The following is a 63,142-nucleotide window of genomic DNA, read 5'->3' on the forward strand; positions in this document are numbered from 1 at the left end:
GAAGTTTAAGAAGAGTACTTCATCTCAAAGTACTTTTTAAATAGTTCGTTTTTTATTTCTTACTATAAATGTTTTTCTCGATTTCGATTAAATGTGGATTGTTCTATTGAAAGATATATGCAATGAGATTCTTAGTATTTGTTTCCTGAGCTTTGTTGTCACTATTTTCGTGTGTGTGAGAAGATTGCAACTCAACAGATAGTCTTATTTGGTAGTACTTTAGTTAAACCACCCGGCCTAGACATAGTCATATTGGTACTTACTCCAATCATATTTCAACTTCGTCTCTAAGCAAGAAATTACTTGATACGACTGAAAAAAAGGACAAGGTACGACACTATAAGGGTTAATGTTTATCTTCATACCAATAGAATCTACCACTAGATAGGGTTAATGTTTATCTTCATACCAATAGAATCTACCACTAGATTACTATAAGGGTTAATGTTTATCTTCATACGATTTCTCAGACAATAACAATTACGAATTACGTTCAGAATATAAACTAATTTCAAAGTTTATCTACCACGGCCAATGAAATGAAGACTATATTAATGTCAAAGTTTATCTTATTTAAGAAAGATTTACTTACTAAGTGTTTTGTTCAACATTAAATTCCTATTATCTACGTTTCTGAGAACAATAGTTTAATTCAAACTCTAAGTCATACTAATACTAAACCTATAAATACAATATCAATATACAATTGTCATTCTTAACTCCTAAACAAAAGAAGGTAAAATCTTAACTAATCTATTTATACTCCATGAACTACATGCTTTTAACAATATTTTGATATTGTTAATGGTTTACAGATCAGACGAAATGGCAAGAAAGTGCAAAACTTTTGACGAACTGAACCTTAACTCAGGATTTTGCAAAATAAGAGCACGAGTAAGCAGACTCTGGATATCACGGTTTAAGGAAAGACTCTTTGGAACTGAGATGATCTTAATTGATGAAAAGGTAAAATTTATTTGTTTAGGCTATTGAAATTAAAATTCAAGTTTCATTGTTTGATAATTTTAAATGTTTTTGTTGCTACAAATAATTAGCACTATTTTGACAAAAACAAAGTTGTTATACTGCTAAGATTTTCAAGGTTGTTGACAGGAAAACCAAATTCATGCTAAAATCGATAAAGTTTTGCAAAAGGACTTTGACACAAAATTGAAACAAAGAGAAGTTTATTATTTTGAAAATTTTGAGGTAAAGGCAGCCCCATTTAAATTTCAACCTGTGAGATTCAACTTCACAATATCATTCAAAAAAGAAGCAGTCGTGACTACTTCAAAGGAAGACACATCAATATTCAGGCACCACAAATTTTCATTTGTTGAATTTGAAGAATTCATGGAGAAAAAATATTACTATGTCAAAGCGATCAACACAGTTGGTATGTTATTAATTACTTCAAGTTTTGTTTTGTACATGTATTTTTTGTAATAACATTTTCTACTAAACAGATTTTGTAGGGTTTCTAAAAAAAAGTATCAGCTCAAAGCCCATATGGTTTCAGAGATGTTACACTAATGAATGAGAGGTAACATACGAAAAAAAAAAAAAAAAAATCGACAATTTTTTTTACAAAATAAATTCTTATTTCTGATCTCTTTTCTCTTTTTGCAGGAACTATGAACTGGATATTGCTCTATGGGGTGAAGATTCAGAAAAAATTGCTGGACTAAACAATTCTAATGGAATTGTCATAGTCATATTAACGTCACTCTATATGAAAAAAATTGGACGTATGCAAATTATTCAATAATACTTTCGATGTTTATATGTCTAATTTTATTATTTTAAAAACTTAATTTTTATTATTATCTAATTTGACTCCATAGCTGTCTTTAAAGCATCCGTCACATCAGCAACACAAGTATACTTCAATTTGGATATCCCTCAGTCTAATGAAATGAGAAAGAGGTAAAAATAATCTAATATGTTTATTATTTAATAATTAATGTATATTGACATATAAATCTAATCTAATGCAGCTTTGAAACCGAAAACATTCAAATAGAGTTTGAGGAACATAAAGAAGGTGAACCTACTTCACTTTTGGAAGTACTTAGTAAGGATAGAGTCACCATCACTGACCTAATTAAATTAGGCAAGGAAAGATGCAACTAGGTTAGTTTGTAATGTTGGAATTACGCAAAGACGCATGCAAAAAAGTTATTTATTTCATTATTTAAATATTGATTTGTAGAAAAAGTCATTCACTTGCAAAGCAATATTCGTAAAGCTTTTTGGAAATCGTTGGAACTACAAATCTTGCAAATTCTATACTGTCAAACATGTGGAAACCGGGGATGAACCATACTGCAAGGAATGTAAAACTACTTATAATGAACCATCTGAGAGGTAAACAAATTGAATTTTCAAAAAAACATAAAATTTATATATTACTAATCTTCTCAATTATGTTTTCTTTTTATGCACAGGTACTATCTTAAACTTTGTGTGCAAGATGAAACAAATCAAACAGCATTTGTTGTTTTTGGAAATAGAGCAGAATACATAGTGCAACAACCATTTGACAAAATTAAAAAGATGAATTTAAAGGCGAGTAAATATACAATTATTTAATGATACCAAGTATAATTTTTTGGAAAATATATATTAATGCATTTCAATTTCTATAATGAGGGCAATGATTGGGATGAAATTAAAGGAGAACTAGAGAAAAAATCTTGGAAAGACATACATCTTCAAAGTTGTGATAAACGAGTACAGTATGCATGAAATGTATCCAACATTTAGTGTAAACAATGTCTTGGAAGAAGAAACTGATAAAGAAAAAACAAAATATATTGACCCAATAGACAGCCCAGTCATCGAGCAGGTAATAATCTTTTAAACTAACTTTTTTTACGACCGTTGTTCAATTTTATTTTCATATATAAGAAAAACTTACATGTCAAAAATACAGGAAAATGAATCAAATAGAAAGAAAAATAAGAACAAAAATCCTACAGATGAGGTCTCACCAACAAAAAGAACGGAAAGCTCGAATCACAATGAACAAATGGGTAATAGGATTTTAGTGTTTTCGTAGGTATAATTTTCTTCAATGAACAATGGAGAAAATAATTTGACATTTTTATTTGCTTATAAATTATGTTTTTACATGTCTTTTACAAGTTAATTTGGTTTTTCTTCATTATGTGAATGATATTACGATTTCAAATTTACTTATGTCAATGCTATTACGATTTCAGAGATCTAATAGTTGGAATAACTGACAAAAACAATAAAAGATGATGAATCAAATCAGATAATGAAATGATAAAGAACAACATAATTCATACTAGAAAGAATATATGGAGAAATCTAACCTTTCTCCCTGTTAAAGCATAAAATAAATTAGATCCTCCATTTCATTCTTGCTCCAACCAAAATATGAGAAAGTGAAGTCTTCTTCAGAGCTTTACTTGCATAATTTTTGATAGAAGACCAAAAATTGGATTGAAATTGGAAGTTGTATTTGCCTCTCTATATTGATATGAGGGGTATAACATGTTGAAAGGCCCTACTTCTTCCAGTAGCCTAGGTAGCCAATCTGATTAGGACAAAAAAAAAAAAAAGTCAGTCATCTCTTAAGAACTTCTAAAGATACTAGATTGTGATAGTGAATCAAACAAGAAGGCAATTGAATTGAACTCGACAGATGGCCATCACAGTATGCAGTCATCAGTTTCCTCAGCTGAGTACTTCTTTTGATCCTAAAGAAAACTTCATTTTCATACTAAATTAACATAGAGTCAGTTCGAATTACCGTGACTTTCACTAGAGATACAACAAGCACCAAAGTTCAAAGAAGACAGCCCTGACACTAGCAAGCAATAATCTTTCCAATACGTAGTTTTAATAAAAAGACTGGATTTCAAATAACCCAGCAATGGTATTTGCTAAGTTTCCTAATGTGCAGACTTTCAAATATTAGTTAGGACAATTTGCTAACTAATTTTCTGTAGAATGAGAAAACCCGTGGACCTAATCTTTAATCTTTAATGTGAACCTAATATCTTTGTGATTGGATGATTACTATTTGTCTCGAATTTCTACGAGAATGTAGACAAGTGTAGCTTAGCTCAGTCTACTTTTGTGATCCCTGATTCTCTTATTAATATATTCTATATACCGGTTATAAATAAAATAAAATAAGAAAAACCGGTGCTACCTTATATCAAGCTCCTCTTATTTACGAACCGCTTCTTGGCAGGCTTTAGAGATTGATTTGCCATGCCAAGATGAACTACCTCAAATAATGTAGGTAGAGTTGTGCGTATAGTCGAGGAAGAGGGGCCAATAGGACCCGAATAAACATGAGGGCTGCAAGCAAATACAAAAGTAATTGTCATATTACTATTTTTTTTTTTTTTTTTGTTTTTTTTGTTTTTTTTTGACAAATGAATATATTTTATTAAATTTCCAAAATATATCATACAAAGGATTTGAGGGTAAAAGCGTTCACTATTGATTATTCTCACGGAGTTTTAGATAACTTCGGTCTTACCCTGAGATAGATGCTCTCCGTGATTCATCCTTTGATACAATGTTAGTTTTCGGGCATTGAGCTTCTCACGAAAAGCAAAGTAAATTTCTCTTGAGGTATGATGAGACGAAGTCTCATTGGTGCTCTTTCAATAGGAAATTGCTTCTGAAGTTCACGGATAACTTCTAACGCCTGTAGGTGAGACACTAACAGCATAAAGAATAATCCAACTGACAAGTAAGAACAATAAAAAAAAACATAAAAAGATGAAGCAGAAAAAGTAGATATAAAAATGCTTAGATAATGTCACATGTGTGTAAGCATGAGCGGGAGATTCCTATCAATAAGAACATTGCATGAAGTGCAGACAAATACTACTAAAACAAAGGTTGTTCTTCTTCATAAAAGTCTAATAAACTCGAGCATTATAAGCATTTTCTTTTATCACTACACTCAAACATTATAAGCTGTAAATAATTTGATCAACAGATGCGATTTGAAATATAGAGTAGATGTAGCATGAGTTTTATAAATGAAAGTAACAACAAGGGAAAAGGAAGAGGAGAAAACGAGTATTCTCTCAAAATTTCAACTCTTAACTCATTCAGTGTTCATGTGTTATTGTTATGCATAATAAGGTACCTCAGATTAAAAATTTTAGCAGGACTACAGACTTCAAGATATCTTCTGTACACAATACACTTGACCAAAAAAGCCTTTGAGTTACAATGCATAAGCATTTACATCTCATCGTTACATAACACAAGTATTTTAGAAGTAACAGGTTATGAGTCATCCGAAGTACTTGAGAAGAAATAATATTATATACCTAGAACAAGTTCTTAAAGATTTCTTTGGGACTGGATAATATAAAATGGCTGAAAAGGGTATTCCCGACTTCAAGTTGGTTGGAGAAGGGCTTGGATTATGATGACGATCAATCCATTCCTAGCATACCATTCGCATCATGATTGGGTAGAAAGAAGCATGAATAACGAGCTAAAATTTGATAAAAACCTACGTAGATTTTCAATATCTAAAAGTTTATTTGATTACACGGAAGATATGGGAAGTAGCATATCGAAGTTTCACTTGCTTGATTATTATCCTCAAATGAAATTTCTTCCGTAAACCCCGGTTGAATTCTCCGAGGAATTTCTCCTAGAGTGGAGAAGTAGATTCTAAAATGCTTCCCATCTACCAAAAAATATCCAATGAAGTGGGATTAACCCATGAAATTTGCAAATATTCAATAAAAAACGCCGGCTATTATTGGAAACCAGATCCAACAATTAGCTAGAAAAGATACCTTAAATTACACATGGCATCCGTATCTTGAAAAGTTAAGGTCGAAGCTTTGGATGCAGATCTTTTGCATTGGCTTTCTCCTCCTGAAACGAAAGACGATTAGATTTAAGAATGAAACTGGAACTAAATGACAAAGTTATATCAAGAGCTGATGGTGACCGATACAAAAAATATGTACAAATACTGGACTACCACACACTCAAGGACCGACTTACCACATCATCTGAGTACCATATCCGGAACCCTAAATACGTTCCATAACCACCCAAAGCAAAAAGCACAACGACCTGAAAAAGGAAAGTGGAAGAACGTATTACCAATTAGGTGGTATAAATTTAACTTTCGTATATCAAAGAGGACCAAGGGCTATTGTTCATCTATTTTCAGTATATCAATTAAAAATAGTTATATCAATTAAAATCAGAATAATAGGAACTCACCAAATCACCAGCATTATCCAGATATACGGACCTGATTGTGATCTGCAAATCTTGTGGAGGGTCCAGAGGAGCTGCTATAACCCATTTGCGAGTCTTGATCCGCGTGCCACTAAATATACAAGAAAAAAAACACAGCAAATCATTACCTAATTTGAAGAACAAAAACATATAAAGAACAACCAAAAAACATTAATATAGACACTTCTATCTACTCCGACTCACGCCATAACTCTAACCATGGGACACATTATTATTGAGAAGCAACAGAAGACTCACCATTAGATTGTTCTGAATCTGAAATGCCAACCATCTTCTGAATTGAATCATCCTTTGATACAATGCTAGTTTTCCAGGCATTGAGCTTCTCTGAAAGCAAAGTAAATTTCTCTTGAGGTATGATAAGAAGAAGTCTCATTGGTGCTCTTTTAATAGGAAATTTCTACGAGAATGTAGACAAGTGTAACTTAGCTCCGTCTACTTTTGTGATCCTCATTCTCTTATTAATATATTCTATATACCAGTTATAAATAAAATAAAATAAGAAAAACCAGTGCTACCTTATATCAAGCTCCTCGATTTACGAGGCGCTTTGAGCAGGCTTTAATGATTGATTTGCCATGCCAAGATGAACTACCTCAAATAATGTAGGTAGAGTTGTCTGTATAGTCAGAAGAGGGGGCTAATAGGACCAGTAACAGCATGAGGGCTGCAAGCAAATACAAAAGTAATTGTCAATATATGTATGTAATCACACAAATCATGAAATTATTTAGAGAATTTGGACAAATTCTAATGAGCAGATGATAAGAAGAGGACATAAATTTCAAAGAAAAACGGTGCGTTGGACAAAGTGACAAACTAAGACATGATTATAACTGTACTCAAGTTACTAGACATCTTAGGTATCGAAAATAAGATGAATTGATATTAGTACAAGAACAAACAGATGAGGGATAAGCCTTGAGGTCACCTCTCAAATATACATTTATCAGATGTAACTAAAGATGTCACTCCACCAGTTACCCTGGGAGCAAAGAAGACAAACATTCCAGCTAGAAGCTTTGGATGCAGATCTTTGGCATTGGCTTTCTCCTCCAGAAACGAAAGGCGATTAGATATAAGAAACCACTCAACACAGTATCTGGTCTTTATGGTCATGTTGCAGAAACAACAAGTAAGACCTCTGCCTACATCCATGACCTTTAAAAGTTTAAAGTGTTTCAGGTAGGAGGGACATAATATCATCATATTCAAGGACATACTTGAATCGATTACAAACCTAAAGATTTATTCTTTTCTTTTATTTATTTTTTCAGTGAAACATAGCAGGAGCAAAATGAAAAAATAATTGTGGGATGTGTAAATATTATTTACAAATTTATGACTCCCAAGTCAAAAACATATATGAAACACTTAAAAATAATTTTAACAACACATTAGTATTTTGTTATTTCCTGAACCTACCAAACCCAAAAATCGGGAAACAAAAATAAAATCTCTCCAACATCTCCAACAAAAATAAAACCTGACCATAGTAAAACTGTATTGAAGTTTTACAGATATAAATGCAAAAGGCATGACCACGCTCCAACACGTGACGTTGTTATTGTGACACCAGACGTCCAGACAACAAAATTTATTTACATTTCAACTACATTTGTGAAGGGAAATGAGGTCTATTGTTGTGTTATGCCCAGACTACAGAGTGGCCAAAGATAACACCAAATGGCTAATTTCTATATTAACTTTATATGCAGCAATCCGCAAAAGAACAACAAGAAAAATATGTAAAACACCAACTAAAATTTAGAAATCAATAAAATGGTGCAACTAAAAACTAATGAAATGGTAAAGCACAAACTGGCGCTTAATGCAAAGATTGGCATTTTACTACTTGATTTTTCCACGACCAATTAACGGCATCCATAATTACATCCCATAGAATGCGCACAACCTCAACATCAGGCAGCTTAGCGTCCTTAACACCGTTGCTTTCATTGTGTCAATGACTTCAGATATGTCGGTCTCCTATCGCTATCGGGTGGTCAATGCAGATTTCATTTCCTTGAGTTTGATCTCAAATATTTTCTTCTCATTGTATTCGACCAACCCGGTCGGGCCGTCCTTCTTTGAATAGAAATAGACATAACGCAACATAAAGCACAATTAAAACTTCGGTATATCCAATACCACTACGACATCACATGAATAAATTACTCCATAAACTTATTAATTTTCATCTCATTGTCGATGACCGATAATAAAGTCGATATATCGATGTACAACCAAAAGAACCGGTTGTTTATTATGCTGCAAAAGAAGCGCGTTTAGATCCAACTTTCGAGAATCCTTTTCTGCTGTAATGGTTCTTGGCATAGTCGGGCATCACCCCTTTGAAATCAACTTGATTGGCGGGGAACAAATTCATCCCAAGGCGACAAGAATGGATCAGAAGTTGTTCTTACCGATGAATTTTGCATCCCAGGCTATAAATAAATGGATAATTATTATGCAAAACTTGAATGTAAAGTGTTCTCACAAACTAATGGATATCAGATTTGCAGGCATAGCCAGTACCCAATGATTCAAAAAAGAAAAAACGTGAAACGAGACTAGAGATAGAGAATGAAATCAGCCTCTCAATATTGGATAGAACAAGATATAATCCATCTCTATCTGAGTTGGATCATGCACTTCAGATGATTAAAAGATTGGAATGGGCATTTCTCATAATAAGCGTGGGACTTGAGGCGACCTACATCACACCAGGACGTTTACTAGCATATTCATCAATGCAACATCCCTCATATTTTTGGAACTACTACTCACACAGCATTTATACGAAACAGGTCGAATGCTGTAGAACCAACAAGTGTCCCAGGACCTAAGCCTACAGATCATAACAAAAGATGCACTTAGGTGCATAAACAAGATAACCAACATTTATTGAGCAGGAGAGCTAAGCTCATAAGCATCTGATGTTCCATCATCAGGTCGATTAATTAATTGATGGCAAATGTGAAGAAGATGAGTAAAAAAGTTCAAAAGTTGATATTCATTTGACTTGCTTCAAAGTCATGGTTGTCCAATTATTGTGTTTGCCATGTGGTTATCAAAAAGGTTTAAAACATTAATATCATTGTACAAATTTTAAATTATTTACAGCTTGCAACTTCATAAGGCTGTTACATTTTTTAAATACAGAGGGGTATGGCCCCTTATTAATGTACTTTACCAAGCTGTGAAGGTGAATAGATTCTCCATAGGTTTATATTTGTACGTTGTATTTACATCTCCTTTGATCATTGTAGTTTAGCATACATTATTTTATCAGTGTGAGGGGGCTGCTTTTGATATGGGATTATCCTACTTCAAGAAGCATCTTGGGTTTAGATTCATGATTGTACCCGAACTTCACTGCCTGAGGAAGATCTCCTGGAATAGCAAGGAAGTATACGGTCTAATTCCCAGGCCTACATAATGACTTCTTCTACCAAAAGAATCATATCTATACTTAACTTCCTAAACAAACATATCTAATAAGAATCCTATTAATCCTAAACTTCTAATGACATAATAAAACCTAAACAACCTATATATATTAAAAAAACCCACGATCCTCCTAACACAAAACAAAAAACAAAGGTAAACTTTCAGTTTTTTTTTTTTTTTTAGTCTGATTTACATTAGTTTTACATATATAACTGAGTTCTTTTTCTTTTTTTCATTGCATGCAATAGAAGATATTCAATCAAGGCTTCAGAAAGAGTTAACAAAAATGGATAAGGTAAACTATTTCTTTTCCAATATCTTATTTAATAATTTTGTTGATTTCTCTTTTATGATTCAACTGATGATAATATTAAAGTTTAAACACATGAGATATTAGCGTAAGCCTATAACGGTTTGTTTTTTATGATTCTTTTAATTCAAAATTATATTGAACTATATTGAACTTAAGACCTGTATTAGTGTAACAACTACTCACTATTAACTGTTCCTGGAACCCCTCTTACCCCTCCTCTTTATAATTCTTCTCAATATTGTGAAATCAGTGGGACTGGGGGAGAGACAAGTCTCGAGTTGAAGCTATTGAGTCAATCAATCCAACACAACAATTATTGATGAAAATGAAATATAAGAGCAGACCAAAGGAGAACATATCAACTTTCAAATCATCCATATGCTTTAAAATTTATTTCAAGGGGGAAAGGTGTGTGTGTATATAGATGATATAGTATATATATGTAACTAGAGTATAAGAAAATGCATGTTTTTATATCAAAATTATGTAATGCTGGAACCAAGTTTAGTGGTATATATATACCTGTAGTTATTCACTATAGCCCACTTTGACACATTTGGTATCCTCCCACAAAGCCTACAAAACAGTAAAAGATCCATCAATAAAACAAAACCTAAAATTTACATGTTCTAAAATTACCAAATTACTATATGCCCTGACAATGGTGAGACTGTATATTTCTGGATAATATAAACTAATGTAATTTTTAAAATGCAGCTCATGGAGTATGAAACCAAATACAAAATTTCACTCAAGACAGTTGAGAGAAATTCTAATCAAGGAAAAATCGGGGAAAACCGGTTTACATATCAAAGATTGAAAACAACCGACATTGCGCAGATGTCATAATAGATTTGCCGATAATGAGAGAAATCTTCAAAAATCCCAATTATCCTATAAGCCAATCATTTCCGAGGACGTATCAAACTAAGAAAGTGGACTTAGAAAATGCGGCTGTAGGAAACGCTATCCGCTTCCTACAGCAGATATACAAATTTGAGGTTTTAGACATCAACCACAAAGAAGTCATTATTAAACGTGAAGAGCTACATGAAGCAAATACTAGAGAAAAACAACTTCATCAAGATATTGAAAACTTGAGAAAAGAAAATGCCTATTTGAAGTCAATAAATGAAGCATTGCTTATAGGAGGACCAAATTGGGATATGGACTACCTAAGCATCCCAAATAATTCATCAGATTTGGATGAGGATTATCGTAGTGTTTTTCAAGCTGAATTCTATATTGGATGAGGATTAGCACAGTGTTAGATCCATCAAATTTATGTTTTTGTTTTTTCAATTTGAATTGTCTATAGTTCATCATAACTTAATGAAATATTTATTTTAGGACATATCTGAGTCGTTCAGAATTTTCTTTTGATGACATTAAGAACCTGTTTTGGCTTGAATCCACCTAAGGTCATCGAAACAAAACCTTTTGCTCCTCGCGTGTTAGCTTACCCCCATATGTATGACCCCTAAGTCAGTCTTTGCAATCATAGATACATAATTGCCGGTTTTATGTATGTATTGGTAGCAGCATGACAGCTTTTACATATAATGGAATTAAAAATGCAAACATTATCCGCGATGATAACCGAAACCTTCGCTTCCAATCCGACCCAGCATGAACAAGATCAGGAACAGTTAACCTCCCACCAAAAATCTCATTCACAGCTACATTTGCAGATGGCAACACTTTCGAGCTCAAACCACTCTCCAACCAAAAATCTCATTCACACCACCTACGGTAGTAAAGAAAGACACTTGCCACACTCGACCCCAAACCATTCTCCCACCAAAAATTGCATTAACATTTCAAGAACTTTCAAAGATGAACAAGATCAGGAACAGTTAACCTCCCACCAAAAATCTCATTCACAGCTATAGCTGCAGCAGCAGCACTCGAGACCAAACCACTCTCCAACCAAAAATCTCATTCATAGCTACACGGTAAGTAAAGCAAAGCACTCGTCCCACTCGACCCCAAACCACTATCCCACCAAAAATCTCATTATCATCTAATTTTGCAAAGAGTAACACTCATTTTTTCGACCCCAAACCACTCTCCCACCAATAACTCTCCCACCAAAAATCTCATTCATCGCACGGCTGCAACGGCAAAGCTTCGCCATACTCAAACCCAAACCACTCCCTAGCGCAACCCTTTCTCAAGTTTTAAAGCAAGCACTCTCTTCAAACACTGCTAGGTAAAATTTAAAAGAAACACACTCGCTCTCAAGTATAGATCGAGAGTAAGACCAAATTGAAAGGAAACCTATTGTTAAGGCATATGCATTTTGTTAAGTGGGTTTCAATGGTTACAAATCATTATCCCGCAAACCAACGAAGTTTAAACTGAGGGGTTAGGGGAAAGACATTGCTCGAGCTACACAATTCAAACAATACTCAGAGGAACCAAAACATAGGAAAAGGAAACAGCTCAGTATGAGAAGAAATAGCATAGTTATATCAAAAAAAAAAAAAAATAGGTAACATTCAAAACTGACACCTCACAAACGGTTTCATCAGCTTTTTACCACCTCTCAGAAAAATGATGCTTACAGTTCTCATGAAGATAAGCAATTCCACGAGCTCAACAAGCAGCAACTTTAGACGTGGTTCACCATTCCATAACAGGCCTCCCCTAACCTGAAAAATGTGAATGACAAAATTAATAGAAAAGCTAAAGATAAAATTCTTCAGAACACATCCACATAATCAGATACATATCTTAACAAGAAGATTGGAGCAATTTAGTTGAAAGGAAGCTGCGTGGGAAAAAGAGATAGCAATTCAAATTTGAATTGAATTTTAGATTCAATACCCGCAATTTGTTCGGCCCAGGCCCAACAGTAATAGTATACTTATGGGTTTCTAAACCCAATAGCTTCTACCTAATTAAAAAATATATATCTAATTTAAAATAAGGTGATTTAGCTTTAGGACGTCCCAATAATATGGGTATTTGCGTTGTTGGACCCAAAGTTTTACGTTTCTTAGCTTTAGGTAACCCTATCGTTAGTTAACGATTCATTTACCAAGTTTGACCGTCTATTGTGGTGTGTCTGGTGTTATGCCCTTTCAAAATGCAATAATTACCCCTCACACGTTTTGCACGTGCCCACACCATAAAACTCAAAAACCAAATTTCAAAATACCCGACACATGTCATAATCCATGCTCCTAATAGAGTGGAGGCTGCAAAAAAGGAGAACCTTGATGTTCCAAAATATCAAAATTTAAGAGATATACAAAACTAAAAACCTACGAAAAGTGAACTTCCAATCACATAGTAAAACATAATCTATTAACCTAAAAAAAACAATTTAACTACACATATCCAAAAACCAGGTAGCCTATTTTCTTCCTCTTCTCTATTATTTACAATTATTTATTGACTTCATTTTATTATGTATATTGCAGATAATGGCGTATGAAAATTACAGCTTATGTAAAAAAAAAATGCTAAAAGAAATTCTAGAAGCAGGAATTAACATTCAACAAGATCCAGTCTACAACACAGAATTAGAGAGCGGACGATTCAAAAGCACTGTGACATTAAAGGTACCAAAAGACTTACTCTTTAACGGTTGAAGGCGTCATAGTTAAAGAAATTGATGGAAGCCCAACATATTACATTTGCAAAAGCAAAGGATTCAAAGACTTTTCACGCAATACAATTTATAAAGGATGAACGTGATATAGAAATTAAAGACTTCAATTTCAAAGAACTTATGAAGAAAAGAATAGAAGTTGAAGAAAAGCAGAATCAACTCGATATCCTCAAAAATATTATGCTAGATTGTTTGGTTGATGATAAACACAACAAAGATAAAATATATTATCTCGAAGAAAAAAATTAAAGGAATAAAAGGCATGTAGAGTTCCATAATAAAGAAAAGAAAACCATGAGGATTAGTACTTTAATACCAAAATTTTATTATGTTGGTCACATAGTATTTTTTTAATGGCCGAGGTTTAACGCTTTTTATTTATGAAAGTTTGTAACTATTGAGTCCGTTAATTTTTAGTTTAAATTTATAATATTAGCACACTCGCTTTTCAAATTCGACTACTTCAAGTTATATTGTGTTCGATATCAAAAAAAATATAAGTCATTTGTCACCTTTGGAGTAGGTATTCGTATCATAGCATTGTTTCGTTTGCTGACCTTCTAAAAGAAGTGAGTAATTGTAAATATGTGGATGCACTGAACATTCAACAATGTAAATACTGGACAGTGTCTTCCAAATATTAATGAGATAGTGAGTTCCTCCTTCAGTATTCTAATGTCAAATACTAGATGAACTTTAAAAAAAAACACACCATTAGTAGTGTGAAATAATTAGGCAGTCAGCAACATTCTTAGATGTCTAGATTTTTTTAGTATTATCGAGGCAGTTTTGCAACTCCATTATATAAACTCTCCTAAATCACCACAAATTACCACAAGAGCACAATCGATTATGAAAATGGTGAGCTAGAAAGCATTCTTATTATAATAGCTTTGACCAAAACTGAAAGATACTTAATAAACTTGGATCGGTTTTGACACACTTAAGTTATGGCAGGAGGCGCTCACATTACGTACTCACTGAATTATCATCAAAATGTCTACTGCAAGCATTAGGGCTCATCTTTGCTAATAACATGTGGCAGAGACAGTTTTGCTTTAGTTCTGCATAACAATGTGGTGAATATCTTTGATCTCCCCTTTCAACATGAACATTGGTTAAATAGCCATTCCTGCTCTTTGTACTCCCTCTACATTGCCCAAAATCCATTTCCACAACCTTGACATTGTCTTCAATGTGTCTATCAATGTACATGCAGAAAAATCATATTGCTGATTAAAGGGTGAATAATTTGTATTTATTTTATTTATAAGATAGATTCTCCCATCATAATAGTGGATATGCTCTTAAGTAGTGCAAACTATTTTCAGTAGGATGCATGTGGTCATTTTATTTATATAGAAATAATTTCATATCTGTGTTATAATTACAAAGCAAATACAAGAGCTTCACTTTCGTTTACAGCAGCACAGTCCATATCCACATCTGTATTTAATTTAAGAGATTTAGACGTGAAATCAATGGTATGTTGAAATAACCCTTTCTCAAGCAAAAGTGATAGACCAGTTGACCGAGCCCCAAGCATTCTCATAGCAAATATAGCAGCAATTCCAAAATTTGCTGAAATTTGGGAAACAAAAACTAAGAAAGATCAAGAAATATCTTCGATCCGCGCGAGAAAAGGCTGCCGACACAAATTTTCATACATTTAATGACATCGGTAGGTTAAAAATCCACAGGAAGTTAAAAATTTAGTTTAACCAGTGAAAACACGAAGATATCAATAGATGCCACAGTCTATATAGTCAATCCGAGTTTTTAACCGGTCCAAAATCGAGTTACCAACGGGGAAGATCTGAGTTTAATTTCTATCTACGATGGAATTCCCTAAAACAACAAAACTTCAAAACAACACAACTATCCAACAGGAAGTCAAAACCACACCTTTTTAAGTTTCTTAGACAAATGAGAAAAAAGACCATACCTACCTCGACTGTTTGCTTTATTCTCTCCTATACACGGACCACTTCAATAAGTTGGTATCGTATTCTGCACTTCCTAAACTCTGAAGTTGAGAAACCATCTGTTCGTTGCCAGCTCTCAATATATTGCTATGAATCAGCATGAGTACCTAGGTGTAAGACATTTCAATATCTCCATAAGAGGTAGCAACTCAAATTTGAATTAAATTTGGGATACAATACCCGCTTAAAACATATGTTATAATTTGTTGGGCACAAGCCCAACAGTAATAGTATACTTAGAGGTTTCTAAACCCAATAGATTCTACCTAATTAAAAAAAATAAAAAAATCTAATTTAAAATAAAATATGGGTATTTGCGTTGGACCCAAAGTTTTACATTTCTTAGCTTTAGGTAATCCTATCGTTAGTTAATGATTCATTTACCAAGTTTGACCGTCTATTGTGGTGTAATGCGGTGTTATGCCCTTTCAAAATGCAACAACTACCCCCTCACGCGTTTTGCGTGCCCACACCATAAAACTCAAAATCCAAATTTCAAATTACCCGACCGTGTCATAATCCATGCTCCTAATAGAGTGGTGGCTGCAAAAAGGAGAAGCTCATTTGTTCCAAAATATCAAAATTTAAGAGATATACAAAACTAAAAACCTAGGAAAAGTGAACTTCCAATCATTTAGTAAAACATAATCTATTAACTAAAAAAAAACAATTTAACTACACATATCGAAAAACAAGGTAGCCTATTTTCTTCCTCTTCACCATTAAGTGGTATGTTGAAATAATTTCTCAAGCAAAAGTGATAGACCAGTTGACCGAACCCCAAGCATTCTCATAGCAGATATAGCAGCAATTCCAAAATTTGGGAAACAAGAACTAAGAAAGATCAAGAAATATACTAATTTGGCTCAGAAAAGCTGCTTCGACACAAATTTTCATACATTTAATGACATCGGTAGGTTAAAAATCCACAGGAAGTTAAAAATTTAGTTTAACCAGTGAAAACACGAAGATATCAATAGATGCCACAGGTCTATATAGTCAATATGAGTTTTTAAGCTGCAAAAAAGGAGAAGCTTCTGTTCCAAAATATCAAAATTTAAGAGATATACAAAACTAAAAACCTAGGAAAAGTGAACTTCCAATCACTTAGTAAAACATAACCTATTAACCTAAAAAAAAACAATTTAACTACACATATCGAAAAACAAGGTAGCCTATTTTCTTCCTCTTCACCATTATTTACAATAATTTATTGACTTTATTTTATTATGTATATTGCAGATAATGGCGTATAAAAATCACAGCTTATGTAAAAAAAAAATGTTAAAGGAAATTCTAGAAGAAGGACTTAACATTCAACAAGATCCGGTTTACAACACAGAATTAGAGAGCGGACGACTCAAAAACACTGTAACATTAAAGGTGAAGACATCATAGTTAAAGAAATTGATGGAAGACCAACATATTCTATTGCAAAAGCAGAGGATTCAGCAGCTTTTAACACAATACAGTTTATAAATGATGAACTTGATATGGAAATTGAAGACTTCAATTTCAAAGAACTTATGAAGAAAACAATAGAAGTTGAATAGAAACAAAATCAACTCGACATCCTCAAAAATATTATGCTAGATTGTTTGGTTGATGATAAACACAACAAAGGTAAAATTAAAGGAATGAAGGACATGGAGAGTTCCATAATAAAGAAAAGAAAACCATGAGGATTAGTACTTTAATACCAAAATTTTAGTATGTTAATCACATAGTATTTTTTTAATGGCTGAGGTTTAACGCTTCTTATTTATGAAAGTTTGTCACTATTAAGTCCTTTAATTTTTAGTTTAAATTTATAATATTAGCACGCTCACTTTTCCAATTCGACTAATTCAAGTTATATTGTGTTCGATATAGAAAAAAATAAAAGTTATTTGTCACCTTTGGAGTAGATATTCGTATCATAGCATTGTTTCGTTTGCTGACCTTAAAAAAAAAGTGAGTAAATGTAATCATTACCTATCCTCCCTTACTATTATTACAAACGAATTTAGCAAAATAAGCTAACAATTAACAAATATCGATAAAAAAATAAGTGAAGAATAATAGGTGATCAGCTATTTCCATACTGCAATAAGTGGATGCCCTGAACATTCTACAATGTAAATACTAGACAATGTCTTCCAAATATTAATGAGATAGTGAGTTTCTGCTTCAGTATTCTAATGCCAAATACAAGATAATCTTTAAAAAAAACACAACGTTGATTATATTGGTGGGAATCCGAAAGGAAATCCCTTCAAAAATAGAAGTAGTCTGCTTCATGGTATTCTTTAGTAAAAGGTGAAAAAATAGTTCGCTCTATGCTCATCGGGCAACTGCCTGTGTTTAGACCTTTCTTTGTCTCTTAAGCCTCACAGCTATGGGACTTCCTAAAGAAAGCAGCAATCACAGCATTTGTTCAGTGAACGGGTATGAAATCTAAAGGCCCATTGATAAAAAAAAAATAGCCTTTTAGTATAAGAAATTATTGGCGCTAAGAACTTTGATCAATTAATTTATTGTCTGAGTTTCAATATAGTTTGGAAGTAAGATTTTTTATACATAATAATAAAGTGAAAAAAAAAAATTATATAAAAACGGTCCCCGTTCGTTGAACGAGTCCAAAAATCTAGTTATTATATATATAAACTACTTTTTAGATTTTAGATAAAGGTGGAACTTGGGTCGGGTTAGCCCAAACCCGATGGATTAAAATCCAACTTTTATTGTTCTTGGGCTAACATGTCATATCCGTGGTCCGGGCTTGATTTTGTAAAATCAAAACCCGACTTCGGTTTTGGATTGGGCTCGAGTTAGAATATCAAAAACCTGAAAAAAAAACCCGAGCCCGTGTGTATATATGTACGTATATCTTTCAATCATTATATTTTTGTTAAAAATAAGGTCGAGAATCTCTATTTTAGAGAGAATAATGTAATCAACAAGGTTAGTTTCCTTTTCAAACAATCAAATCTCTTTGATTTCATTAGAAGATTTCAATTTTAGTGTTTTTTTATCTCATAATTCCAAAAAAAAATCTGAGAAGTTTAACCAACCGACCCAACCCAAATTGGTCGGGCTAGGACCTGGGCTGAAAATTTAAAGACCGACTAGGACTTGGTCTCGGGCACAAGTTGAAACATTTGAAACTCGAATTGGACTCGGGTTATGCCTCAACCCAACCCAACCCGCCCAAGTTCCACCCCTAATTCTAGACCGGGCTTCAGTTCCTACAAAGCAAGCCCAAGCCCTTTATTCTTTTAAATTCTTTTGGGCAAGCCCGGCCCAGATAATAGGAAACTATGGGCAATGGAGTTGAAACTCGAAAGCCATCTGTCAGTGCAAGCGTCGTCCTTCTCGTAATGCTAATGGCCTTACTTCATTTTGATCCTTGCGATATTACTTGGTGGCTAAACAGACAGAATAGAAGATGGTTCTTGTGCGGATGTGGCCAATGATCAATACCATCACTATAAGGTATAGTATGCATCATAACGTTTTTTTTATTTTCACTTTCTAGCTTCTCATTTTGGGTCTTTTACTCATTTTTTCCCTATTGTTTAGGAAGATGTAGCACTTATGAAGGACATGGGCATGGACACTTACAGATTTTCCATCTCATGGTCAAGAGTTTTGCCTAGTAAGATATCATTTCTTGCTTTCCACAACTGAAGTAGTTGCTAGAATGCTAGTGAATGTTCACGTAGTAGTTATAGTGTATATATATAAAATCTGAACACATATACAGAAGAGTTACTCAACATCTTTCATCATATAGGGACTATATTATTGTTGGAATGGTTGGTTCACGTGATCCTACATTGAAAGACAATGTTTAAAACACCTTCAGTTCTTTTACACTTTTATGTTTTACTGATATCAACTATATTTTAGATGGAAAGTGTAGTGACCCAACAATCTATGATAGCAGAAGGATCAACGGCAGATGAGCATGGTAACAAGACAATAAATGGAGCGGAGGAGTATCGTATCAGGGCTACGGATACCGAAATCTTAGTAAGAGAGTGTGTACGTGGGGCAGGGGATCGATGGATGAATATCATATCGTAGATTAAGGGCTGGATGAGCTTGATGTCAGATAAGCAATGAACACGCATGGTACAGGATAAGTCCGTACGTGGACCCTTAGGTATGCTGCGGAAACCCTACACGTGGCGACAGAGAAAGCGAGAGATACAGGGACAGATGGACGATCCACGATGGAGGAGAAATAAAAGGGGTATAAAAAGAACAATAGAGGAGAGAAAAAGGAGGGGAGGAAATCAGAGAGTAGAGGAAAAACAAAGACTGAGAGAAATAGAGAGAAAAAGGGATACAACATTTGGCATTGTTTATGGGGAACAGATCAAAGCAACTCAAAGATGGCAACAGGAGTGAAGAGAGGGGTGGGTAGACCAAAAAGGACAGTAGTGTAGGAGCCGGTGGCGGAGGTGGTGAGTGATGAAGAGGGGGATCGAGCAGAGGAGACATCAGCGGAGTCAGCAGCAGAAGAGACACGATTTATGCAAGAAGAGATTATGAGGTTGAGAGAGGAGAACGACACATTTAAAAGAGAAAAAGAAATGGCGGAGGAAGAAGCAGGAGATCGAGGAAGTAAGTGAGGAATCTGACAATGAGGAAGGTGTGCCGGACCTCGTTGAAAATCCGGTGACCGGCTTGATGATGGAGCAAGTTCAAGAGATGATAAACAATGATCGGGAGACAAATCTTTAGCAGGCAAAAATTGAAGGGGGAGCGGCTAGCCAGGTGGTGGCTGATCTGAACTGTAATCCGTTAGCGGACGCCATATGGGCTCAGAGGTTCCGAAGCGTTTCAATCAGCCCCAGTTCGAAAGATACAATGGTAAAGGAGACCCTGCGGATCACATTCACCATTTCCGACAGCAAATGCTGCTTTGGCAAGAGGCTCGGTACGCGCGATGGGCTGCAGTGTATGATGTTCCCGGCTAGTCTTAAAGGGGGGGGGGAGGGCGTCGGACTGGTACTACAGATAGCATAAATAATTTTCAGGAGTTGGAACAGGCATTCATAAACCATTTCATACATCAGAAAAGACAAGTGGTGGACATCGCGGCTTTATTGAATGTTAGGCAAAGATCCACAGAGTCAGTTAGGGCACTACAAAAAAAAAAAAAAATGCTTCTTGCCGTGAGTCTTTTGTCACGGCCATCAATTGTTGAGGCTAAAAGAACCTTTTGTGGCAGCCATCTTTGGTTGAGGCAAAATATGGTGTTTGGCCACGGCTATAGGCTTCCCGCAGCTACAAGTTCACTTCTAGCCTCGGAAGGAAATTGGGCGCAGCAAAATGTATTTTTTTAATTGGTTATAATATATGAATAAATTTATAAATGAATCTAAAATGAAAAAAAAGACCCGCGGCTTTATTCCGTTATCCCACCCATGTTTTCGTTGTCTCACCGTTCATTATCGAACAAAAAAATTGAAAAATAAAATAGATTGCGTTTTCATTCTCGCCGCCCAAGTTTTTAAGGGTTTTATCTCTCTCTCACCAATATCAAAGAGAACATGGGCGGCTAAAGTAAAACCCAATTTCTACCATTTCTCTTTCTAATTGACCATATCTAGTTAAACCCATTTTCCACCTTACTGAAATCTCCATCCAAAAAAAGTAAATTTTTTTCGTAAGATACTCTTTTTAAATCTTCTTCTTCTTCATTAAATTTCGATGAAGTACAAGAACATGATAGTGTTCAGAGTTTTGAGTTGGAAGAAGATTTATCTTTCTGGAAAGATCATAATGTGCAGGTATATACTTCATTTATTAGGGTTTACTTTATTTGTTGGTTAATGTATATAATGTTGGTGTGCAAGCTTAGAGTTACTATCCTGTAATGTTGTTTAGTGATAAATTTGTCATTTTTTTATTGATATTATGTACAGGTTATCATTAGAATACATCCTCTAAGCAATTACGAAATATCAATACAAGACAACAGTAAATGTGTTAGACAGGATAGTAGTCAAACAATTACTTGGAGTGGGCCTCCCGAGTCTCGTTTTACATTCGATCATGTGGCTGATGAGAATGTTACACAGGTTAAGTCTGTTATTCACTTATATGCATTTTGATATTGTAAGTGGTTATGTAGCCTTAGTACTAAAGTAATGTTTGTAACAAGAAAGCCTATTCAAAGTTGTAGGATTGCCTATGGTAGAGAATTGAATGGGTGGCTATAACAGTTGCATGGTTGCCTATGGACAAGTTACTTTCCACATTACCTTTTGTCATTGCATTGTTCTTGAAGGACACTGGCTGCTTCCCTTTCCTTGGGTAACTTTTTTTCATTTTGAAACTAGTACATATTATTTACTAAAGCTTGCTTTTTGCAGACTGGTAGTGGAAAGACCCACACAATGTTGGGAGACATTGAGGGAGGCACTCGAAGATATAGTGTTAATTGTGGGATGACTCCTAGAGTTTTTGAGCATTTGTTTTCAAGAATACAAAAGGTAGGTTTTTTTAACATAAGCTTCGTATCTGTCTTGGTCATCTAGTTATGCATGCTAGGTTAACATTGTTTGCCTCATGCTGTTATTTATTTATTTATTGAAGAAACTTGTTTTTAATGAACACTATGCTTGAATTGTGTGTCTCAGGAGAAAGAGTCTCGTAGAGATGAAAAGCTGAAATACACATGTAAATTTAAGGTAACTGTTATGACCCTGAATTTACCTATAGCTAATTTGTTAGTTACTTATAGGGCTTGGTTTAATTTAATATTTTGCAAGTCTTATGGACAGTCTATCCCCCACATTTGTAGAAAAAATCAGTTCCACACCAAAAAGTAAATGATCGAACATCAACGCAGTTATATAATTGAGGGCTAAACATCAACGCAATTAGACTATGTAGTATTGCTTTGAGGTTTTTGACTTCATTGTTATGATTTTAGTAACTTGATAATCAACTAAAGTGGATAAAGAAGTTATAGGTTGTAAGATGATCCCATTTAACTGTTTAAAGAAGCTCACTTACATTAAGTATGGCCTAGCTTGTAACCAGTTTTAGAGTTAAGTATGGCTATATTGAATGACTTGAGTTTTGTTGAAACGATGGTTTTTAGTCGGTATTTTAGCTCTAAAATTGAGAGCTGCGAATGCAATGTTTGAGCTGATTGCAACTCATGTTTTTTATTATTTATAATTTGCTACTACATGTGAGTTATATCTTGTCGTTTATGGTTGGTTCAACTATTTGTTAATTTAAACAAATGAATGATGTTAATTTAGCAGAAATGTTTCCAAGTAGATTTATTTGCTTGAGATTAGCTTAGCATGTGCGCCAGTGCCTACTTAGTTTAATTTACATTATATTATGTGACTTTGGTTTTAGATTAGGATATGTTCTTAAGTAGGTTCTAAGTGTCACTTGGGGAGAGTAAGAGGTAAGAGGTACATACACCTCGTGTTTGTGCATTCAAAAAGGGATTATTGGTTCTCTTTTAATCTTATCTGCGGGGATCGAAAAAAAGGGAGACCAGGAAAGGTATTCGGCTCATGGAGAGAGTGCAACCTTACAATTGGAAGCACTATGAATAAGAGGAGGGAGGAACCCAACACCAGCTTGATAAAAAAGCAAGGATAATATACACTTAATTAGAGGTTTTTAGATAATTAAGGAGGGGAGAAAAGGACGTCCAGAATACACAGTTCACTTTAACTAGATGTCTTTTTCACCTATTGGGAATGCTACTGGGTGTGGAAAAGGTGGAGTTTACATTTGCTGCCCCTCTTCAATCAACTATAGTTCCTTGGTTGTTGACACATGAATGGAAAGGGAAATGACTCCTTTCTTCTCCTAGACCATAGTTGATTCATGAACTATTTTTGGGCTTAATTATCATAGAGTTTGATTGACAACGAAGTTTTAGTTAAAACATGAAAAAGTTAGTTTTTGGAATGTATGTAGTTTCCAACGAATCAAACCATGTTGGATTTGGATATTTGAGTTGAGAGTTAACTATTTTGAAAGGTGGGCTATTCACACTCAATTGCCCGCGTCATTTGCACATATTAATTGAAATCTAATCACCAACGTGAACTGGTTTGATATTTTCTTGCTTTCCTTGTTTTGTTTAGATGTTCAAGGGTCAGGTAATTAGTTACTTTAATATATCCATTGTCTTGTTTACTACTTGCATTAGAAGGTTGAACAGTGTGGTAGTTTGCATTGGGCAGTGCACTGGACTGGTTTTGAGCTAACTTTTGACATAGCTACTGTCCAAATTAGGTTCAGCTACCTACATTAAAAAGATAGTATTTTATGTCAGTTTTATAATGAATCTAGTTTCGTTGCATTTGGATATCGAAGTCGAAAGTTGTACTTAGTCGAAGATAGACTAGTTTAACTGAATTTTCTACTGGTTTTGCTTTAATTGATGAGTGTGAATTAAGCTGTATCATGTAAATGTCCTAGTACTATATACTACGTGCCTTAAATTATTTTTGTATCATCTCTACTAACGTCATAACATTTTAGAGTACATTCCATCAAAGGAAACCAACATGTTAAGTTTTCAGAGAGAATGATAGAGAGAACTAAAGAGATCGGTTTCGAGACGCTACATTATTTAAATGTAAATTTTAGAACTCATGCATTAAAATTTTATATTTAAACAATTTCAGTCAAAGTATGAGATAACAAATATGAGGATTGAGCCAACAATGTTTTAGTGTTCATATCCGTATGCTAGTTACCAAGGATATAGTAGGCGTGGTTCTTATTGTTGTGTGCACAGCCATATGCCGTCTTATTTTATAATTCTTCAATCTTAATTATTTTGGCCTATTACTATTGGATCTTGGTACTTAGTCTCTTCTCAGGTTGGTTCATTCAATCTCGTATAACAGTTGGATTTTGGTTGTATTTCTCAGGTTTGGCATCAATATCGACATTAACAAAGTAATGGGATTTTGGCTGTATTTTATATCTTCTCCGATTGGTTCAATAAATGTTTCTTTCTATGCACTTTTATTCAAGATTCTACATTTTTTTAGCTGAATGCAATCTTCTAATCCTTAGTTGAATGCCATCTTGTAAATTTTGGTTAGACATTTTCTAATTCTGACCATATCATGTTGGATATAGGTGCACTTGTTTTCTAGTACTCTTGTCCAAGTTTAGTAACATATTATTTATTTTTTCTTTTTTTTTTCTACGCCATACAAAAGTGTTGGGGAATGCTTAAGCATAACAATCAAGGAAGAAGGGTTTGGGTCATTGTGGAGAGGAAACATTGCAAATGTGATTCATTACTTCCCTATTCAGGTGACATTTTTTTTCTTATCAGATTTTACGTAGCGTACATTAACAAAATTATTTTATATCTTGGGTGCTACGTACTAACATAGTTTATGTAATTTGTACTAGGCCTTGAACTTTGCATTTAAGGATTACTTCAAAAGGCTCTTTAACTTCAAGAAAAGACCGAGATGGCTACTGGAAACGATTTTCTTATTTCATAGTACATTTTTCTTTTCTTTGTACCAATTTATTATTTGTTGATCAAATAACATTTTGTATTTGGCGAAACCATATTCAATTAAATAGAAAAATGTGGGATTTCATTGTTATTGTTGGAATTATTTTGACGCACCTTATACTTGCTTGTTTTTTGTTGGTTTATGCTCCCCACCAACCCAAAAAAAAAAATTAAAAACAAAAAAAATAATAATTAGGGAAAAAAAACACTTTTAGCAGCGGCCAAGTTGTGGCAAAAAGTTTACTTGATTTGAATGCTTTAATAGCCTTTTGCAACGGGACCGTGGCAAAAGGTTTTCCCTCCAATAAAAATAACAATACTGCATTAAATAGAAAATACATTTTGTAGCGAATGCTTCCGCGGCAAGAAGTTAAAGAAGTTAAACATTTAGTCGCGGCAAGTTTTCCCGCCGCAAAAGGTCACTTTAGTCGCCGCAAAAGTCTATTTTTGGTAGTGGGGACTATCCGCGTGTTCAATAGCATGGATAAGAGGGACCGCCGCAAAAGTAATAGCATTTGAAAGAGGGCGTAATCATTTGAAAGAGTGCATCGAGTGCATCCGTCCGTGGCAAAGAATGAAATCGCGACCTTGCACGAGCTATATCCTCGGGTGGATAAGTACATAAGTTATGAGGACACCATGCAGAAAGATTCCAGAAGGTCAGGGAAGGCAGTGTTATCTTTAGAAAAAGGCGGGGAACACCATAGAACGGAGACGTCCGAGAAAGGGAGTGGTGGGTATCGTGGATACTCCTCATGGCCTGAAAGAAGCCGGGAAGAGAATAGGGAGAGAAAGCCATACCGCAAGATGGAGCAAACGCCACTGAATAGGCCGTTGAGTGAGATCTTGCCTTTGAATTGACTAAGAATATTTAGGGATATGAAGGACCGTGGAACACGCCGATAGAGATACCGAACAAATCATGAAGCTGGGATTTGCGGCATCTAATAATGAATCGGAGTATGAGGCGGTGATAGTGGGTTTGAGAATGGTTGAAGATTTGGGGGTAAATGAGCTGACGGTATATTTAGACTCAAACTTAGTGGTGTGTCAAGCAAATGGAGGGTTCGCTGCACGGTGCCCACGAATATATGGCGAGGTATTTGAAGGTGTTACACAAAAGGTCCGCTAAGTTTACGAAGATCAAGTTCGTACACTTGGGTCATGGTGAAAATAGACATGCTGACGCCCTGGCCTACGTAGCCGCGACAATACCTGGATTTGAGGAAATAACGATAAAAGTAGGGAGGTTAGAGAAACCGAGCACGGAGGAGGCGACAGAGGTACGCTAGACTGTGGAAAAAGAAAGGGGTTGGATGCATCTTATTAAGTACTTTTTGTCTGGGAAAGAGGTGACCGATAAAAAAAAGAGAAGAAGGTTGGAACAAACTTCTCAGAGATAGATTCTGCTAGGGGGAGAGTTGTATCGAAAGAACTTCAATGGGCCGTTGTTGAAATGTCTCGGGCCAAGGTTGGCACTGGAGGTGCTAGCAGAACTGCATGAGGGAGATTGTGGGAGCCATTTAGCGGGAAGAACCACGTCACATTGGCTGTTAACAGAGAGTTAATTTTGACCCCATATGAAGAGAGACACGGTGGAATTTGCTAAGAAATGTGGCAAATTTCAGAGATTCTCTCAACTGATCTTCGCACCCGCTAAACTACTGCATAATGTATCTAGTATATAGCCGTTCGCCATGTGGGCGATGGATATAGTAGGTCCGCTGCCCATGGCGAGCGGCAAGAGGAGATTCATACTACCGATTATTTCACCAAGTGGATAGAGGTTGTGCCCTTGCAGCAGGTGAATGAGGCACAGGTGATTAAGTTCTTATAGGAAAACATCATATGTAGATATGGACTGCCGTATGCCGCGGACAATGGAACTCAACTCACAGGAGCAAAGGTGCAGGAGTTCTTGCAAGCATACAAGGTGAAACTCCTGAGGGCAATGGACAGGCTGAATCTTCTAATAAAACCATAATGAACAACCTCAAGAGGAAGTTGGAGGATAAGAAGGGGGCGTGGGCCGACAAATTGAATCATGTCCTCTGGGCTTACCGAACCATGCCTCGGATGACCACCAGAGAGACTCCTTTCTCCCTAGCTTACGGCGTTGAGGTCGTGATCCCGTTGGAGATGGTGGCATCTACAACACGAACAAAGGCTGTGGAGGAAGGTTTGAACTGGGGCATACTGGCAAGGGATTTGAATTTAGCAGAAGAAAGAAGGGACTCCGCCCGTATCAGGTTGGAGGAGTACCACAAACACCTGCAGAGACAGTATAACAAGAGAGTCAAACGGCGACAATTCCAAATAGGAGATTCCGTACTCCACCAAGTGACCCCTAGTACCAAGAGGGAGAACGACAGAAAGCTGGGTCCAAACTGGGAGGGGCCCTACATAGTGATGGACATAGGAGGGGCTGACACTTACAAGCTACAAACAGTGGGGGGAAAATTAATAAATAAGCCATGGAATGTGAGAATGTTAAAAAATATATACACTTGAATGTAATAGAGATCCAGAGCAAGAGATTGGAGTTGTTTGTAAATATATAATACAACGACACTTTTGATAAGGGAATATCACCTATAATGAAAGGTTTCCAAATCAAACTTGAGACAGCGGGGGGATGAGCCTTTCGCGGGCAAGAGGTTCGAATCAAACTTGTGGCAGGATGAGTTGCCCCAACAGACTTCATGGCTTAATAAAGCCCACGGAGTGGGATGAGCCCTTCTCGGACGAGAGGTCCAAATCACATGTGGGGGAAAAGAGAAAAGAGAGGTGTCCCCAACAGGTTGCACAACCAATCAAAGAGAGAGACGACGGAGGGGACAAGCCCTTCGCTGATGTAAGGTCTAAATCGAACTTGGGGCAAAATGAGTTGCCCCAACAGACTTCTTGGCCTAATAGAGCCCGCGAAAACAAATCTCTCTTTATATGAAAAGGAAAAAGAAAATAATCCAAAAGATTGCCCTTAGGCCTTACCCTAATTTTGCATACGCGAATTCGAGTGTTTGGTCATGGCACCAATAAAGCGTAGAAACTTTCTCAAACTTTATATGATAGCCGTAATTATCGTGCACTATCACTTATTTTTTCCACCTTTTTCCTCATTTCTCAATTAAAATATATTTTCTTGGTACTTATTATTATTTGTAGTTTTATTGCAGCTTTCATTATCTGTTTTATTGCAAATTTTTTATTATTATTATTATTATTATTATTATTATTATTAAATTTTCTAAAAAATATCTCGTAGCCATTTTTTTTTTCTAAGAACACACACATGATACCATCTAAAACTTGATTTTTAGTGAGTCCAGAAAATGACAATGTGTTAAAAGTGTTTCTCATATATTTCATGATTGTACATTTTTCACTCCATTTCTACTTGTGTGGGGTATTTTGTGAAAAATTTTATTAAGTCTCTATAGAAGCATACATAATATAAGTAGACAGCTTAATTACTTCTGATACTTATTTCAAATATTATAATCATTAGGAGTGACTTTGGATCAGATCGGATAAAGGGCTTTCGAAAAAAAAATCAATTTTTTTCGGATGACAATATCCTTTCCAAATCTGATCAAATTATTTTTTTGAATGACAATTTTTTTTCCGAATTCGGAAAGTTCGAAAAATCGAATTTTTTTTGAAAATTTCAGAATCCGCAAAATATGGAAGTAAATCAGAAATTTGAATTATATAATCGGTTTATCTTAGAATAACCATTTTTTATCCAGTTAATACATTTATTTCAAAATCATTTTGAAATGTATTAATTCTAAAAAACAACTTAGACCTTTTAACTCATTCATTTAGTAAACTTTTTCTTCATGTATGTTAATGTATTAATTTAGTAAATAGGAATATAGGATAAATTGAGACATGTACTAGAATGAAAATATTGATTTCTTGAAGTTGTGAGAGAGACAATGTTTTATTTCTCTAGGATTTTTATTTGGTTTGTAAGCTATATGTAGTTTTAATTTAGTAACTATATGAAGTAGACCGGATATGTTAAAAATTTGGAAATTAATCAGAAATTGGATCAGATCGAATTTTGAAAATATATCCAATTCCAATCTAATTATTTTTCAGAAAAATTGGATATCATAACACAAATATCATTGCCAAATTCGGAAAAATATCGAATTGGAATTTGGAAAAATTGGGTTTTTGGAAAAAAGAGACCCTAATAATTATCGCAAGAACAAGGTACTTGTAACCTGCATGTGCAAAAGTAGTTGTCCTTAAAAAAAAAAATTGTGTGTTTTCACAAATGTAATCATCATTCTAACAAGTCGAGTTTTGCTAAATTGTTTTGCAGGCTACTTCTTCTTGGCTTTCTGTTTACCCAAAAGGGATTAAAGACCTCTTGCTTTACACCACACAAAAATATAGAAATCCCACAATTTACATAACTGAAAAGGGTAGAAAGCTCAATCTTTTATAATCTCAAATTTCATTTGATAATATCCTTTAGAAATGTCCACCAATCAGGCCCGGCCCTGAGCAGGTGCAATGTGGGCGACCGCACAGGGCCCCCAATATACAAGGCCCAAAAAAATAGTATTAGTAGAAAAGGCCTATTTGGCAAATCACAAGCCCAAACCAACCAAAAGCCCAAAAAACCGGAAATTTCACAAATCACAATAAACAACGGAAATATCCCCTCATATTCTCTTTGACTCTTTTCTCATTAATTATTTTCGTAAAAATAGGAAATAAGATATATAATAAATGAGCATTATTATCGAAAAAAGAGATCTTCTCAATGAAAAGAAAAACCGAGATCTTCTCAATGACTAGATACCTCATTAATTATTTGCCTCAATTACTCAAATAAAAAAAAAAAAACCATCATTCACCATTTCACTTTTTGATCATCTAGTGTCCTCTAATCCTCTCATTCTCAAAATTTCTTTTTACAATTGTGGATTTGTATTAGTTTTCACTTTGATTATTCACCTAACTTTTGATTCTTCTTCAAGTAAGTTAGAAATTAAAATCAATTTTCCCTTTCTTAAATATTGTGTTGATCAATGATCCATTTTGTGTTGATGGAAGAGTACTGGAAGAGGGTCACATTTTGCTGTTTGCACAGGGCCATTGAAAACTCAGGGACGGCCTTGCCACCAATTAGCTATTTACATAATAAAACACGAAGTTGTTGAGTTTTTTCTTGCAGGTGTAGATGAGGTCAATAATACTACATTATCTCTTGAAGAAGCATTGATGGACAATATGAGGATAAACTACTACAGTAGCCATTTAAAATTTCTACTCGGAACCATCAAATGAGTTATATATCTATTGCCAAAAATTTAAAGATTTCTGGAGAGAACCGGATGGCCTTACTTATAGGATGTAAACAGAGTCCCCTTTTTCATTGCTTTTATAATTACATAAGTAACTTTTGAGCTAGGCTGTTTCAAAAATGAAATATATTTTCTACAATAGGGTTTTAGGTTGCAACTCGAGCCCCAAGTATCTTTAACGTGGCCTCAAGTCTTTTAATAAGTTAATTTTGTAGAATTTAACACCTAATTAAAGAGACAAAACACAAAGATTTATAGTGATTCGGTGCTAATGCGGCAACCTACGTCCACGGGAGAAGAAATATTTTATATTGCTTGATTGATATAGGTTTTGTGTTACAAAGGTGTCTATATAGCACAACATGAGTGCATATTCATATCTATAGTTTCTAAAAGGATTGGAGACTTTCCTTTATAGAAAACATACGAATCTGTCAAACTTCTGTCAAAACCGACTAGGGCGCGACCTGCGCTCACATTAGTCTTGCTCGAGGCACGACCCGCGCTTTTGCCTTGACGAACCTCTAGGGGATTGAGTGCGCCCCGCCCTCGACTTTGTCTGTCCAAGGGCGCGACTCACGCTCTTGTCTTTCTTCTCCCACAGTCCCCCTCAAGTTGGTGTGAAGATATCCAACAAACCCAACTTGGAGAGAATATCATGGAACTTGGAAGCTGGAAGTCCCTTGGTAAAAATGTTTGCAAGCTGTTAGTCACTTCGAACAAAGGAGGTAGTGACAATGTTAGACTGTACTTTTTCACGCACAAAATGACAGTCAACTTCAATATGCTTAGTTCTCTCATGAAACACCGGATTTGTAGTGATGTGCATAACAGCTTGATTATCACAGTAAAGTGTAGTTGGAAGATGCAACCCAAAACACAAATCCTTCAGAATAGCGCGAAGCCATATGATTTCACTAGTGGCGGAAGCCATAGCCCTGTACTCAGCTTCAGCACTAGAACGAGCCACTGCATTATGTTTTTTGCTCTTCCAAGTGACCAAATTTCCTCCCATAAAGGTACAATAACCGGAAATAGACCTCCGATCAACTGGACATCCTGCCCAATTAGCATCTGTATAAGTAGTAATAGATGTATGCCCATTTTTCCACATCCAAATACCTCTGCCTGGCGACCCTTTCAGATACTGCAGTATTCTAGAAACTACATTCATATGTGGAGTCCTTGGTGCATGCATAAAATGACTAACCAAGCTTACTGCATAAGAAATATCTGGTCGGGTAATAGTTAAATATATTAGTTTACCAACTAATCGCTGATACTGACCAATGTCAGTAAGAAAATCTCCGGTGTTATCCAACTAGGCTCCATTGTCAGTTGGAGAATCAGCTGGTTTTACCCCTAGCTTTCCTGCTTCACTCAAAAGATCTGACACATACTTTCTTTGATTAAGAAATATGCCTCTTTTTTAATAAACAATTTCAATCCCAAGAAAGTACTTCATAATACCCAGATCCTTGATGGAAAATTTCTTGTGTAGTATATCCTTGAGCTTAGAGATTTCGACATGGTCATTACCTGTGATAACAATGTCATTAACATAAATAAGAACAACAACCAAGCCTGACTTGCTAGACTTAATAAATAAGGAAGGATCAGCATCACTCTGCTTATGACCGGTCATGGCTAGAACAGAACTGAGCTTGGCATACCACGCTCGTGGAGATTGTTTAAGTCCATTGATAGCCTTTTTTAACTTGCATACTAATCCAACCTTAGCCTCCTTCAGATGTCCAGGTGGGATGCTCATATACACTTCTTCTTTAAGATCACCGTATAAGAATGCATTTTTAACATCCATCTGAAACAATTTCCAGTCTTGGTTAACAGCTAGAGATACAAGAACTCTAAATGTGTTCATCTTTGCAATTTGTGCAAAAGTCTCCTTGTAGTTCTTACCATATGTTTGGGTGAATCCCCTTGCAACGATTTGAGCTTTAGACCTTTCTAAGGAACCACCACTATTGAACTTGTTTCTAAACACCCAACGACAATCAACTGTTTTCTTTCCTTAAGGCAGCATAACAATCTCCCAAGTTTTATTCTCTTATAGAGCATGAAGTTCTTCTTGCATTGCCTTTCTCCATACTGGACGAGAGTTGGCTTCTCTAAAGTTCTTGGGTTCCTGTACATCATCGACTGTACTCAAGAAAGCATGATGAGATGAAGTGATATTGGCATACGTTATATACTCCTGTAGCGGATATGAAATGTCATGCAAGGAATAAAAATTCCTGTGAATCACTGGAAGATGCAGTTCTTTATCAGATTTATAGTAATCCTTGAGAGTTACTGGAGGTCGTCTCTCTCATTTTGATTGTCGCGACACTGGAGAAGCTGGAGGTGCTGGAGAAGCTGGAGGAGCACTAGAGCGCGCCCGCGCCTCTAGTAGCTCATTTTAGGAGCATGCCCGCGCCTCAATCACTAGAAGATCACGAGCACCAGAGCGCGCACGCACCTCTGTTAGCTCAGTCATAGAGCGCGCCATGCCCTCTCTTCAGTAGAACCCATATCTTCAGTGAGTTCAATAACGTCATCGGCAGGAACTATATCTTCACCAACTGCTCGGATAGGAATTATATCTTCACCAACTGCTGGGATAGGAACTATATCTTCACCAACTGCTGGGAGAGGTGCCAAATCTGCCAAACACTCCCCCTGGGACCGATTCCCAAGCATAGCTGGATTTTGAAAGAAGGCTTCAGATTTCACAAATCGGACATCATGAGAGACAATCAGTTTTCTTGTTGCCGGATTGTAACAAATGTAGCCTTTCTGAGTGGTAGAATAACCAACAAACACATATCGAGTAGCCCGAGCATCGAATTTATCCCGATGGAGAGCTTGCTGATGCACATAACAAACACACCCAAACACTCGCAGATGAGAGAGATCCAGTGGCCTAGATTTGAGCACTTCCAATGGAGATTTAAAACCAAGAACCCGATTGGGAAGTCGATTAATCAAATAAGCAGCAGTTAAGACGCCATGAGACCAGTATTGCTTAGGAACATTCATGCCCAACATAAAAGCACGAGTGGTCTCCAAAATGTGTCTATTTTTTCTTTCAGCCACGCCATTCTACTGAGGTGTGCCAACACAGCTAGTTTGATGAATTATCCCCTGGCTACGAAGGTACTCAGGTAACAAACCTCTGCAAAACTCAGTGCCATTGTCAGATCTAAAAGTCTTGATTTTTCCAGCAAACTGATTAGTAATCATATTATGAAAATGCTTGAAAACATTCACAACCTCAGTCTTTGATTTCAGCAAATATAGCCATGTAGCACGAGATTTATCATCAATAAACAACACAAAATACTTATGGCCATCATAAGAATTAACGGGAGTAAGTCCCCATAAATCAGAGTGAATTAACTCAAACAATTTATTAGACATAGAATCCGAGTTTGGAAACGGTAAACGAGTTTGTTTAGAAAATTGACAGACGTCACAAACATCATCAGAGTTTATAGAAACATGCGGAAACAAATTTGATAGGACATGACTAGATGGGTGCCCAAGTCTTTTATGCAAAATGCGACTCTCAAGCAAACCACTAGCTTGACACACCTTCTTATTCGACTTCAACAAATAGAGTCCATTGGAATAAATTCCTTCATTAATCGTCCTCTTCGACTTTAGATCTTGAAAGACGACAGAATTAGGAGAAAAAATGACATCACAATTTAAAGAATTTGTAAGTTTGTCAACAGATAAAAGTTAGACAGGGAAGGAAGGAACAACTAGGGCATCACTCTTGAGACTTTGATTAAAAAAAAATCCACTTGACCACTACCTAGAATGGGAACAGTTGAGCCATTGGCTATGGAGATATTATATTTTTCGGTTTTGGACACAAAATTATGGACAGAGGCAGGGCAATTAGCCATATGATCAGTAGCCCCCGAATTAATTATCCATGAGTTAATATTTTCTGGCATAGTAAAATAGGCATGTAAATTACCTGACACATGAGTCGAGCCATACTGACCTTTGCTAGATGGCATGGACTTAGTGAGTTGTTGAAGAATTTGACTCAACTGATGACTAATATCTGAGTTGGACATTGATGTCTCGGCTACTGCGGCATGCTCTTTCTTAGACAGTTCCTTTTCCTTTTTAAGATGCGGATATAATTCCCAACAACGGTCCTTGGTGTGCCAGTTCTTTCCACAATGATCACAATGAGACGGTTCCCTTTTTCCCTTACCTTTTTCAAATCCCTGTGACTTCTTTCAAAAGTTGCTTTCTGTAATTAATACAGTAGATTCAGAGATTGAAGGACTTCACCTCGGAATTCATGGTTTTCTTCCTAGTTTCCTCTCTCTGAATAGTAGCACAAACAGTAGCAAGTGATAGAAGAGTGTTTTCCATTAGAATATTGTTTTCTAGATTTTCATATTCTGGTTTAAGACTACGAAAAACTGTGAAGATTTTATCCTCTTCAGCTCGTTTCAAAAGAGTCTTAGCATCTGTGGTGTGTGGACGATAAATGTTTAACTCATCCTACAATTTCTTCAAATTCCCAAGGTGTTCTGTAAAAGTTTTCTCACCTTGTTGCAAAGCACTGATTGCAAGTTGAAGTTCAAACACATGGGCAGAATTGTTCTGGTTGCCGTATAAATCTTCAATTGAATCCCACATCTCCTTTGTAGAATCAGAGAAAGTAAAAAGTAAATGTTCCAGCAATAGTTGACTCCATCGAATTGAGCAACCAGGATCGAACAAGCTGATCATTGGAAACCTAATTCTCATATTCAACATCATTAATGGCAGGACACACCTTTGTACCATTAACAAATCCCAATTTCCTCTTGCCACCAAGAGATAGCGAAATAGCCCTAGAACAAGGTATATAGTTTGTTCCATTCAAAAGAATTGATGACAGCTTCCAATCGGGATTAAAATCAGTCTCTGTTGTAACAGCAGACTTTGGATCTGGTTTTGGATCTATCATAGTGTTTTGTTTATTTAGGTTGGATTAGAGGAGAGATTAAGAGCTCCGCTCTGATACCATGCAGAATTTAACACCTAATTAAAGAGACAAAACACAAAGATTTATAGTGGTTCGGTGCCAATGTGGTAACCTACGTCCACGGGAGAAGAAATGTTTTATATTGCTTGATTGATATAGGTTTTGTGTTACAGAGGTGTTTATATAGCACAACATGAGTGCATATTCGTGTCTATAGTTTCTAAAAGGATTGGAGACTTTCTTTTATAGAAAACATACGAATCTGTCAAACTTCTATCAAAATTGACTAGGGCGCGAGCCACGCTCTTGCCTTGACGAACCTCCAGGCGATTGAACGCACCCCGCTCTCGACTTTGCCTGTCCAAGGGCGCGACCCGCGCTCTTGCCTTTCTTCTCCCATAAATTTTATGTCTGATTAAGAGGTTATGTTCATGACATCGTAACTCACATAGTCTTGTTATCGACTCAACACCCTGTCTATAAATTGGATTTCTGCATTTCTTCAATCTCTTGGACTGACATTATAACTCCACAATGAATAAAATATGTACTCTTTGATATCTATCTTGTAACCAAAATTTCCCCAGTTTAGCCTCATCTCCAGAAAGAGTAAGTAAATAAACATGATATATGAAAATTTGAAAATTCTAGTACATTTCTCGTTCATCATCTTGGAAATTGACTTTGCTAAATTATTATGTTTTACTTTGACTTAATATAGTGATGTAAGAGGATACTTTGCTTGGTCACTTTTGGACAACTTTGAATGGGCATCAGGTTACACGGTTCGATTTAGCATCAACTATGTAGACTACCAAACTTTGAAGAGGTACCCAAAGCACTCATCCATTTGGTTCAAGAAGTTTCTCCACTATAAAGGTGTTATTTGGTTCTACCTTACAAATGTGGTTAGGAGGATAATGGGTTTGGAGATTTGGAAAGACCGAGTTCATTCTGAGCGAACTGCCTACGTATCAAACTCTCATTTCTAGGGGAGAGTTGAATCAGGTCTGACGTAGTTCATGTAGGGGGTATTTATAGTTGTTGAGCATGTAGATCTGTGCAACACATGTACTGATGAGTACAGATGTGTGGCTGAGATCAAGGATGCGTGTAGGACTAGAGTTGGTAGAAATTCTGTAATGATGGGGAGTGGTTACGGTGGTTCGTATTTTGCAGTAATGGAATGCGTAAGTATGTCTTTGGAAATAATTGCTTCTAGAAGATAGATGATGTCATGAGATAGAACGTTCTGCGTGAGGATGTGCGAGTTGAGCTGCTTTGGAGCGATCTCGTAGTTCGGGTGCGCAAGCTAATGATGCAAGTCGCTCTGAAGGCAGTTCGGGGGACAAGAGCATGAGGTCGGATGGTATTTTCGCTATGCTGGACACGTGTCTGATATTCCTAAATGAGAATATCATTCTCTCACATAGCCCCCTCTCAGTAGGTCGTGTTGTACATTGAAGCAATCTGCTGAGAGAAAATGGTGGCACGTGTTGAGCATGAGTGAATAAGCGAACTGGCATGAATGGAAATACCCACCGTGCTACTGAGGTCAATTTGTGTTGTATGACGACTGATATAAGATGGTTGTTGGCACGTGAGAGAATCTGAACAGTTGGTGAACAAAAAAATCACCGCCTCATTTTCCGAGATTTTGAAAAGACAGATCTGTAGGGGCGTGTTGTCTAGAGTATAGAGTATAATCATGATATGCCTCGGGAACTGAAGGATCGGCTGTATAAAACCAAACTAGAAATATGAAAAGTCATTTTTTGTTTCTCCTCCAGCAAAAACGCAAGCTAGGCCCAGGTTAGTGCTTCTGCCATTGTTGCTCTTCCTTTTTTCTTCTGTTTTAACGTTGTGTGTCCAGTAGTTAGGTCGGCTTTAGCTTTTGTTGTTTAGGTTTGGTATTTGCTAAGAAAAAGGAGATGTATGACTCTGATGATACTCGATCTGAGGAGATTCGAGAAGTGTTTTTAAGTTGTGGTGAGTATGAGGAAGATAGAGAAAAGTCAGTGAGGTGTGAGAGTGAAGATGATGATGAGGATGAGGCTAGGGATGAAGAGGATGCACGATTTGATTTTGTGGCTGCTATAACTAGCACTTCAGGTCGCGAAGAGGGATCATCTTCTAGAGGTCGGGTTGCCCCCTAGGGTTATAGATAAACATGTTGTTAAGGCTTTCGTCGATCTGCGAGAAGCTCAACCCCTAGGGTTGTACATAAACATGTTGTTAAGGCTTTCGTCGATCTGCGAGAAGCTTATGGGATAAATGTGAGCGACCTGGAGATACACGAACTGGGAGAAATCGCCAACGTGTTCAGTGAGAGGTACCATCCGGCGAACTACGGGGTAGTAGTCTACGAGGGGCAGCTGAGAGCTGGTATGAGGATACTGTTCTCGAAGCAGGTTTGTGAATTCTTGAACTTTTGTGAGAAAGCGCCTTGCCAGTTCGTGGGTAACACCTGGCGGCTGCTTAGGTGTTTGACCTGTTAAATGTGAGTGGTGAATATCGCATAGAGTTCGCTGATATGGCTGAGCATTTCTCTGTGAAGCGATCTCGGGCTCTTAACTTTAGCTTGCAAACACGAACGAGAAAGTTTAGCGTGCTGGACGGTGTGAGTAACATGGCATGGGAGAAAATGGCATTGTTATTAGTTGGGAACTTCTGTGCTGGAAGATTTGTTGTGAACACTAGGGTTTGCAACTTTTCAGGTGGGTACCAGTGTATTGTCTTATTGGTTTGATGTTGTGTTTGTTGACTTTGTATTTGAACTGTTTCTTGGTTGTTTTTGCAGAGGTTGTTATCAAAAAGCAAACTAAACGTGGGGTGATAAAATCATTTGCAAAACTCACTCGAGCTCATAAGCAAAAGAAACTACCCGAAGTAGCGAGCTACTTTGTATAAGGAGGAGGCCGCATGATCAGGGAGAAAAGGAAAAGCCAAAAGAAAAGGGCTCGGGGCCTAGTTATCCATGAAGCTTCTTGTGAATCAGTGATGGAGAGGAGGAATGACAAACTGGTGACGTGGGAAGAGAGAAACTGATATTGTTCTGGTCAAAAGTGACTCGCAGGTGGTGCTGGAGCCTCTGGGGCTGGTGCCCTGAAGGGGGGGAGAGGTTCTGGTGGTTCTCCCTATGACTTGGAGGAGATTGAGTTCATTCCTCGCGAGCAGAGCAGCTCATTGAAGAGGAAGGTTGATACGGGTGAGCCAAGAGCGGCTAAGGTTGCCAGGGCTGCAGCGCTTGTGATTGAGGGCAGCTCCAATGCTGGAGGTTCGTCTGGTGGTAAGCGCATGGGGGGTAAGGCCTCACGTAGTTCCAGGTCGAGGGCTGCGCCCGACCTGAGCATCTTGGATCTGGAGACCTTTAGGGTTAATCAGAGCCAGCCACCAGTGCCTCGAGAGCACAGCTCGCACTACAACAAAACAACACTTTTGTGACGGCTAGGAGGCGTCAGAATTATTTTTTGTGACGCCTACAAGGCGTCGGAATTTAGGCGTCTGTGTTGGTGTCAGAAGTATTTGTGACGCCAATATGCCGTCACAATTGACATATTTACTGACACCTGTACGGCATTACTAAATATGCATTACTAACGCCTGTACGCCGTCACTAAATGTGCATTACTAATGCCTCTACGCCGACACTAAATTTGCATTACTGCCCAAAAACTGGCGCTATAACTTGGCGCCAAAACAAATTAACGCCTTAGTACCGTCAATAATTATAAATTTGCCTTTTTTTAAATGCTTTCGCGGTACCGACAAATTATTATTTATTTTAAAAAATATTTGTTTTGGTTTCCATCCTAATATTTATATTTTTTCATCAATTCATCACAACAATGTCAGAAAACTCAGAACTAGTAGCCATATTTCTTCCCAAACGATCCTCAGGTAAGTGGTATTCCCACCAGCAATTTATTTAACTTAACAAACAACAGTCAAACTTGATCAAATAGAATAATCCAAAACTCTATCACACTTCTCTTCTTTCCTGCTTTTAAATATGTGTATACATAACTTTACAAGAGAAACTAGACAGATCAGGCGCATCTAATGAACTACTCACCTATTCTATCACAAAACAAGGCCAAGTTGGCTTTCCTAGCTCCAATGAGTTGAGAACTTAATTCACCTTATTTTGACCCTCTTGACCACACTTCTCCTTAACCAGCTCTTCCTGCATTTTGCAGATAGACCCCAAATCGGTTAGTTGAGGCTTGAATACATACTTCCATCTTCCAATATAATTTACAAGCTAGATTCAAGATAACTGTATTCATGTCTTTTGCCGTAGTGAAGTAAGCTTGCATATGTTCGGTCCCAAACTCCTACAAAGAGAGACTCGTCATCTGGACTCAATGATATCCCAGAAATCTCCCCAAAGAAATCAATTTCTTGCCGCCGCTTGTAATCTAAGGTGGTGTTGTAAATATGGACAAAATCTGCTGGTTCTGCCACCGCCATGAACTTCCCATCAGAGGATAAGCGAATTGATCTAATTGCACCCAAGTTGCCCTTAAGAACTACAACAGGTGATGCAAGATATCTAGTATCCCATACTCGGCACGTCCTGTCTCAATTTCATGTGGTTGGATGCCATGCAGTAGCAAATGAGTAATCCAAATGACCTACTAATGAAGCGACGACCTGGGCATCAGAGGGAAAGAAACACAAAGATCAAAGGTTATAATACGAGGTAAGATACAACAATTCACCAATTTCCCGATATAATCAGCAATATATTGGAAAGTCAGGGTCCAATAAATATGACAACATCAACATTGTGGGCCTTGATTAAAAAAATATATATATTAATGTACCTTTCGACTTTGTGAATCCACAAGCGCTCAATCCAGGTGATCTCCTACAACCGTACCAAGTCTACCATCCGGACTCATAGATGTATGTTGCCAGGTAGGTAATCAGTTAGAATGAAGTAATTACATGATACCATACAAGCATATAACCACAAAAAGAATATCACAAGCCATAGGTAGTACAATAGTTTAAGGATCAAAACTAAGAATTAATCCAAAACAGTTCATATCCCAATAAAAAATAAAATTTAAAAAGACAAAAACAAAAACAATAAAAAATAATAATATTGATGTATCAATGCAGCTATTATAAAAAAAAAACATACCTCAAGCCATTAAATATGTCAATGGCATTTGTGATTGAATTATCATCGTAGGTTGTCTTGGTACAGAAGCTAACGCCTTTCCTATCCAAATTCTACAAAGCATTTTTAAGTTTAATTATATTTTTACCTCAAATCAATATATAGAGAAGAATATTGGAAAAGACACCCAATGTCAAGCGGATCATCGGACTCACCTTACATGTAACTTCTCATTGAAAACCTCCAAAGAACCAAACAAATTGTTTTTGATGCTAGTGTCGATCCTCGAGTTTATGTAAAACCTTCTAAAGACTTCACGGTGTTTCTACATAAACAAAACGTTTGACAATAAACATGCAAAAGCATTATTAAAAAGGTTACAGGATGTATATCAACTATATTATTTTCAAAGTGAAATATAACGAAGAAAGGAATAATAGCAGAGTACTATCCTAGCATCTTGCTTTCTTATACATAGATTTGTTACTAGAAATTAAAATATAAACAAAGATATTAAGAAAAAAAATGGCAACTATAAGAAGAATTTATGTCTAAGACAAGTGACATTATGCATTTTCCTGAAAATAAATAGCACATCAACGTTCTCCATAAAGGTTTGAGATCAAACCTCATTAGGTGCGACATGTCCAGAAAAGTTGAGAACCTCTGACAACTTGCAAGACAATGAAGACCAGTGAATAAGTGAATAGTTGGACATGAGATAGACATCATGCTTTGAAGTAGCCCAAACCAAATTCCTGAGCTGCAAACATTTAACCGAAGTCATTATTCAAGTATCACTAGACAAATACGAGCTTATGGCATGCAGCCAAAGAGAAAATGGTGACAAAATGAAATAAGTGTAAAAGGCATAACGGTAGACTACAGCCTCGCAACATGTTCAAAATTGTCAACATTAAAGACTACAACCTCAAAACATGTTAAAAGTTGTCAACACTATAGATTAAAAGATAGCATAAAAACGCTTAGATTTCTGATTGGACAAGACTACTTGAGCCAGGGCCCAGAAATCACAGTTATGCAATCTACTGACAGTCAATTCTAATGAGAGTTGTTATACAGTTATCCTAGCTGGAATAAAAGTTATGAATGGAAGTGCTCCCCTCGGATCATAGAGCATACATATCCATGTAATTCCTTGGATTTTCATTTTCTAGTTTAAACAAGTCTCAAAATCCCTGTACAATTTTCAGCAATTTCTCCTTCTAGATAACTGTAGTTTTCTTAGTGCATATGTTTTAAGTCATTTTTTCTTCCCTTACTTCCATATTTATAAGCAAACAACTAACTAGAGCAATGCCAAGTGTAAACAAGGAATAGAAGAAAAATAAGGTCTTTGCTACAAAAACATGCTTCAAAGAAAAGTTCAAATCTGGTTCTATTAGTGAAAATTACTACGGGAAAAAGATGCAAGCTTAAAAAGGGGGCATATAAGTATATAACCACTTTAAAAACCAACTAACTACTAACCTGAAAGTGAAGAATAGTGGGCTTCACCAATCGTGTGTTGTGCCAAAACTCATAAAAATTACCACCCTTCTCCATTTGCTTACATTCCTGAAAATGAAAATTCCATAAGAGTCAATATTATACATTACAAGCAAACACTAAAAGATGATGCAATAACAAACCTTATCAACGACTTCCCCAGATGAAGGAACATTCTCGTAATTCTTATACTGTTCAATCCTAGTTTGTCTATGTTTCTCCCTCGTTATATTCAATCTCTCCCATGGAATACCTTGTATATCCTTTCCTCTCCTTGCTTGTGTAGCAGACGTATCCGTCACATTCAGTAATTGCTCAATACCCAAACATATTCAGTAAAAACAAATATATAACAAAATTTGTCCAAAAATTTAAAAATATGAGGATAAAAACTAACACTATCCTCGTCTCCCTCTCCGTTGTTGTTATTCCTGTTGTTTTCTCCTTGTCTAACATAATAATCCTCGTCCACTTCATCATCAACATTCATCATCTCACCTTCTTCCGCCATCCCAGACTTAAATCTAAATCCTAACTAACCGATCCATGAACAAATAAAAAAAGAATCTTTTTTTTTCCTGTTATCTCAATGTTTACATCAAAACAGTATTAAATAATACTAGGAAGGAATAAATTTAACAAAGAGAGAGAGAGAGAGAGAGAGAGAGAGAGAGAGAGAGAGATTGAATAACTACTTTTTCAAAAACCAAAGTACGGTGTTGTGGGTGTTGTGAACCTGAAGGAGACGACCGGGACGCGCCACAACGTTGTGAACTTGAAGCCATTATATTAAAATCAACCTAATAATTTAAGAAAATGAAGTAAGTTCATCAAAAACTAATATAGCACAAACTTGTCACATGATAAGAGATATTGGCACAACATATAATTAATCAACCAAAAAGAAAAAAAAATAATAGAAAAATAGAGGTCATGAAGTGTACATTACCAATAACAGAAAATAAAGTGCATATTACAAGTTTACAATTACTATCATTTGTGAACTTTCTGCATCAGGGGTAGCAAATTAGGTTGGTCATAAAAAATAGACTGGACTTCAGTTGGCACTTCTAGATCATCTACGTTACTACTCAATCGAGGAGGAGGATGTATGACCACCCACCAATCAGGATTTTTCAAATCATTTGAATAGAACACTTGACTAGCCTTGGAAGCAAGATGACTGGCTCATCAAGTTGATGGACACTCTTGAGCCTATTAAAGTTGACCATCACCAAATTAGAATCGGGACAAAGTTTACAACCTAGCACATCTGGAATCATTCACAGCATTACACAAAGTAGGCCAGTGGAAGAGAACATAGGAAATAATTTTTAGAAGTGACATGGTCTAACATCTGACCTCGAGCAACTAAGACTTGATACTAGCTGAATTTTTGAAATTGAACCACAAGGTAAATGTCTTAATCCATAGAGTCCTACACTCTAGAGTCCAATCTTGTTTGAGCTATCACATAACTAATTAGAATAAGGTATAGAATGAAATTTTAATCCTATCACATGTTTCTGATTTAACAGTACATATTTCTCGTAACCCGGATGAAGAGGCACTCTCCATGACAATTGAAACATAAAAGAACAGAACCAACAAAACAATTCAGTGGTCCATTCAACATTTGTAAAAGGCATAACACATCCTTCATGTCTAGTACAATGTTCAATTTGGTAAAAGTCTAAAAGATGATGATAACTAACCATCAAGAGCACACCTTCACTAAGTTAATTACTATCAAAAGACCACTTTGACTTTTTGGTAAACTGTCAAGAGTAAAGACAAATATTCTATAACAGATTGATTCACAGATTATGTGAAGCAGGTCTTATAGTTGTAAAAGATATTCCATTTAATGAAATAGTTCAATTAAATTAATTTAGTGCCACAGGTCAAATAAACAAAAGAAGCAATGTGAAAAGTCATACCAGATGTATCTTTCGCCGCTTGGTTTTGTGCTTGCAAAGCATCCGAACAGCAGTGAGCTTGAAAAGGGGGGGGGGGATTTCAAAACCCTAACATGATTAATCACAGCAATTTCAAGGCTTGCGTACCTTCTCCATCAAATTTGATGGCTGAAACAATCGACAGTCTCATATTTAACCACAAATTTCATGTCTTGCCTACCTCTCCATCAAATCTACAACATTTATAAGTGTTTTTCCAAACCTATCACCTTCAACGTCTTTGGTTTCGGTACCAGTAGAAAGAATCTTCGAGACTTATTTCAATCGTGCGTTTCTATAGTTTGTTCAGCCTTCATTATTTTTTAAAAATCACCAAGATTTAATTAAAATAATTATCGGATTATTAGTAACGGTTTTAGCAGTTTTGTGGACGCTTAACGCGTCATTCATTCAACCGATCCCCGACGCCAATTTAGCGTCACTAATGAGAAAAACCAAGTGCCACAAAAATCTTGTTATGGTGTAGTGTCGTCGGTGAGGTTGAAGGTCCCGAGTAAGGTGAGTGGGAAGTTTAATTTGTTGTGCCGGATGACGACTTGGATCGCCAAGTAGTGTATGTGGACGACCAGGGGGTGCAACGAATAGTGAAGCGAACTGATGTCAGCTATAAGCCGAGTATGATTGCGGCCTACATGGTTGATTATATGTCTCTTGATGGTAATCGCAAGGAGCTGGATTCCAAAGACCTTGCTGAAAACCTGAGGCAAATGGATTTGGCTCATTGTTTGGTAAGTGAGATGTACGAGCTTAACCATTAGTACCGTTCTTGAACTTCATGAGTTTATTGTTGTGGCATTTTTGCGTGTGCAGCTTGTGAGCGGATACCATAAGTTGAAAGAGATCGCTCAGATTGCTGAATCAGAAAAGGAGTCTATAGGAAAGTTGAAGGAGGAGCTCAGGAATATCCAAGACGTACATGTGCTTGAGCTCAAAGAGCTTGAGGAACTGAAGAAAGAGCATCAAAACGTTTGTTTGGCGAAGATCCTGATGAGCACTGAGCTGGACGGAACGAAGCTGGAGCTTAATACTACGAGGGCGGAGCTTAATTCTGCAAGGGCAGAGATTGATAGGGTGACTGGCTACACCCAGCACTGTAAAAATGTTGCTCAGCAAGCTACTGAAGCTTACAAAGTTCTGGACGCTAATTTCCTCGAGCTGGAGGTAGAGTATAAAGCTTTCAAAGAGGAGCATGAACGCGGGGCTCCTAGTACACCGGTGGTACACGTACTGGGAGATGCATGTGATGCTCCTATCTTATCTGGAACTGCTTTGGAGGTCGGTGAGTCCCTAATTGAAGAGGTCGCTCCTTATGTGCCTGTGGAAGTAAATGTTGCTGGTACTTCAACTGTTGCTTGTGATGAAACCATCGCGAAAGGCAACTGGCTCCCTTGTCTATTGAAAATTTGTCTGTTATTTCTTGAAATTGAAAGTTGTGAGTGTTTTTGCTTATTTTGATCTTATAAGCTGTGATATAATAGAGTTAGTTTCCTGGGGTAACCTGGGCAGTTCGCCTTACTTAGTAGGTTTCCTTTGTTATACTTTGAACGACCTGGCTTCCCGGATTATTCTGGGGAGTTCATGGGGTGATGAATGGTTGCTAACCGAGTTAGATTTCCTGAGTAGACTCAGCAGCTCGGTTAGTAGATGAACTGGGGCCTGAGTTTGGCCAGGCAGTTTGTTCTTTTGCCTTTATTAAATGCATATTTCTTCTTTTTGCTCAGTACCTTGATGCTTTGAATGTGATTAATTTTACTGCTTTTGTTGTACTTGCCTAGCTGTGTAGGCACCCCTGGTAAGAGTGGGTGAGGCTAAGTAGCCAGTGTTCTTGATTAAGCGTCACGTTGTTTAATCGGTCCTAGTTTAATCGGTCCTAGTGTTGTATGTCCAAATAGTGATAGGTATTAAGGCCAAGTCATCCATAGCGACCTATCTTATGGAAGGGATTGTGTTAGATGGTGATAAAGAAGAGCTTAGAGGTAAAGATTTGGGGATGACTCTGGGAACCATGGATATGGCGTGTTGTTTGGTAAGCTCTTCATCTGGTTTGGTTTCTTGATGTTTTGTTGGCGAATATAACATTGATGTTCTATTTGTAGTTCCTTGCTCGGTATGATAAGCTGAAGCATACCGTCCAATGTGTTGACAATGACGAAAGTGATGTGAGCAAGGCTAAGGAAGAGTTGGTGAGCATGCGGGCTGCATGGGAGACTGATAAGAAGAAACTGAAGGTCGTGATGAAAAAACACCAGGACGCTTTAGATGAGAGGTTGGTGTTGGTCAGCTTAATGATTGATTTGCGGGAGAAGCTGGTTGTAGTGACGGAGTACGCTAAGCATTGGCAGGCCGTTGCACGAAAGGCACAGGGCGTATATGACTGAGTATGTGGAGAAAATGCCATGTTGGAGGAGATGTACTTGCAGCTGAAAGAGGAGTGTGATCATGGGGCACTAGGTACAAGTATGCTTGTCGTACCAAGAGATGTGAGGAACGCTCCTTCGACCAGTGTTGCTCCTGCTGTGCTTTCTGAGGATAAACACATTACTCCTGGTGCTTGACTATGTTTGTTGGATGTCTTCGTCTTTGGTGTAAGTTATGAAATATTATGACGACTATGTCTGTTAGCTATTTTGTAAGGGATTACATAACAATAGAACTGGTGTCCTAGGCTTGTCTGGGCAGTTCGCCTTTCTTTATTGTTACGAAGATACAAAATGAATTGGTTTCCACGTAAGTGGCAATTCGATAGTTTCAAAACTTGTAATCAGACCGATCTGGATTTCTGGGTAGACCCTGCAGATCGGTGGATTTATGAACTGGTTTCCTGAGTTTGTTTAAGCAGTTCGAATTGTGGATGTTATGGAATGTATTTATTTTGATTATGTCCAAGTGCTTGTACATATTGTTTTGTTATGTCGTTGCTGCAGCCTCAGGTTATAGGTCGACAACAAATACGAAATGTAAAGGCCAAAAAGCCTGGGAGCTCGAGTGAGCATGGTAGCTTAGGAAAGCGTGTTGCTCGTGGAGAGTGCTCTCACTGAGTTGATCCTAGAGTTATAGGTGATCAACTAGTAAGAACTATAGAGGCTAACAAGCATATGAGCTCGAGTGAGCGTGTTACTCACGGAGAGCGTTCTCGCTGAGTTGATCCTAGAGTTGTAGGTCATCAACTAGTAAGAACTGTAGAGGCTAAGAAGCTTATGAGCTCAAGTGAGCGTGTTAGCTTAAGAAAGCGTGTTGCTCGATCGCGGAGAGCATCCTCGCTGAGCTGATCCTAGAGTTATAGGTGATCAACTAGTAAGAACTATAGATGCTAAGAAGCCTATAAGCTCGAGTAAGCGTGTTAGCTTAAGAAAGCGTGTTACTTGCGGAGAGCGTCCTCGCTGAGCTAATCCTAGAGTTGTAGGTCATCAACTAATAAGAACTGTAGAGGCGAAGAAGCCTATGAGCTTGAGTGAGCGTGTTAGCTTAAGAAAGCGTGTTGCTCGCGGAGAGCGTTCTCGCTGAGTTGATCCTAGAGTTGTAGGTCATCAACTAGTAAGAACTGTAGAGGCTAAGGAGCCTATGAGCTCGAGTGAGCGTGTTAGCTTAAGAAAAAGCGTGTGTTTGGAGATTGTTATTACCAGCTTTGGCTCTGACGAGTCGTTTATACATGATAACAGGAATAATTAAAAAAACACAACGGAAATGAAAGAGAAATTTATTGATAAAACTTCTTTAAAGAGTAAGTGTTCCAAGGACGTGATAATGCTTGACCATCCTGTGTTTTGATCCAATAGGCTCTATTGCCAACAACCCGTTCTACTATGTAGGGGCCTTCCCATGTTGGTGCCAATTTGGAGTCATCCTTAGTCTTTTTCAGGACTAAGTTACCGGGGCTGAAAAAGATCGAGGGTTGACTCGCTTATTGTATGAATTCTTTAGAGTCTGGTGATAAGATGTCACTCTGATAGTTGCTAGGTCATGGCGTTCTTCCAATAAGTCGACCTCTCGAGCGAGAACGGAGTCATTGTGCCCAGATTCAACGAGCTCTGACCGAGTCGTGGTGATTGTCAATTCGGTAGGAATAACGACTTCTGTGCCATAGCATAGTGAAAATGGTGACTCGCCTGTGCTAGAACGAGTTGTAGTTCGGTGAGCCCATAGGATGTTCTCTAACTGATTTGGCCATTGGCTCTTGTTCTTTTCAATCTTTTTCTTCAAATTTTCCAAGATTGCTTTGTTGCTAGCCTCTGCTTGACCATTGCTTTGGGCATACTGGGGAGTGGAGAATGCATGAACGATCTTCCACTTTGCTAAAAACTCCTTGACTATTTTTCCCTTGAATTGAGAACCATTGTCCATCACCAGTGTGTGTGGCAAGCCAAATCTAGTGATGATGTGTGTCCAGATGAAGTTTCTGACATGTGACTCTTTGACTTGAGCTAAAGGGACCACTTCTACCCACTTAGTGAAGTAATCAGTGGCAGCAAGAACGAATCAAAATTCGGTGCTTTTCTGTGGGATTAAAAGTCCCATGATATCCATGCCCCACATGTGAAATGGCCAAGGGCAGGCGATGTTGATTAACTCGCGAGCTGGCTGGATGATATTGTGGCAAAATGTTTGGCATTTGATGCATTTTAGTACGTACTTCTTGGCGTCGATCTGCATTTGTGGCCAAAAGTAACCTTGAGAGATTGCTTTGTGTACCAAAGAAAGACCTCCAGCATGGTTCCCGCATTCTCCCTCATGGATTTCTACAAAAATCAGTTGACCTTGTTCTGGGCTAACGCACCTCAAGTGAGGTCCGCCCGCAAACTTTCTGAATAGTTTGTTGTTTACCAGGCAGTAGCGACGTGCTTGGAATTGAACTTGTCTGGTTTTGGTACGGTCTTCTGGGGTTGTGCCATGTTGGATGTATTCTATGATGGGTTGCATCCAGGTTTGACTCATATGATTGTCAGAGAGTAAGCACAGGTCGCTGATTACCAGGACGTGCTCATCTTGATAAGCAAGTCGGTCTGTCACTTCTATGAGTAATTGTCTGGGGGCACAATTCGGTGTTTGAGTAGCCAGATATGCTAAACTATCCGCGTGGCGATTCTCATCACGCAAGAAGTGGTGTATGGTGGCTGTCTTAAAAGAAGGAACTAACTGATAAACAACTTGAAGGTATTTAGAAATGTTACCTTCATGGGTAGTGTACTCTTTAGCAATCTGGCGAATAACCAGTTGCAAGTCACTAAAGACTTTTAGCTCTTGGACACCGAGCTGTAGTGCCGTTCTAAGTCCTATAATCAGAGCTTCGTACTCCGCCTCATTGTTAGAGGTCGCGAAATCGATGCAAACTGCTTTCTCAACCATAGTGCCGTCTGGAAACACTAGGACGACTCCGATCCGTTTCCTCCGGGATTGCTAGAACCATCTACGAAGAGCGACCAGGCTGACTTGTCTGGCTGTTTGGTGGTTGTGATATCTGTTTCTGGCTCCCAGTTCAGGTCGTCAACAAGAAAGTCTGCTAGAAAGTCAGCAACGACCTGTCCTTTCTGAGAAGTTCGTGGGACAAACTCGATGTGATGTTCCTCGAGCTCCTCTGCCCATATAGCCATGCAAGTTGTCTTGTTGTCTCTAAGGAGGATCTTCTTCAGTGGGAGGTTGGTGAGTACTTTGATTGGATGTGCTTGAAAATATAGCCTAAACTTCCTTGTAGAGTATAGCAATGCGAGTACTGCTTTTTCAATGTAAGAGTAATTCTTTTCAGCTGGTGTTAGTGTCTTGCTTGTGAAGTAGATCAGCTTTTCTGATCCTTAGTCCTCTTTGAAGAGAACTGAACTGATAGCAAAGTCAGAGACCACGAGGTAGAACCCCAATGTTTCACCATCTGTTGGTTTTTCCAGGACAGGTGGTGTTGTCAGGTACTCTTTTAGCGTAGAGAACGCTTGCTGGCATTGGTCGCTCCATGAAAACTGTTCCCCTTTTTTGAGAAACTGCAGAAAAGGTCGGCATTTGTTTGACACCTGTGATATAAATCGGTTGAGAGCTGCAACCATTCCTAATAGTTTCTATATTTGCTTCTTTGTCTTTGGATCGGGCATTTCCAAGAACGCTCGAATCTGGTATGAATTGGCTTCGATCCCTCGTAGTGATACCTGATACCCAAGAAATTTCCCTGAGGATGCTCCAAAAAGGCATTTTTCGGGATTTAGCTTCATCTGAATTCGGCGTAATCTGGAGAATGCCTGCTCGAGGTGAGTGAGGCAATCAACTGCTTTCTTGCTCTTGCCCACCATGTTGTCTATATAGACTTCCATGGTGTCCCCTAACATGTCCTGGAACATGTCAGTAACAAGCCGTTGGTAGGTCGCTCCAGCATTCTTGAGGCCGAACGGGAGAACATTATAGCAATAGATCCCTTGCTCTGTGATGAATGAGGTTTTCTCTTGGTATTCTTCTGCGAGTAGGATCTGGTTGTAGTTGTTGTAAGCATCCATAAATGACAAGAGTTCATGACCACAGGTCTGGTCCACGAGTCGGTCGATTCTTGGTAAGGGGAAACTATCCTTAGGTGTTTCTTGGTTGAGATTGGTGAAGTCTACGCAAAGGCGAACTGTACCATTCTTTTTTGGGACTGCTACTATATTAGCGATCCATTCTGGGTAGTCTACCTTTTTTATGAAGCCTACTTTTTTGAGTTTATCGACCTCATCATTAATTGCTTTTTGGAATCTCAGGGATAGTTTCCTAAGTCGCTAACTGACTAGCCTAGCATTGGGGTTGACATATAAATTATGACGTGCAATACTAGGATCTATAACAGGTACATCAATGTACGACCAAGCGAAGACGTCTTTATTCAATGATAAAAAGTTTACAAGTTGTGCCTTAAGAGTAGGTCAAGGTTAGCCCCCACATAAACAAACTTGGGATCGTCTTCAGTTCCTAGGTTCACTCGCTCCTTTTCTTCAGTTTGGACTGCTGCTTTTGAAGCTGAGGCGACCTCAGTGGAGCTGGTCGTGGATGATGCTTTGTCGATCTGAGGAATGGAGGTCTTGGCAACAGGAGTTAGGGCGACCTTTATGGTTACGACAACAGGGGCTGATGCAACCTATGTGGTCATGACAACAGGGGCTAGTGCGACCTCTGGGATCTTGACTGGTGGATTAATAGGGGTTGGGGCGACCTCTGGGGTCCTGACTGGTGGAGTGACTATTTTGATAAAGCCCACAGCATTCTCCTTTTGCATTTTGGATTTGACCTTAGCAATTAAATCTTTCGCCATCATATAGCTGGTGGGCTCGCTCTTGGTTCGGATAGAAGGCCCAGCAGATTTGTTTGCTGAGAGGATCTGATTGCAATGGTAAGCCTCGAGCTGGTTGCTGCGAAGCTCTATCATACCTCTGGGGCCAGGAAAACGGAGTACCTGATGGAGTGTTGATGGTATAGCTTGCATTTGATGGATTTAGCGACGTCCTAGGATGGTATTGTAGGATGAGTGGATGTCTAGAACGTTGAAATGTGTGTTGATGCTGACTTTGTCCTCCCTGGATCCCATGGAGACGGGGAGTATGATGTCACCAATTGGGTCAGCTCGAGAGCTGATATTCATCTTTTTGCCTTTTGCTTTGTTAGAGATTTGAATCTCTTCTTTGGCAAAAGTGCGAATTCAAAGATTTTCCTTACGATCTTCGTGTTCATATAGTTTGGAGTAAGGATTCGAACCAACCTAAATTCTAGGACCACTTACAACTTGGTTTTTACTCTTTTAGGGAACTAGTGAGTAAGTTTAAATATGATTATATTAATACTAAATATTTGGTTTCTTTACTACACAAAAATTAAAAACATTAAGTTACGAAATCATGCAACTAAGACACAATAAAATTTTACTAAAACAAAAGCGGAGAGTTAATTCTCCTCATGTGAAGATTACTTTTGTTATTTGATTTTTATAAGTGCATTAAAATCTTCCTAGAACTCATAAACAAGTTCTACTAAAAGAAAACTTGATCCCTAACAAATATGACTCATCTCTAAGCTCATATACATGCTAGCATGTGGAACCAAGCAATGACTTATCTCTAAGCTCATCACTTGATCCCTAACTAGACTCTACACCAACTATCATTTTGGGATAGGATGTAGGCCTAGTTGTTCTTCCTAAACACCTACTAAACCAAATAACAAGACTTTTCCCTCACATGAGTGTTATTAACTCCCCACAAAGGGAAGGTTTAGCTCATGATCTTTGGGCTAAAACTAAAACAAGTGTGGAATGTAAAAAGAGAGAGAGAGAGAGAGAGAGAACAAAAAGAAGAAACTATCTATTTATAAACTCACTTGTATGAAGAAGTGAGAATTTTTCAAGAGGAACACAAGGTTTCCTCCATTAAAACTATTACAAGCTTTTGTTTCCAAAACCAAAAACTAAAAAAATACTAAAGATAAGGAACTAAAATAATACATGGTAAAGGAAAAGAAGTCAAGGGAGTAAATGGATTGTCCCCCCTTGTTTTGTTTTCTTCTCCATTTGAGAGAAATCTCATTTCCTCCCACGTGAAACACCAAACCACATTTACTTCATTTTTATCCACCACATTAAAACAGTGACACCTTGCCTTTTTTTTCACTATTAACACCTAATCTAATTAATTACATGCAAGGTGTCAACTTTGCACCAATAATTTGGCATTTTTGTCTTGACATGCTCCATGATTGATGACTCATCAAATCTTGCGGGCCCGTATAGTGGATCCACATGCAGTCCAATGGTGGTTCGGTCTTTTGGAAATTTTACAACTTCCCGCCTATGCGTAGAGTTCATCGCTCTGATTGTCTGAGCAGCTCACTTGTCGCATTCAGAGTCCTGGTTCAAGAGGTAGGAGCTTCGGAAGTTTGATGCTTCTGTGCGGATTTGTTGGGCTTTATATGGCTGATTTGAAAGAATTCATATATACATCGTTCCCCGTGCTTTAACGCAGGTTTAACCAATATTTTCATGTTTACTGCGAATACCTGCAAAAGTACGAAAATATATTTATTTCATGATTATTAAACACATAATTAACCAAATTTATATGTCTCAATGGAGTTTCATATTACAGTTTTGGGTGCTTATCACACTGACATTAAAACAGATAAGTGGCCAAAATGTGTAGTCCTAACTAATTCTCGTTTCGCAGAGTGCAGTTGCATTGACCATATGCAACAAGGCCTTAAACCACTAGGAATTTCCTAGTGGACGAGTTATAGCCGCGTGAGAGTTTTCCAGAGAAGATACTCACAAACTTCATTTATACTATAACGACTCAGTGACAAAAACTCGTTTCCTAAATTAATCTCAGATATCCATACATCTCTTCAGCAGGGAACGAGGATTGATTTCTTTGAAACTCAAGTTAATATGTATTCAATAATTAAAACATCTACATATGATAATCCATACAGTGAACTTTGCATTGAAATGTACTAGCAGGGCCGTTTCTGGATCCTTTGGAGAGCGTACCTAAATGGGTTCTCATAGGTATATGTCGAAACACAATTCCACTCAAAATTTTACCACTCAGGTTTTGTTAACTCCAGTGTGCAGTGGGCACACGTTTTTCCACATCATCTGATGGCGGTCAAAGGAGCCGATGTCGATCAATCACATCTACTACTTATTATCACACCACCCTACTCCTAATTGAGCTAGAGGCCTTTATTAGGTATTGTGGGGATTAGGTGATGGTGTATAAGAAAATGGAAATGGATAATCAAAATTTACGAGTATGAGAGAATAGGGTCTTTAAGATATTTATACTAAAGAATTCATTGTTTTCTTTCCTTCTTCTAACTGAGTTTTCCAACTTTGTTCTTAAGCCTCTAGATACTGATGTTTTTTTTTTTTTTTTTTTTTAGAGATTGCTTAAGAACATGATTCTATTTTTCTTTCCTAAAGCAAGTAACTAACTTTTATTTGGGACAAGTCTTTCTCTTTATTTTTCCACATTTCATCCTATTTCTCATACTCATCACTTAGGTAGGTTCTTTTATTTTGTTTAATAGATGGGTAAGGAATTTTTGGTGAAAGTGAAAGGTTTAATGAAAGGTTCAGTGGAGTGACTAGCAGTAAAATTTGTAACAAGTAAGAATTTTTAGCTATGTCGATCCAAAGAAGGCCTAAATTCTCGCCTAGGGTTCGGGTGGTGATCAAGTAAGTAGATGCGTGATTTTCTCTAATCGGAAAAACTACTCCTCTGTGTCATCACACACAAATCAGTTATGTCAAGGCTTTTGGTTAGATTCTCACAGGATTTATAGTTTAAGTAATTAACCGTTGGTTCCAGAAACTTACTGCTATGTACAATCGATGATACTCAGTGCATGAATGTTCATGAAAAGATGTATAAACTATTGCATACGTATTATCTTAAGTTTCTTAAAACAAATCCTAATTCGGATACTAATGTGAGATTTCTAGACAATTTTCATCATTGAGAAGGAAACCAGACTTTGTCACTAAGTACAATTATTAACAAGAAAATAAAAACTATATACATTGTACAATATGCCTAATTTTTGCTACACGTTTAAAAACACCCCCAAACTTAATGATGCTTAGTCCTCGAAGTATCAAGAAATAAAGAGAGAAATTACTTGAGAACCGTGAGCAAAATTAGGGCTAGATTGCTGGAACAGAAAGGTTAGATAACATAATATATTATTCAGAAAGAAACAATAAAATGTTCAATAGCACACAAAACATAGCACACCAAACATAGCACACGGAATAATGAAAGACAATAGCACAAGAAACATAATTTTTAGCTAGATATATGTGCAATGACAAGCTCAAATTTACCATCCAGTGGGATGTGTAGGTCTGGCGTCCTCAATAAGGAAATGCATTTCCTTAGCATCGCACCAAAAGATAATAGTCTGCCAAATTTCTGCCCATTCTTTGTCTCCGAATTTCCTCAAATGTTTCTTCATATTTTCATCGGGTAACAACTAACATGCCTCGTAACCGAAGCGGACGCCTTCCATTGCCTAAACCTTAATGAACGAATGATTTTGTTTGCTGGGCATATAGAGTTTACCTTGACCTAGTCATGAAAAGTAGCTGCAAACTGTGGGAAATGTGTCTTCATGATTCAACAAGCGGTTCTGAGTAAAAGAATATAATCGATCCCGAAAAGTGCGCGAGCTCATTTCAGATTGGAGATAACACAACCTAAGATGTTAAATAATGTATAACCTTGAGCCAGTGCACTGAATACTACGCAGGCAGCCTCATTGGCAGTAGAAAAATGCCAATCTCCCATGATGTTCAGGAGTACAAACAACATCGCAGTCCCCATGTTCATGGTCATGCTTGCTAAGGGAATGATGATGTCGCGCCATGGCACATGGCCAGCTCCTTCTCGTTTAATCTCAAGACCATCACCGTAAGTTTCGTGAAACACTTGCCACTAAAAGGAATGGTAAGAATTATGATATATGTAATGCCATGATGCGGCCGGTTCGTGATATGGAAGATCCAAAGTTATGGCAAGTTGTTGTTCAGAAAAAATATGATGTGTGTCACCAACTAGGATTGTGAACCCGTCTAAGTAGAAGCCATGTGCATGATTGAATGCTGGTGTGTCCTCCATATTAGCATAATAGTATGCGACCAAACTAGGAGAATAAGTTTGGTCAGGTTGAAGAACTAGGGAAGACCACCCAATGTTAGTGATGTAGTCACGGAAGAGATGGCCATAAGTATTGGAATCCATCATAGACTGAAAGGATTGCTCAGGAATGAGTTTTGGAGGTGTCATGTTTGATGAAAATGCAATGTTTGATGAAGATGCCATGGTGGATGAAGTAAAGAAATGGGCAATGAGAAAGGCAACTGGATGGATAAATGAGTACCCTCTTGTAATGACATTGAAAATCACATGTTAAAATTAGTTAGTCACAATGTAAATGATTCTAGCAAGCATTTCTTACAAAAGAAGACACAAAGATAAGAACAAAATTAATAATACGACGAAAAACGTAATAATATATGCGATTATTTATTTATTCACTTGGTATTATTATTCCATTTTTATTCAATAAGAAAATCATGGATTATGATTATGATGCTACTGGAGACGTATATTGTGCACCACAGTATTTAGTTCTTCAATTTGTTGTCTGAGCTGCATCTGAATGTCCCCTTGGCTGGCAGAGAGTGTAGTTTGATTTTCCATTAGGAGAGCGTGATTTTGCAAGGACTAAGAATGATTTTCCAAGATTTCCTCCTGTTCAACATCATGCATTGCTTGACGTTCTTGGAATTCCTTAAGAGTTGTAATGATGATATTCTGACGAGCGTATAATTCCCGCATGTCGTGATGAAGAAATTGAATGCTTTCCATGGGATTAAAAATGTTTATCATGGCATTTTCATCAAAGAAAAATTTGGAGTTTGAGCTTGGGTCGTTCTGTTCATCTGTCAGAGTGTCAGGAGTCTAAAAACCAATGGAGTAGTCTGTTTGGAGCACACTAATATTTGCTCTTTGAAGGGGTGTCTCTGGAGAAATTAATGGATAACCCCAACGCATCATAATCTGCATGACTAAAGTAGGTAGAGGTGCTGACCTTTTTGTTTTCCTGGTGATCGCGTTCCAAAGGTGTTGGATTAGACAAAAATCATCCCTTTGAGTCTGCAAAACCCAAAGTAGGTGAAGTTGAGACTTTGTGACTTCTGATTGGTATGATGTACCTACCACATTGTGTCCCAACCAGTGGAGCACAACTCGTTGATTCTGTTTCAAAGAGCGTTGAAGAACAACGTGATGTCTATTTCAGACTTCGCCATGGGATATGGTAGCTCATAGTCAAGTTTTGACAGAATCAAATGATGACTCTGGAAAAAGGAACTCCTGGGTATTCATTGGGATTTGAAGTATGTCGGAGATAATTTCCCTAGTCAATTCCAATCGTCGTCCATAGGCATTGAAATAGCATTTTCCATTTTCAGTTCCGCTAAATTGGTAGAACATCATAACCAATTCTTGGGAATAACCAGATACTGAATGATATAGAAGAGGCGTCCATCCTCGACGTACAATTTCAGTGTCAAAATAAGGAGAAAACCGGCCATCTTTAAAAAAATTCAAGTAGTCTTTCTCAGGCGTTATTTTTCTTGGTTGATCCATTTGGAAGTATTACTGAGGGAAGTATAGTGAAGAATGCTTGAAAGAGAATGGCTGAAAAGAAGAGATTTATAGGCAATCTATGAGTCTATACCAATCAGGATTCCAAGTTTAGGTAAATCCAAAATTAATATATGAAAACACAAGTGGCTCATGTGTTGTTGTGACACTGACCTTTATGAACAGCAACAATGGGTATCCATAGTAACTCTTTTCATGTCAGATTTCCACAAACAATTAATGAGATGTTAAAATGATAGAAAGTATGGGGGAAGGTTTCACATGGCAGTTAGACCTACCCATAATTTCAGAATTTATGATCATGCCTTAGTAATAAAATATGGATAGAATAATCGAAGTCAAGTGTGTGACAAGTGTTACGCATTACCATGTAGCGTCATAATCTTCTCTGAACACCATGAGTAGAGATAGAATTAGATGGTAATTTCTTTGTTATGGTTTTCTTAGTTTTTTTTTTTTTTTTTTTTTTTTGTTAATAGGTAAAAATACAACTAATACACACAAATATTTAATACGGACTTCTCCATTTAATACGTAACCCGTACAAATGGTGGAGAATTATTTAACACACCATAGTAATATACAAAGTGACAAAGGCAAAGAAAGATGTCGGTTACATAGATCTAGATATTCTGGAGCATGTTATGCATGAGCGACAGTAGAACAATGATAAACACGGTTATCACGAATATTGTTACAACCCATTCGCGTTGCTCCTTTTCCCATCGCTCAAGTTGATTCATTATGTTGAAGAAAATGAGAATTTGTGAAGAGAAATTTGTGAAGAGTGAGAGAAAGGGATGAGTGAAAGTGGAAGAGGAGAGTTGGATTTATAATTAGAAATCTGACCATTTGGATCAATCCGTTGGGTTTTGACCGTTGGGCTTTGAGAGTAGGCCCAGTGCATCAAGGAACAACTAAAATATTACGAACTACAATAATTTCATATCATAAACAATTTCTCATTCAAACCGTCTGGAGATACAAAATTATGAGAAATCAAATGATATATAATTTTTTTTTTATCACTAGAAAAATAAAAATACAATGCATAAGGGAAATAAATGACATGGTCATTTCTAAACCAAGGAAAATAAACAACTACTAGGAATCCTCAGGGTTAGCAGAGGATGAACCAGGGTTTCTACTCGCCGCCGGCTCTGACGAACTCTCGGGCTGGTGCCGACCGGGTCTGGAATGTGGCCCAAAGACTCTAGCAGTTGATCTTGGAATTGCTGCTGATTTGCCATCATCATTCTCTGGAAACGGCCTTGGCGATTACGCATTTCTTGCTGAAAGTCATTTTGGGAAGTAAGCATCTCTTCCTGATGAAGAAACATCCTGCGTATGCTAGTGTTCATGTGTCTCAAAGCTTCCATGGGAGTGCTGATTCGGTGCATGATATCCTCATTAAAACAGTTGGGTGGTAAAGGAGGAGGAGGAGGTACGTTATCACGCTCAATATCATCTCTAGCTACTGGGTCCCAGTGGTCCAGAACACAAGTCTCGAAAATTCCAAAATTCTCGAAAGACCTTGTTGGAATGAAAGGAGTAGCAGACTGGAATCCTAAGTTAAGCATAAGCTGAGTAACAAGTACAACAAGAGGAGTTGACCTGTTTGACGCAGTCGTAAGAACATGGCCCAGGAAATGGACCATACATAAAGTATTCTTCTTCTCCTAGAGGATCCACAGCAGGTGCAAGAATGTCTTGTTCACGTCAGACGTCTTAGAAGTTCCAATGACGTTGTAAGCCAGCCACTGAATGATAGCTAGTTGGTTTCGTCTGAGCGAGTGCTGGTACATGCAGTTCGAGCCATTATTGTACTCTCCTTCGAGAAGCGTGTCAAACATTAAGTCTATCATAGTCGTATACTTTAACAACAACAGGGTCGGACTATCTGAGTTTATCGGAATCTGTGCTGTATTCGATATTAACTCCAGCGTGAGTTCACGTTCCAACCCATTCGCCGTAATCCAAAATTCATCACCCCGGAAACCACCATTGTTGTAAAACTTTAAAACTAAATCTTCCGAGTAATTAGCCGGCACTTTGTGCAACAAATACTCCCACTCCCTATTTGCAATTTCTTCATCGAAAAAGGGATGAAACATGCCCAAATCGAATAGATTTTGAAAATTCCTCTCAAGTGTGATTCGGCGACGTGCTGCCGTAGAGAGGTCTAGCTGTTTTTCTGAGGGTGGAAATTGCTTTGAGTGATGGAGGAGATGGTGCTGGAGCGAGGAGGTTCAAATTGGGGGTTTTTAGCCCGCGTGCGCGGGTCCAAATAAAGGCTGTGTAGTCGCGTGCGCAAGTTGTTTGTGTGGGGGACCAAGATCCGTAATCTAAGGGGAAGAAAAGTGAGTGGCTGACGCGTGGTGTGGCCCGCGGGTTGTGTTTTGTGACCGGATCCGTGATTTTGGATCAGGTCCAATTTTTGGCCCAAGCCCAAATGATTTTCAGAAATTCCCCTTATGTCCCGAAATATCCCGAAATTTCAAACGTAGAATTTCGATTCATTTTAACTCCAAATTGAACAAATAAGATATCAAAACGATCGGCATTAAAAATGCCATCAACTGGGAAATGACAAAATCACATTCAAACCTTTTTTTATTATTATTATTTGGGGGGTTTGAATCTTGTAAAAACAGAACGCAAACCCCCACTTTTTTTTTTTTTTTTAAAGGAAGTTTATTTATTTACAAATTATATATACAAATGTACAAAGGGAGATAAACATGTTAACAACACCGGATTTCAAGAAGAAAATCATTACTGTAATATGAGGCAACTGTCATATCGGCTCTGGGGCGAACCCAATCCAGCCAGACTGTGGCTTAACCTTTATGTTTTGGGGGCTTAGGGTTCAGGACGGTACCATCCCTGACCAATGTGCAATGGTCTAATAATAATATTACCCTTAGTACATATGGTATAGCCTCAAACCGCCCCGAACTGTAATCAAATAGAAAACTATTCGGGGTTAGCCTGGTGAAATCCATTGCCCGTGCGAACGAGGGACCATCCGATGTTGCATATCACGACTCTCTTTGTGAACAACACTTAGTGCAAAGGTGAAAATAAAAGACACGAGTATAAACAAGTTGAGTCTTTTAACGTCAGATCCTCAAGACGAATATGAGTCTTTTAACGTCAGATCCTCAAGACGAATCCCAACCTGTGGGAGCAACAAGACGACGACAAAGTTTATCCTACTGAGCTAGTGTCAAACAATAATATACCTTATACCGGCTCATATCGGATAGTAGATCAAGACCTGGACAGAAAGGTGTTTGACAATTCATACACCACCCCATCATTTTCGCCCGTCGCTTCCGAGCAAAAGTACTACGACCATTACCTATTCGAGATGGGTGAGATTTACACCAAATGATGAGCTAAAGTTCGCGAGGAAGAGAATAGAAAAGGGAAGAGAAGGAAGGAGTTGAAATTTTTGGTACCCATTGTTTACCAGAAGGCACGTTTGCTCGATGAACAGAAGACATTTATACTCAGTTCTAAAGTAAAGTTTTTTTTTTGTGGACTAAGGTTCTGGCACTTGCAACCACACACTCTAGGGATTTTTAGAAAAGAAAATAGAAGAGGGCCCGGCTACCCTAATGGCATACTTTCCATGTTTATATCACATGGAAAGAAGTACACCAGTGAATCTAATAGTCTGTGTAGACTGGATCTTTGAGAAGAGTCTCTTCGACATCTGGAGAGCGCAACTCATGATAATATTTTACGCGTTGGCCATTTACTTGAAATTCTCTTTCATCATTTATGTTTTTCAAAGATATAGCCCCATCAGGGGTGACAGCAGAGACAATGAAAGGACCAGACCATCGAGTTTTTAATTTTCCTGGAAAAATGTGTAATCTTGAGTTGTACAACAAAACTTTTTGACCAACTTTGAAATCTTTTCTCAATATGTGTTTGTCATGCACTCTTTTCATGTTGGCTTTATAAGATTTCAAGAGATCATAGGCATCACTCGAATTTCCTCGAGCTCATTTAAGCGCAATTTTTCTTTCGCGTGCCGCATTAGTATTATAATTGAGGCTTTTGATGGCCCATAGAGCACGATGCTCAAGTTCAACCGGCAGGTGACAAAGTTTTTCAAAAACGAGGCCATAAGGAGACATCCCTATAGGTGTCTTAAAAGTCGCTCAGTATGCCCACAAGGCATCGATAATCGTAGAGACCAATCTTTTTTCTAGATGGATTAACAGTTTTTTTCCAAAATGGATTTGATCTCTCTATTAGAGACTTCTACTTGGCCACTGGTTTGAGGATGATACGGAGTTGCCACTTTGTGCGTGACTCCATATTTCTTTACTAATGATTCAAAAAATTTATTACAGAAATGTTTTCCCCCATCACTAATAATAGCTTTTGGAACACCAAATCGAGAGAAAATATTTTCTTTTACGAACAAAACGACCGTTTTATGATCATTAGCACGACATGCCAATGCCTCAATCCATTTTGACACGTATTCAACTGCTACCAGTATGTAAAGGAAACCATGAGAATTTGGAAAGGGACTCATGAAGTCGATGCCCCATACAACAAAGATTTCCACAATTAAAATGGGATTTAAGGGCATCATATTACATTGAGTAATTCATCCTAGCTGCTGGTAGCGGTTGCATGCTTTGCAATACTCATGTGTATCTCTAAACAGTGTTGGCCAATAAAATCCACATTGTAGAACCTTGGCCGCTATTTTCTTACCACTAAAATTACCACCACAAGATTGTTCATGGCAGAAGGATAATACATCAGTGTGTTCCCAGTCTGGAATGCAACGACGGATTAGTTGGTCGGAACAATACTTGAAGAGGTAGGGATCATCCCAGAAATAAAATTTCACAATGGATAAGAACTTTTTTCGGTCATTACGAGACCAAGATGAAGGGACTTCCTCAGTAACTAAGTAATTTACTATGTCAGCGTACCAAGGGGACGAAAAAATGGAATATAAGTGTTCATCCGGAAAGGAATCATAGATAGGTTATGTATCAGTATCAACATCACTGACAAGTCTTGATAAATGGTCAGCAACCACATTTTCACAATCCTTTTTATCTCTAATTTCTAGAGTAAACTCTTGCAAAAGGAGAATCCATCGGATCAACCTCTATTTTGCATCTTTTTTCGCTAATCGGTAAAATCTTACCGCATGTCGATGGTGTAGACAATTGTGGAAGAACCCACTAGGTAAGGACGAAACTTATCCAAGGCATATACAACGGCGAGAAACTCTTTCTCAGTGGTTGTATAGTTACGTTGAGCTTCATTAAGGGTTTTACTCACGTAGTAAATGACAATTGGCTTATCTTCTCGGCGTTGCCCTAGTACAGCTCCAATAGCATAGTCACTCGCGTCACACATTAATTCAAAAGGTTTAGACCAATCAAGTGGTTAAATTATGGGAGCAGTAGTTAAGGCGGATTTTAAAGTCTCAAAAGCTTGTTTGCAATTGAAACTGAAGTCAAAAACGACATCTTTAAGCAAGAGATTGGTTAAAGGTCGAGCAACGCCTTTGAGAAATCTTGAATAAATCTCCTATAGAAACCTGCGTGTCCTAAAAATGCGTGAATGTCGCAAACTATTTTTGGTATAGGAAGTGAAGCAATGTTTTCTATCTTAGCTTTGTCGACTTCGATTCCGTCTTTTGAAATGATATGTCCTAAAACTATTCCATTTTTAACCATGAAATGACATTTTTCCCAATTAAGAACAAGGTTTTTCTCTTCACAACGTGTAAAGACCTTTCCAAGATTTGATAGACAGCTATCGAAAGAATCTCCATATATTGAGAAGTCGTCCATGAATACTTCC

General features: G+C 37.4%; 1 protein-coding gene, 1 long non-coding RNA gene and 2 pseudogenes across 3 annotated transcripts; 1 reads left to right on the plus strand and 3 right to left on the minus strand.

Moving 5' to 3' along the window:
* Positions 1-14,670: 14,670 nt before the first annotated feature.
* Positions 14,671-15,147, minus strand: LOC147505558 (uncharacterized). Its single transcript, XR_015220625.1, has 2 exons — positions 15,087-15,147; positions 14,671-14,874 (listed from the first exon to the last, which is right to left on the minus strand). It is a non-coding gene; the product is annotated as an uncharacterized LOC147505558 (long non-coding RNA).
* Positions 15,148-17,890: 2,743 nt separating this feature from the next.
* LOC147505559 (U5 spliceosomal RNA) lies at positions 17,891-17,993 on the minus strand (annotated as a pseudogene).
* Positions 17,994-20,786: 2,793 nt separating this feature from the next.
* LOC147505560 (kinesin-like protein KIN-12E) lies at positions 20,787-25,263 on the plus strand. The gene is made up of 7 exons (XM_086604157.1): positions 20,787-21,441; positions 21,577-21,732; positions 21,837-21,898; positions 22,027-22,146; positions 22,294-22,344; positions 24,571-24,964; positions 25,067-25,263. The coding sequence occupies exons 3-6, from the start codon at positions 21,860-21,862 to the stop codon at positions 24,592-24,594; spliced, it is 234 nt and encodes a 77-aa protein (XP_086460283.1). The 5' UTR covers positions 20,787-21,441; positions 21,577-21,732; positions 21,837-21,859; the 3' UTR covers positions 24,595-24,964; positions 25,067-25,263.
* Positions 25,264-39,661: 14,398 nt separating this feature from the next.
* Positions 39,662-42,655, minus strand: LOC147505561 (putative WD repeat-containing protein C2A9.03; annotated as a pseudogene). The gene is made up of 8 exons (XR_015221078.1): positions 42,542-42,655; positions 42,288-42,470; positions 42,127-42,213; positions 41,264-41,398; positions 40,851-40,947; positions 40,553-40,748; positions 40,334-40,420; positions 39,662-40,160 (listed from the first exon to the last, which is right to left on the minus strand). The product of XR_015221078.1 is annotated as a putative WD repeat-containing protein C2A9.03 (transcript).
* Positions 42,656-63,142: the final 20,487 nt, after the last annotated feature.

Source organism: Coptis chinensis, chromosome 4 (genome assembly GCF_015680905.1).
Source record: "Coptis chinensis isolate HL-2020 chromosome 4, ASM1568090v1, whole genome shotgun sequence".
Classification (NCBI taxonomy): domain Eukaryota; kingdom Viridiplantae; phylum Streptophyta; class Magnoliopsida; order Ranunculales; family Ranunculaceae; genus Coptis; species Coptis chinensis.

Excerpts from the sequence above, each read along its gene's own strand:
- LOC147505560 (XM_086604157.1), top strand. The coding sequence starts at position 21,860 with ATGGGTGGCTATAACAGTTGCATGGTTGCCTATGGACAA. Across the intron at positions 21,899-22,026 it reads GCATGGTTGCCTATGGACAA|ACTGGTAGTGGAAAGACCCA; the intron begins GTTACTTTCCAC and ends TGCTTTTTGCAG. Across the intron at positions 22,345-24,570 it reads AATACACATGTAAATTTAAG|GTTTGGCATCAATATCGACA; the intron begins GTAACTGTTATG and ends TGTATTTCTCAG.